The sequence below is a fragment of the Dioscorea cayenensis genome, chromosome 19, assembly GCF_009730915.1.
Source record: "Dioscorea cayenensis subsp. rotundata cultivar TDr96_F1 chromosome 19, TDr96_F1_v2_PseudoChromosome.rev07_lg8_w22 25.fasta, whole genome shotgun sequence".
Classification (NCBI taxonomy): domain Eukaryota; kingdom Viridiplantae; phylum Streptophyta; class Magnoliopsida; order Dioscoreales; family Dioscoreaceae; genus Dioscorea; species Dioscorea cayenensis.
Genome location: NC_052489.1, coordinates 3063920 through 3135636, shown reverse-complemented (window position 1 = coordinate 3135636; position 71717 = coordinate 3063920). Strand labels below are relative to the sequence as shown.

At 35.4% G+C, this 71717-nt stretch overlaps 6 protein-coding genes and 1 long non-coding RNA gene across 20 annotated transcripts; 2 read left to right on the top strand and 5 right to left on the bottom strand.

Annotated features, from left to right (window-relative positions):
- Positions 1-4321: 4321 nt before the first annotated feature.
- Positions 4322-6170, top strand: LOC120250342. The gene is made up of 2 exons (XR_005532995.1): positions 4322-4374; positions 5631-6170. It is a non-coding gene; the product is annotated as an uncharacterized LOC120250342 (long non-coding RNA).
- Positions 6171-13534: 7364 nt separating this feature from the next.
- LOC120249929 (calmodulin-like protein 30) lies at positions 13535-14270 on the bottom strand. Its single transcript, XM_039258639.1, has 2 exons — positions 14120-14270; positions 13535-14007 (listed from the first exon to the last, which is right to left on the bottom strand). The coding sequence occupies exons 1-2, from the start codon at positions 14138-14140 to the stop codon at positions 13666-13668; spliced, it is 363 nt and encodes a 120-aa protein (XP_039114573.1). The 5' UTR covers positions 14141-14270; the 3' UTR covers positions 13535-13665.
- A 303-nt stretch (positions 14271-14573) lies between these two features.
- Positions 14574-22254, bottom strand: LOC120249928 (protein disulfide-isomerase SCO2). Its single transcript, XM_039258638.1, has 3 exons — positions 21704-22254; positions 21501-21627; positions 14574-14711 (listed from the first exon to the last, which is right to left on the bottom strand). Exons 1-3 carry the CDS (start codon positions 22073-22075, stop codon positions 14647-14649), a joined length of 564 nt encoding a protein of 187 aa, XP_039114572.1. The 5' UTR covers positions 22076-22254; the 3' UTR covers positions 14574-14646.
- Positions 22255-22408: 154 nt separating this feature from the next.
- On the top strand, positions 22409-29228 carry LOC120249927 (DEAD-box ATP-dependent RNA helicase 14-like). Its single transcript, XM_039258637.1, has 8 exons — positions 22409-22830; positions 23698-23892; positions 25115-25183; positions 25996-26265; positions 26872-27222; positions 27366-27643; positions 27734-28105; positions 28435-29228. The coding sequence occupies exons 1-8, from the start codon at positions 22504-22506 to the stop codon at positions 29018-29020; spliced, it is 2448 nt and encodes an 815-aa protein (XP_039114571.1). The 5' UTR covers positions 22409-22503; the 3' UTR covers positions 29021-29228.
- Positions 29229-29790: 562 nt separating this feature from the next.
- On the bottom strand, positions 29791-32928 carry LOC120250010 (F-box protein FBW2). Of its 4 annotated transcripts, none has more exons than XM_039258740.1 (3): positions 32831-32928; positions 31592-31913; positions 29791-30841 (listed from the first exon to the last, which is right to left on the bottom strand). In XM_039258740.1, exons 2-3 carry the CDS (start codon positions 31897-31899, stop codon positions 30184-30186), a joined length of 966 nt encoding a protein of 321 aa, XP_039114674.1. In that variant the 5' UTR covers positions 31900-31913; positions 32831-32928; the 3' UTR covers positions 29791-30183. The 4 variants fall into 4 exon arrangements, with proteins under 4 accessions (XP_039114674.1, XP_039114675.1, XP_039114676.1 ...); XM_039258741.1 differs by having other exon boundaries at positions 32793-32910; XM_039258742.1 differs by lacking the exon at positions 32831-32928 and adding an exon at positions 32156-32354.
- Positions 32929-34683: 1755 nt separating this feature from the next.
- Positions 34684-48702, bottom strand: LOC120249977 (serine/threonine-protein phosphatase 2A activator). Of its 8 annotated transcripts, none has more exons than XR_005532925.1 (5): positions 47491-48702; positions 35793-35876; positions 35123-35517; positions 34916-35053; positions 34684-34848 (listed from the first exon to the last, which is right to left on the bottom strand). XR_005532925.1 is itself a non-coding variant. In XM_039258697.1 (2 exons), exons 1-2 carry the CDS (start codon positions 48606-48608, stop codon positions 35870-35872), a joined length of 1125 nt encoding a protein of 374 aa, XP_039114631.1. In that variant the 5' UTR covers positions 48609-48702; the 3' UTR covers positions 35663-35869. The 8 variants fall into 8 exon arrangements, 1 of the variants encoding a protein (XP_039114631.1); XR_005532923.1 differs by having other exon boundaries at positions 34920-35053; XR_005532927.1 differs by having other exon boundaries at positions 34954-35053.
- A 10437-nt stretch (positions 48703-59139) lies between these two features.
- Positions 59140-65532, bottom strand: LOC120249454 (7-deoxyloganetin glucosyltransferase-like). 4 transcript variants are annotated; one of them, XM_039257963.1, is made up of 4 exons: positions 65390-65529; positions 64675-64777; positions 60222-60746; positions 59140-60125 (listed from the first exon to the last, which is right to left on the bottom strand). In XM_039257963.1, exons 2-4 carry the CDS (start codon positions 64685-64687, stop codon positions 59185-59187), a joined length of 1479 nt encoding a protein of 492 aa, XP_039113897.1. In that variant the 5' UTR covers positions 64688-64777; positions 65390-65529; the 3' UTR covers positions 59140-59184. The 4 variants fall into 4 exon arrangements, with proteins under 4 accessions (XP_039113897.1, XP_039113895.1, XP_039113898.1 ...); XM_039257961.1 differs by lacking the exon at positions 64675-64777 and having other exon boundaries at positions 60222-60748; positions 65394-65532; XM_039257964.1 differs by lacking the exon at positions 64675-64777 and having other exon boundaries at positions 65390-65528.
- Positions 65533-71717: the final 6185 nt, after the last annotated feature.

The window sequence follows — 71717 nt, the reverse complement described above, 5'->3', positions numbered from 1 at the left end:
AACTTTGTGATTTACCCATAGGTAAAAAGGAGATTGGATTTAAATGGGTTTACAAGACAAAATTGAGGCCAAGTGGAGAAATAGACAGATACAAAGCTAGACTTATAGGTAAAGGGTATTCTCAAGAATATGGAGTAGATTATGAAGAAGTGTTTGCTCCAGTTGCAAGAATGGATACAATTAGGATGGTCCTAGCTCTTGGTGCTCAGAGGAAGTGGCCAATTTTTCAATTAGATGTGAAGTCTGCTTTTCTAAATGGGAAGATTGAAGAAGAAATCTTTATTGCTCAACCAAAAGGCTTTGTAGTGCCAGGCAAAGAGAATCAAGTATACAGATTTTTTTAAGCTTTATATGGGTTGAAGCAAGCTCCAAGGGCATGGTATGAAAAGCTTGATACATGGTTCATTTCTCAAGGATTTCATAGAATTTTGACAGAGCATACATTGTATAAAAAGGTACATAATCAATCAAAAATTCTCCTGGTATGTGTATATGTGGATGATTTGATTTGTTTGGGATCATCAGTTGGAGTTGTCAAGCAATTCAAAGAAACTATGAAGAGAGAATTTGATATGGCAGACCTTGGCTTGATGAAGTATTTCTTGGGGTTAGAAATAAATCAAAATGAGCATGGTGTACATGTATCACAAAAGAAATATACCAAAGAGCTATTGAAACAATTTGGTATGCAAAATTGTAAAGCTGTGGGTATTCCAATGAGTCAAAGTACAAAATTACAATTGATTGAAGATGCAGAGAGTACAAATGCAACTATGTACAGAAGCTTAGTAGGTAAGCTCTTGTATTTAACACATACCAAGCCTGATTTGGTTTATGTTGTCAATCTACTTTCTAGATACATGGCTCATCCTACTAAAGTTCATTTTGGGGTTGCAAAACATGTACTGAGATATGTTGCTGGCACCTATGATTTTGGAATTCAATACAACAGCAATGTAGAGTGTGTAATTGAAGGTTATTGTGATAGTGATTGGTGTGGTGACACTCAAGATAGAAAGAACACATCAGGTTTTGTTTTTAATTTGGGTTCTGGAGCAGTGTGCTAGTCATCTAAGAAGCAAGATATAGTTGCCTTATCCTCTACAGAAGCAGAATACATCTTTTTGAGTGCAGCATGCTGTCATTGCATATGGATGGAGAAAATCTTGGGTGATTGTGAGGCGAATTATGATAAAGTAACTCAAATTTGGTGTGACAATAAATCCTGTATAGAAATTGCAAAAAACCCTGCACTACATGGCCTGACAAAACATGTGGATGTTAGATTTCATCACATTCGAGAGTTGGTGGCAAAGAAGAAGGTTCAATTGAATTATTGTTCTACAAACATGCAGGTTGCTGATATCTTCACAAAGTGCTTGAATGTTCAAAAAAACACATGCCCAATTCGGAGGTGAGGGCAGAGTCAGTCAACTTCAATCAAGGGGGATTCGTTAGAATTGATTGAAGTTGAGTGAATTTCGAAATGATGAAGCGAGAAGCAAGGTTGTTGTAATTCAGTGTTCTGGTGGAATTAGTTTAAAGCAGAAGGGTAGCTGAGTCATTTCACCCATTTGAATATTAGTTAAATTAGTTGGAAGATCGGAGGGAAGGAAACATATGGTGAGGATTTGTTTGATCAGTGATGTTGCATAAGTTCGAGGCAGCAAGAGTCCAGCATCAGGGTTGGTTCTGAGATCGTGTGGTCCAGATTTAATCAATCAAAGATGGAGGTTTAAGTTCTAGGCAGTGGAAGAAGCCATGGATTGTGTTTGTAGTAAACGGCTGTGATTTAAAGATCAAGAAGTGGTGTAAGTTCAAGCCAGAGGAGTATATCTAGCTTCAGGGTTAGAATTTGATCAAACGATCTAGATTAGATCTATCAAGGAAAGTGCGTTAGTTTGAGGCAAATCAGATCAAGCGGTGGACTTAACTTGGGCTAGACACGTTGCATTGTGACTCAGCTGGTTCAGTTCAGAACAGTCACTGAACTTTAACAGTTATACATAATGTTTTGTTAGAAATGATTTTATATTTTTTTTTTCTCTGGTTTTCATGAATGTTCATCTTAGTGTTTGATTTTTCCTGGCCAATATAGGTGTCTTTGATCTTTGCTTTCAATAAGAAAGTTGTTCCTCTTGAGTTTATCTATCTATATAGTGCTCAATAGAACTCACATGCTCACCGCGCACACCCCTTGATTTTGAGATATTAACTTGAGTACCATAGAGATTCTAAAAGGTACTTATCATTTTTGTCAAAGAAAAAAAATAAAATAAAATAAAAATCTGTGTTCCTATTAATATTTATAATTTATGATATGAGCTGTAGTTTTATTTTTGAGGTCCTAGAATCTTTTGAAGCAATCTTTGGAATTTAAGAACTTAGTTGTACAAGTTGGGAAATCACAAGGTGTTTAAGATTATCAAAATAGTGAAAAAGACTTTTATGACTTAATTTGGAGGAGCTCAGATACAAAGCCAAGTGATCTCCACCGACCAAGAGAGATTTTGTCTTAATTTGGAGGAGCTCAACTACAAAGCCAAGTGATCCCCACGGACCAAGAGAGATTTTGTCTTAATTTGGAGGAGCTCAACTACAAAGCCAAGTGATCTCCACCTCTTGATCAGGAGGTGTTGAGGATGTAATAAGAGTAACAACTTGGCCCAACTCGTGTGAGAAATTTTGTCTTAATTAATTTGGTCCTTCCTCCATCAGTTTTTATGGTTTTGTTCTAAATAAAATGTCTCAAATTTTGTATTATAAAAAATACTTCACATGTTTGTTTTGGGTAATATCACAGAGTGGGAGAATTCCTGTTATTCCAAAGTAGAAATTATTCTTTTTAAATAAAGTGGAAAAAATAGGAAAATTGAAATAACATTTATGAAGACTTTTTTGGACTAATTCGGATGTTTATGTAGTAAATATAAGGAAAACTAACTTTTAACGTTTGAACACCATAAAAACCTAAAAACAAAAAAACAAAAAAAAAAACAAAGTGACCTTTAAACTTCATTATTTAAAAACACATACATGCATGTGGTACTATTTAATTAAACACTACCGCGCGCATATATATAGTCTAGATAATTAAAAGCATGCATGCAGTCGAAGGTGATGATTTTGGTACGTAAAAACACTAAGCAATGGTGAATCCCCAAGCACTAACAGCATAGTTTGCAAGGGCAACGATCTCCGCCTCAGTATCAATGAAACCATTGTGATTCAGATCATTGCAAACAACTCCCATAATCCCTTTCCATGTAGCACCGTTAGAGCCCTTGCGTTTGAGAGCACTCCGAAACTCTAGTATGCTTATCCGACCATCATGGTTCTGGTCCACCTCCTTGCTCAGCCATTGCCGGAACCCATCCACTGCCATAGCGGAATTCGGTGGAAAAAGTACTATAATTGAAAACTAAGCTTGATGAAGATATGGGACCTTAATTCTGATTAATTTATTGATGATGGCTAACGTACTTGTGTGTGCATAATTAAGTCTTGTTTAGGGGGTTTTTGTAATGTTTGCTAAAACTTTTTCCAACTTTGACTATTTGACTGAATCTTTGACTGCCTGACATACTTACCCCACATGCTTAGCTTTATCACCGGATTTCATGGATCTGATTAAAATTAATCATTGTTGGTTTGGCATGATTGTAGTTGAATTATTGTAAGGCTAGAATTAGTGGTGTCAAACGGGCCGGCTCAGACCCACAACGGCCCATGCACTATGCGTGATTAGGCCGGCACGGCCCGTCTAGAAATCGGGTTGGCACGGCCCGTCTAGAAATCGTGCCGGGCCGGCACGGCTCGCCAACCACCATGGTTGGCCCAGCAAGTGGCCCAGCCCAGTTATATTATATTTATATTTTTTATTTTAAACCCAAAAATATATAAAAAAAATACCCTAAAATTGCTAAAAAAATATAAAAAAATATCCTAAAATTCAAAAATATAGAACTAAAAGCCTTATTGACTAAAAAAACAAAAAATATATTAAAAAAATTTAAAAAAAAGAAAAGAAAAAACTTACATTTGGCGCGTCGGGCTATGTTGGCTGCAGGGCGGTGGTGCAAGCCCATAAGCCCCTAGACGACGATTGGGGGTTTAGGGCGTGCACGCCCGAGACACGATCTTGTAGCACCGTGCTTGGGCCAAGCACGGCCCAACTTGTGCGGGACCGTGCCGGGCCCGGACCGGCACGGCCCGTTTGACACCCCTAGGGCCCGGCACGGCCCGTTTGACACCCCTAGCTAGAATATCTCTTTAAAGCCTCATTCTACTCTTCCTTCTCCTTCACCAAGCCAGACTCTTTCTTGGAAGCTCTGACGACTGAAAGCAGCTTCTCCATCTTCGGCAAGTGTAGAGGTAGGTGCCTTGCCTTGTGAACTATGTTTGGTTCTTGAATCTTGGTTGTCTTTCTATAGTTTTTCTAGCCTCTTAATTGTGGAGATAATCTTTTTTGAACTTGTGTTTGTTCAAGTGCTTTTAACCTGGTGTTAAGCTTGTCTTTATAAGCTAAGTTAAGTAAATTCTGGTATGAGGTTTCACATTAGTTGTTGTAACAATTTATTTAATTTTTGTGCCTTGTTTTGGTTGTTGATGATTGTATTTTAATGGTGTTAGTTCACTTTAAAATTCATGCACTTGGGTAAATGCATGTTGGTTTGTCAGCAAGTTTCCTTAGTGAAAAATCGGTATGATGCATTTGTTTTCTTATTAATTGATTTGGTGTGATGAGCATGCAACTAGAGTGTGTTCTTTTGATACATGTAAACATGATGTCTGCAAGCATGTCTCTTAAACCTTGTCATTTTAATTGAGTTCTTAATCCTGTTGATCTTGAGATCTAAAGTTTTAGTTTGGTTTTTAATTGATGTCTTATATATATATATATATATATGTGTGTGTGTGTGTGTGTGTATGCATGTATTTCAGGTTTTAGAAAAAAATTTTCGTTGAGAATTCATCCATTTCCAGGTATTTCATTCTAATATTTAGTTTATTTTAGTTTTACTTTAAAATAGAAGTTTATTTATAAATGCTTGTGAGTGCATATTAGAAATATAGATTTATATTTTGAAACATGTGTTAATGATGATTATTAGTTTTGAAAATATTTTTTTTGTGCTGGTGCTTATTTCATAGCCTTCCTGGAGTATATGTATATGTATAATTGATTTTTTTTGGTTGGTTTAACCCTTTAATTCTCCTGTAAACTTTTAGTTGTTAGTGTGTGTATGATTGTTCTGTTGTCTTGCTAGCTTTGAAATCTTTTATTTGTTGAGTTAGCTCGGGATATAGTTGTAATTAGGCCCGGCCCAAGATTTGTAACCTAAATTAGATTATTCTATTTGGGTTAGATTTCAGTAGTGAATCTTAGTGCGTGGGACTTGGTGAACCTGACTGTGTAGCTCGGAGCCATGTAGGCTCTCTCACCATATAATTCTGTATTTTTGTGTGTGGCTATTTATTTATTTATTTATATTGTTCTTGCAATATTTATTCATATCTTATTTATTATTCTGTATTTTTTATCTGTTTAATTATTTAAGTTAATTATTTTGTCAAGTGATTTATTCGATATTTACTCCGTCTGCATTCCGTTATTCTGCGGTTTTTAGTACATCTCAATTTCTGGCTCGCCCAGCTAGGAGGAGTAAGTCCTAGCCATGTCTGTAGTAGCGCTACCCCCAGATTACGGTCGAAGATCCGGCTACGGCTGTTGATATTTTGTTCTGTTCTGTTCCGACTTCACAGTCGATGATCCAGCCTCGTGCTATTGATTTCTGTTATTAGTCAGGGAGATGTACATGATTGTTTTCTGCGCGTTTTCGCATTTCTGATTATTTCTATATTCTGTCTTAATTATTAATTATTCTGCTATATCTGTATTATCTGTTATTTTCTGCGATCCTACTGGGCCCTTGTGGCTCATGTACTCTGTAAATTCTGTTCTCGCAGGAGAATATCAAGTCTAGGATCGGGGGTGATTTGGAGTCTTATTTCATGTTCTGATAGTATCTTTGTAGTGAATTTCTTTGTGAGAGTAAGACTTGTATCCGTCTGTATATTTTGGTCTGTAGACCGTTGTATGACTCTGTATTTCTGTAGGGCTGCTTAAGCTCTTTTATGTATTATTTCGATTCCTATCATCTTATTTATAGTCCTGTATTACTATTCATATTCTGCTTGTTAGGGTTGACTTTGAACAAGTCAAATCTGAGGCCTTGCATCCAGTGAGGCCTAGTCCTATTAGATGCGGCCAATCTGTCAGTGGACCCGACTTTGGGGCTGGGGCATGACAGTTTTATAGCCCAACAATAGCAGCATTATAAGCTTGTCAAATTGTCTGTGATATTGCTGCATCTGATTCGGATTTCAAAGTTTACATAATTATTATTAAGCTCCAGTTGAAGGCACAAGACTTCAAGTCAAGTTGGATGCCCATGTACTACTTTAATTAGTTTCTCCTTGTTTATTAATATAAGAAGTGTGTGATTATATATATATATATATATATATATATATCAAACTCTCAAATGCTAATGTTTAGAATTATATATAATTAGGAGAATTAAGTTGGCAGTTATATAAAAATCTATGTGTAATTTAATATTCTGAAATCCTCAAACAGTTGCTTAAATAAAAAAATAAAAAAAGGGATGATCATGTTGTAAGTCACATGAGCATCCTTATGGAGAATAATGGGTTCCATGGTTGCACGTAACTTTCTTTTATTATCTTGTTTTATAGTCTCCATGTTCAGTCATATATTTTACCATTTTGCCAAAAATAAAGTTTCTTTATATTCAAGATTTTTTTTTTTCAATTTTACCATGTGTTAATTGCTATTAATGCATGCACTCACTCTCCCCAAACAAAAAATCAGAAGTACACAACAATATTTGATAGTTTTTTTGTTGAAAAGTAAAACACATTTCAGTATTTCAAGATTATTAATATTTAACATGATTTATAAATTAAAATTTACACATTTCAGTATTTCAAGATTATTAATATTTAACATGATTTATAAATTATAATTTTGTAAATCGTATATTTTGAATCATTTTTGGTTTGAAATTATAATTATTAGTTAATATTGACTTGAGAGGGTGATTAAGTAAAATTCTCTGAATGTTTTGGTGTTCAGAGGGATTGTTTTGCATTTGTTCTGCAATGATTGTCATGTTAATTCATAAGATATGATTCCCTAGTGATAAATTTTGGTGATTGGAATCAAGGATAAATTTGATAACTTAAAAGAAGAGATGAAGAAAACTGCACACTTTATTCATAATTATTGAAGCCTTTATAAAGGCAAAATTCTAAAAAGATAATCTCTACTAATTTGAGTTTTAATCAACACACAACTAACTTAAATATTTAAATCAAAGATATCCTAACCAAACTAAAATAAACATCATTATCTTAACAAAATTTACTAAATTATTTTTTGAATATATATATATATACTTTTCTTATAGCTTAATTGCTCAACATTCAAAATGTTTTAATTAATTAAATCTTAGCCTTTACATATATATATATATATATTATGACACATCTGGTTGGAAAAACCAAAACAACAACTTAGTCAGGCATAGAAAACTTTATTAATTTCCTTAAGTTTTTTGGATGCCTTTCCTTCTTTCTTCTTTATATTCTTTTAAGTATTAATTTCTTGATCATCAAATATTTATTCTAGTTAATTTATATCAATTACTACTAAAACTTGGTTCTAATATTTGAGTATTTGATGGTCAAGATACTCTTCCAAATAATTAGTAGCAATTTTTTGAGATATTTGTATCCATGGGCATGGAGGATTGGCTTGTGATTCAAGTGTCTGTAAATCTAAAAATTAAGTATCCATATGCTTTATTCTCACTTTCAAAGTTCTTATATTCTTGCAAGATATATCATGTGATACATGTTCAAGAGTAAATCATACATATTCGATATCTTTCAGTGATGCATCTTGCATAGTTTAAGTTGAGCAAATAAACAAAACTCACTTTTGTATTAGTTGCCGGTCCACTATGTATATATTTAATTTGTAGTTAAAAAAAAACGCCAATCAAAACAAAGCAAATGTCGATGTGAGAAGGATTTTAGTACTATTAAATGAGATTAATAGTGTATATATATAGATCCATTTGTACTTGTTACTGTTTATATATATACATAATGATCATCTTAGAAACAAGATGATCCATGGAAAAAGAAAACAAACATAAACCACATATATATATATACACATATGTATCTGTGTGTGTAGCAAGAATGCTTGAAGAATTAAGGCCCATTTGGATCATGGAACAAACATTATTAGCATAGGAATCACTCTCTCTACATTTCATATGCAACAAAGATAATGAACAATAAATTTAAACGAAAATAAAATTTCCATTAAAGGGGAATCCCATTCCCTTCCAAAATTGCGGGAATACTCATTTCCCTCCATTAACTCACTTGTTATTTTTTTTAGTTATCCCCCACCATAATAACTCCTGCAAATAAAAAAAAAATCAGTATTATTAATGGAATTTTTACAATAAATATAAAATAAAAAAATGATAGAAAAAATACTTAAATATAAGAAAAAAATAAGAACAATAAAAAAAAAGGAAATATTAAAAAAAAGAGAATAGTAATAAAAAGAGGAACATATATTTACTTTAAAAAAAATAAAAATGAGAGAAAAGAAATAGAAAAAAATGGGAAAAAATGGCACTTTTAATATTACAAAAGTTCAAAAAAATTGATTTGATATTTGCCAAAAAAAATCTAGCGTAAGTAAAAGTAAAGACATGCCAATCACAATTACAAAACTAGAGGAACATTTTTAATCAAGATGCACAGGTCTAAAGATCATCAAGTTGACTTTTTTTAATTAAGATGCACAGGTCTAAAGATCACCAAGTTGACTTTTTTTTAATCAAGATGCATAAGTTTAAAGATTACCAAGTTATTTTCCCTTATACTTATTACATATTAACATGATCTTAACATTGATTTATTTGGGAAGATTTGAATGCCTCCGACTGAACACATGATAACTATTTTGAGAGGGAAAAAAAAAAAAACAAAATCTAACATTAACGGGGAAGTGAAATTTGTTGATTCCTTTCAATTATTTTGAAACATTTAATTGAAGCACAGTAGAAGAATTTTTCCCAAAATTTTCTCTAAGAAGTCTCAAGAAACTAGATCTTGAGCTTCAAGAGTTAATTTTTTTTTTTTTTTGAAATTTCAAGAGTTAATTGGCGAAAGCATTCTTGACATATATATATATATATATATTGTGTTTTCTAAAGACACCCCTAAATTTGATGTTCTACAGTGACCATTAGATTTGCATCTACAATTTGTCAATGACTATCTATTTGTACACAGTATCAAAAAGTTTGAATCAAAGTGACTAACAGTAACTTTGCACTCCACACCTATAAATAACAACTATTAAATCATGATTTAACATCTATCATCAATTATCCTCAGTTATGTTTCAAAAGTATGTTGTTAAAAGTGATCAGGTTTTTGTTACATAAAAGCACTAGACAATGATGATGTCCCCAAAAGCGAGCAGCGTAGTCAGCAAGGGCAAGGATCTCAACCTCAGTATCAATGTAACCATTTTGATTGAGGTTATTGAAAACAACTCCCTAGAACCCTTTCCATCCAGCCATGTTAATTATATATCCTGTGGTCTTGAGAGCAGCATCACGGAGCTCTCTCCAACTTATCCTGACATCCCTGTTGCAATCCACCACCGTGTACAACCATTGCCAGAACTCATCCACAGTCATGTAGTGAGGCCCCATTCCCTGTCTGTTGTGTATGGCTCATATACACAAGTAAACGAGCAGATGTAGGAACGGAGTGGAGTGGTGTGACGACATTTGTCATATTGTGGGAGCATCAATTTAATAGGTTGGGGTGCGGGAGAAACGCCCCCGCTGTAGGATACAAGGGTAATTTGTATCTTCTTAGGATTATGATTTGATAATATTGTAATTTGTATCCGGATAGGATTTGTATCAGGATAGGTTTAGAATCTGGATATGTTTATGATATAGATAGGGTTAGGATCCAAATAGGTTTGTATTTGGATAAATTTAGGTCTTTACCTATAAATATTTGTAACCTTAGTCTTTTGTCTCAACTGTGAGGAGAGACAAGTGAATAAGAGGATTACGACTGCTCACTCCCGAGAACGTAGGCACATTGCCGAACCTAGTAAATCTTGTGTGTGTTTTTTTTTATTATCTCATTGTTATCTTGATTTCCCCTACGGATCCTCTATTTTTTTGTAACAAGTGGTATCAGAGCGAGTTTTTTACTAGCAGGATGAACTCTGTTACAAAATTCGATGTGGAAAGGTACAATGGAATTGGGAATTTCGGATTGTGGCAGCGAAGGGTAAAGGATTTGCTAGTGCAGTTTGGGATGTTGAAAGCATTAGAAGAGACAAAGCCTCAAGGTTTGGAAGACCAAGTTTGGTTGGATTTACAAACAAGAGAGGCGCCACTTATTCGGTTGTGTTTGGCGGTTGATGTTATGTATCACGTCATGGATCTCTCATCTCCGGTAGAGGTCTGGAGGAAATTGGAGGGTCGATATATGTCAAAATCTCTGACAAATAAGTTGTATCTGAAGCAGAAACTGTACGGCCTGGAGATGGAGGAAGTTGCAGATTGATCTGGTATAATATATCAATTTCTTCAATCACACAGTCAGTGATTTGCAAAGAATTGAGGTCGGGATTGAAGATGAAGATAAAGCTATGATTTTGCTGTGTTCTTTGCCGCTTTCGTATGAGCATCTGGTGACTACACTCACATGGGAGAAAGATACGCTCAAAGTAGATGAGATCACTACGGCGTTGTTAGCCCACAATCAGCGGAAGCAAAATAATGTTGAAGGTTCTCAAACGGAAGCGTTGTATGTGAAAGGCAACCATGAAACTGGGAGAAGGCAAGGGAAATATGGTTTTAGCAAAAGGAATCTCATAGTCAGAAGATCTGTTCAATATTATAAGTGCCAACAGATGGGACATATTAGAAAAGACTGTCCAAATAGGAAGCAACAGATTGATGAAAGGAACAGTAATTCATCACAGTTTGCTAATGTGATCCAGTGCGGTGATTCAGATTGTAGTGATGGGGATCTGCTTTCAGTTTCATCATGTAAAACTTCAAATTTATGGATTTTGGATGCAGGATGTTCATTTCACATGACATGGAACAAGGACTGGTTTGATTCATACAAATCAGGGGATTTTGGTTTTGTCTACATGGGCAATGATAAAGCTTGCTGGAAAAGGGCAGATCAAGATTTGGATGCATAATGGTGTTGTTCGGACTTTGTGTGATGTTCGACATGTTCCGGAATTAAAGAAGAATCTGATTTCTTTGGGTACTTTGCATGGAAACGGTTTTGGTTGTAAAACCGAAAAGGATTGCATTGCGGTGAGTAAGAATGGTTTGATAGTGATGAAAGGAGAAAGGAGTGCAAGGAATATCTACACGCTGATGGGAAATACAGTTGTAAGTGGAGTTGTTGTTGCAGTTACAAAATCAGATCAAGGCAATCACTACAGAGAAGTTCAAGCATTGCTTGGACTTGATCAATGTCTCTAATGCTAAAGAGACATGACACTCAACCTATTTAGAAGATAAGAAGCTCCATGGTTCATATCTTCATGGGGTATATTCGCCAAGGTGGAGATTGTTGTGTATGGCTCATATACACAAGTAAACGAGCAGATGTGGGAACAGAGTGGAGTAGTGTGACAACATCTGTCATATTGTGGGAGCATCAATTTGATAGGTTGGGGTGCGGGGGCGTCCCTGCGGTAGGATACAAGGGTAATTTATATCTTGTTAGGATTATGATTTGATAATCTTGTAATTTGTATCCGGATAGGATTTATATCCGAATAGGTTTAGAATCTGGATATGTTTATGATCCAGATAGGGTTAGGATCCAAATAGGTTTGTATTTGGATAAATTTAGGTTTTACCTATAAATATTTGTAACCCTAGTATTTTGTCTCAACTGTGAGGAGAGACAAGTTAATAAGAGGATTACGGCTGCTTCACTCCCCGAGGACGTAGGCACATTGTCGAACCTCGTAAATCTTGTGTGTGTGTTTTTTTTATTATCTTATTGCTATCTTGATTTTCCCTGCGGATTCTCTATTTTTTCCAAGGTCGTCAGACCCGGCCCGGGCAATGACCCAGCTAAGCTCAGGGGTCAGGGGTCAATGGGTTGAACCGGGTCGAACCGGGGTTGAACCGGGGTCAATAATTAAATATAAAAAAAATTATAATAATTAATAATAAGCAAATATAATATTAAATCCATAATTATATTATAAAAATCTACTCAAATTTGATATTTAAATTGATAAATGACCTTATATCGATGAGAGTTTTCTAATTTTGTCATTTATTTTTTTACATTTTTTTAAATATTTACAAATTTAATATATTAATATATAATTATCGAACTTCTCTCGGTGTTATTTATTTATTTATTTGTTTATTGGTTGATTTTTGTTAAAAATAAATAAGAAATTTAATTCACTAATTCTTATATCTCAATTTAGTTTTTTTATTTTTGTTTTAAATTTTTCTTATATTTTTTTTATTTAATTAGAATACTTTTAATTTTATATTTTTTTATAATAAAATTACACTCATTTATTGTTTTATTTTTCTTAATAAATTAAATTTTTTTAGAAAGTATTTACATAATACATTAATATATTTTTATTTTTTTAAATGTTAATTTTTTTGTTGGTATATATATATATATATTGTAATTCTATTTATTGATTATAAATTATAAATTAATATTAATAAATATACACGATTTTGTGGTTTTTAATGAGAAAATAATAATAAATTATTAAATATTGTAAAAAAGAATTTAAAATTTGTGACCCGATTGACCCGGCCGGGTCAATCGGTTCTCGGTTGAACCGCCCGGGTCACCGGGTTTTTTAATACCCGGGCCGGCCACATGGCCGGTTCCCGGTTTTTCCGGTTGAATCGGCCGGGCAGGTTCGGGTCTGACAACATTGATTTTTTCATAACACTGTCTCATGCTTGAAATCTAAGCTTGATGAGCAGATGCAGTTTCTTGAAGAATTGCAAGGCTATATAAATATATATATATATATATATATATATATATATATATATATATATATGATCTGCAGGAGGAGGATATATGCCTGTCATTGTGTTTTGTGTAATAGTTTGTTAAGAGTTCAGTTTAATGCTTGAGATCAAAACTTGGAACATGCATGTGGTCTTATTCTTATTACAGATATATGTCCTTATTTCACGTCTTCTGTGTTCTGGTTCATATATATCATACATACAGATAGATATTCAATATCCTTCACTATATAGCTTTTGGTTTAACTGATCAAGCCCAACAAGCATCTTAATATATATATATATATATATATATATATATATATAGGTATATGTACTTTAATGAAGCTTTATTTACTCTCCCTCCCAGATGCCAGCAATGACTATTGACTCCATCTAAAGGACATCATTATACTTTTTAACCCCATTTTATACAAACTACTATTTATTTAGAAAGAGTGTACCGAAGAACTCAAAGCCAATTTCATTTCAAGGTAGAGGTCATCATGGCCATGAAATCATCCATGTCGATAAGCCCGTCAGCGTTCTTGTCCACCTGCCTGACCATTCTCTTGCAGTCCTCCAAGCTGCACCGCTCCCCGAGTTTCACCATCATTGCCATCACCTCCTCGGCGCTGATCCTCCCATCACCATTCTGATCAAACATCCAGAATGCACTCTGGATGTCACTCATCTTTATACCTTTGCGGTGCACTTCCATGAATTCCAAGAAGTCAATGTACCCATCCTTGTTCGTGTCTGCCACCTGCATCATTTCCTTCGCCTCCGCCTTTGGGTTCTCCTTCCCCAATGCCTCAAGCAATGCCTGTAGCTCACCAAGGGAAATCTTCCCGTCTTTATTCAAGTCAATCTTGTCAAACACCTGCCTCATCTCTTTTGTGTTTGGTCGGAAGGAAAGCAACAGATCAGAGATTTGCCTGTCTTTGATGCTCAGCCATTTCGTCCTCATCTTCTGCACGGGGAGTTTTTTGGAGAGATTGTGCTGAAAGTTCAGGATCCGCAGCTTGGACATTCTCAAAAGACAGTTCCCCAGTGGAAGGTGTTTCAAACCTAAATAACTGAATGAAAAGCAATGGGGCAACATCTTCTTATACATACAACAATAATAACCTTTGTTCCTGTCTACAATTAGTGCCTGGAATGAGATTCTGGTGTTCAGCAGAAAGTTTAGCATGTGTATTTGATGTCACAGTGAAACACAATGGAACAAGTCAGGGTTTGGAATGGAGTGTGTGGTAAACAGAGGAGAAGAATGAGAATCCCTTTCCCTGCACTTCTCTTTAATGGATTTCTATAAAAATAACCAATGATTTGGTGTGTGATAAGAGTGTTACACATGTAAACTTATTTTTAAATATAGATTATCAAGGGATACAATCAGGATGCAGGCCGCTAAATGAAAAAAAGCAATGCCTGTCAGAAAGGAACAATGAGATCAAGGTGGTTATCCATTGTCTAGATCCTCCATCACATCAATGTCCTTGCGGGTCGTAATTTTCTGCACATATCCTGGGCAAACAGACAGGAAATTACAATCATGTAATTGTTGAGAAGAATTTACAATGCGGGAATTTACATTAAAAAAGAAGTCCATGATATAACTCTTGCCAAAGAAATAAAAACATGCAAGCAAACACCCAAAATATAATAAGTACTCGGTTGTTCTCTGGCTAAGGATGAATGTGTGTTTATCCAGAAAGAAAAAGGGACAACAGCTAAATTAACCAATTTACTAGCAATGAACACTATTATTTCTGCATCAACTTCTATCACAAACAAAATTTCAGCAGAATGCCTTCTTCCATTTAAACAGCAGTGGAAGAAACATTTGCTCTCGGAAGGAAAAGTGGGAGTTCAAAGATGCTTGTCAAAAGGGAGAATTGAGGTTTGCAATTAGCTACAAGAATCTCAACGGCAACAATAAAAATAGTGGTATAGATCTAAGCTTTCTTAGAAACAAGGGCTTCTTAAGGGATATTAGCAACACCTGTAATGTAATATCAAGCTCTAATAATCTAGCTGCATGACCAATTATTACGGATGCTTTTGTGGGTAAGACTTATGAGAGACGTGGACCATGGGATAATGAGATCATAAGCTTCTAACATAGGAAGGAAGGCAAATAATTTCATTCCTAATTTGAAGAATCTGATTTTAAAGCAATATCGCCAAAGATAGGGATGAAGACAAACAATAATTTTATGCCTTTTAAATAGAGTTTGTTTTAGCAAGTATTTCAATTTCAATTAAGAGTCCTTAATTTCAGTCCTTAATTCTAGTTTCATAATTTCTCATGTAATCTCTATTTAAGAAGATGATTTGGGAGAATAAAGACAAGCTGAATTTGATTATATCTTTGGAGGTTTAAGTCTCTCTCCATCTTAACAGAGTCTAAAGTTAGGAGCTCCTTTCAACGAGTTCCATGGAAACACTTTCCCTGCAAAGTATTTCCTTGTATTCATTTTCCCTGCATTTACTTTCCCTGTAAAGTAACAATGTGTTTGGTATGAACCTTGAAAATTGCAATTGAAATACATGCAAAATGAATTCCTTTGTTTGTTATGAATAACCTTTCCATGCAAAGTTATGTTTATTCTCAATTTTACCCTTCAATGAATATCAATTATTTTAATTTTTACTATGTTTTAATTTTTCACATTAATCAATGGTTTATACATAAATAAATTAAGAAAATTGCTTATATACCCGGCAAAAGTAGATATTTAATTCTTGTTTTTCTATTATGAGAAATATGATTACCCAAACTTTATCCAAGAGGCACGGTTCCTATATGAATTTTGGCAATCTTTTTGTGGATAGATCTCACCTAAAGAAAAGGTATTGTGCATGTTTCTTTCAATGAGTTTTCAATAAGAATCTATTATCAATAAAACAATATCAAAGGTAATAAGAAAAGATTCTTTAAAAAATTACAAAAAATTTTATGACTTCCGAGATTGCCTTGCGCTATGGTTTTGAAAAGGAAGACGGTGGAGAAGTTCTTCGCTAAAGTTAGGGTTTTTAAAAAGAAGACAGGACAAAAAAGAAGAATTTTAATGTTAGAAAAGGGTGAAATTGGAATTTTACATGTCTCCCACTTTCCCACCCATGATGTAATTCGTTTCACACCCCCTCCCTCTGTGAATCCTTTTCATTGGTCAAAAGGAAAGTAATTACAATTTGACCATTACTTTACATGGTCTTTTTTTCAACCAAACATATGAAAGCTTTTCACAATCTCAACTTTCCAGAGAAAGTTGTTACTTTCCCCCATACCAAACGGGCCCATAGATTCGTCACGAGGAAGAAATCACAATAAAAGAAAGACGCTGGCATTTGAAGAGGATTTCCCAATTCATCACCCAATGACTCGATCCATAGCCCGAGAACATGACACCAATTTACTTGGGGTGAACTCAAGGTTGTTTTACCAAACTGCCTGTTCCTGGAACTTGCTATGCACAATAGCGACAGCAAATATGTTTTAAACCTTCTAAATCATGAGCAGCTGCACAACTTATTGGTTAGTTTTTAACTTGAGTTATTTGATCACATACCTGTGCTAGAATCATGCTTTGGACTAAGCAAGTTGGTGCACATTTACTGGAGAACCTTGCAAAATTCACAATTAAGACAAATCTAATAGAGCACCTCTTCAACTTTTGAGTTTTGACAATTGCTTACATAAAGTAAATATTTCTAACAGATTATTCGAACCAAGTGAAAATCTAAATTAGTCCAAGCTGTTCAATCTGGGATTGGTTTTTGATGCTGGACCAGTTAAGCTCAAGATGCCCTTCTTGGCCAAAGCCAAGCTCAATTTAAGCAGGAATCAATTCAAGCCAATATCAAGCTTATAGCTAGAGCGCTATAAGGCCACAAAAAGGCGTTCTCGCCACAGATCAGTTAGCAGAAAAATCTCCTTGATTTCCCTTGCTTCCCCATTCTTTGAGGTACCCATTGTTTAAAAAGGCGAACGAGGCGTATGCCTTGAGGCGCGCCTCAAGGCGAGGCGATGGCCGCTTGCCTCAAGGCGTACGCCCTCAAGGCGGTGGCCGCTTCCCTTGCTTGCCTCATAAAAGCAAAACGCCTCAGGTACCTATTTCTAAAACTTTTAATGGTGATTTGTAAGAGATTACCAACTCCCTCTATACTTTTCTTGATTGAAAATATCAATTATGAACTTTATTGAATATGATCCTCCCCTTTAGACAAGGATCCTAACAAAAGCATAAGAAATTTTTACCCAGAAAAATTACTCCTAAACAATGTGACAAAAGGATAAGAATCCTTATCTAAAAAACTACCTATCAAACAATTAGTTTTAAATAAAAAAAATCATAATGTTGCTTCCTAAATAATATATAAACATTAAAAATAAAACCTCTAAGCTCAGCAAAGTAAATCATTTAGTTGCATCTCTTTCTAATAAAAGCATTTATAACATTGCTCCCCTCCTAGGCTAAGAACTTGTCCTTAAGCTCGAATTCAAGAAAGGACTCCGAAGGTCGCAAGGAAAGAACACTAGGTGGGTTAGTTTGAAGTCTAGAACTACTCAAGTTTAGAACTACTCAAGTTTTAGAGTGCAAACTCAATCTTCATAAATCATATAATTCTACAATATCATCATCCTCATCATCTAAACTACCTTCAACTCCATCACTAGATTTAGGGTGCAACTTTTGCTTCCTCTTCAATTTTAACTAATTAATTAGTAAATCCATTAATTTACGCATTATTTTAAAAAAATAGCAATTGTACATTTAAATCACCTAGTTTTTCTCCCCAAAATTTATTTCCTTCCTTATATCACCTAGTTTTTCTCCTGTAAATTTATTTCCTTATTAGTAAGTGTGCCTTTTTAAATCCCAATTAACACTAATTGAAAGCATTAAATATAAGACTAATAGCTAAAAAAAAGAGCCTGGCAAAAAGCGCTCGGTTGGATTACCTCATTTAGGGCGCCTTGCCTTGGGGTATTAAGGCATTGGGGCCTCACCTCGCCTAAGCGCCTTTCTTTCTTTTAATAACACTAGTTTCTTGCAATGCTTTGCTGAGTAAGGTTCGTCACAAACACTGTCCTTTCACCTCGAAAGTCTCAGCTTTGGACAAGAGCCTTTTAGGGAGTGTAACAGCAAAACTTCCCACATAGGATGGTTGTTTTGAATTGTTGCTCGTCTTGTGTTTCTATTCTTGACTAGTTGCTGAAGATGGAGTAGTTTCTAGTGGTGTTGGAGCTTCTCATGTTATTTGAAGTCGTCTTAAACTGACATTTCTGCAATTAAGTGGTGATTTCCATTCAAAGGCTCGAGCCAAATTCATAATAGTAACCAAATTATGGGGAGTTTGCTTTTTCACATCCATCCTCAAAGTTTCCACTAAACCCATGGTCAACATGTCAACTTGTTGGTTTGTCTTTATTGAACTTGCGCTTGTAAGGAGTGTTTAAAATTGCCATTGATACTCTTCCACAGTTCCAATTTGCTTAAGGTTGATCAATTCTCCTAATGGATTACTTGTCAATTGGGCCCTACACCTAAGAAGGCAGTAGAATTTAAATTTGACCCAATTGTACCCAGGTTCCTCTTGTTCCAATCTATGATACTAGAGTTGAGCCTCTTCTGTCGTATAGAATGCGGCTAATACCACCTTGTCATTTTCCTCTGTCCGTTGGTTCATGAAAAACTATTCACATATGTATATCCATTCCAAAAGATCCCTAATTCCATTATAGAAAGGAAATTATAGCCTGCTGTATTTGGGAATGATCATAGCTCCTTGTGTAACAATATTATGCTCGCCGAATGATACCATCAAGGCTAATTTGTGGCTGTTTGTAGTTGCAACCCCTTCTGATCATTTCTCGATGCTGGAAAAGTGTAACTCCATCAAGCGCCTTAATTCTCGAATATCATCCTTATTGATCTCCTGCACCTCCTTGCTGGTTTACGTGAGCTTGTGCACAAGATTACAAACCCTAGTCATTAATTGCTCAAAGTCAACCATGATGCCAAGCTTTGATACCAATTTGTTATAGACTCACAAAAAGAATCTTGTCACGGGTCAATTTGTGAGAAAACCTCCCTGATTTCCCTTGCTTCTCCCATTCTTTAAAGTAGCTGTTTTTGAAGCTTTTGATTGTGATTTGTCAGAAATCACCAACTCCTTCTATACCTTTCTTGACTAAAAATATTGATGAAATTTTGTATTGAATATGATCCTCCCCTTTAAATAGACAAGGATCCTAGCAAAAGCAAAAGAATTTTAATCTAGAAAAACTACTCATAAACAATCGTCCTAACAAAAAGATAGGAATTCTTATCTAAAAAAACTACATAACAAGCAATCATTTCTAAATAAGAAATCAAATGTTACTTCCTAAATAACATAAAAACATTAAAAATACAATCCCTGAGGTTAGCTAAGACTGCTAAGTAAATCATTTAGCTATATCTCTCCCCAATAAAAGCATCCATAACATGAAGCCTAGTGTAACCCTCAGTCCTAAATGCAATAGATACTTTCACCATCAAACAGATAAAGGGCAAGAAACAATTCCAACCACATTCTCCAACAACTACCCTAGATGAATATGCAATCAAGCAAATTCAAAGAAATTAGGCATAAAGTATTTGAAGTATTAAGAAAATATTTGAGCATGGAATTTTTGCATGTTAATATTGTTGAATCACATATGCTCATTGATGGATCTTATAAACTAGGACCTAGGGACCATTTAAACTCAATAATGGATCTTATAAACTAGGAACCAGGACCATCTAAACGCTAGACATAGCAGATTCCCGGGGTGGGTCATTCTTTAAGGATGGTTCTCAACCCTTCCAACAGCGTCCATGAGCATTTGCTACTGTTTGCGCATGGTTTTCTTTGCCTCAAAAGATTTTGTTGACTAGTTTGTTCATGGCTGACCGGAAATTTGGCACCACATTTAGTCATGTCCATCCAATATTCAACCCCAAGAAAGAGTTCCACTTGAACTTGTCCAAGATTAAAATAATAAATTTGCATTTTCCTCATATGAACACATCAGAGAGCCCAAATTGGAAAAGGAAGAAGCCCCATTATAATCACTTCACAAAAGTTAGGTCTCAAAAAAGAACCATATAACCATGAAGGTCATTGAAATCCATATTTAAATATTCTCCAAATATCAATTTTTTCATTGTCAACAAATCACTTTGTACATCTTTATTCCTATCCACATTAGCCATTATCTACTATGCTTGACAACTACATCCAAGAAAGCATGATTGAATGTTTAAGAAAAATTACAGAAGCAAGATTTTCCTTTCATGAACTTGCCACCAATTGTCAAGGAAACCAGACTAGGTTTGGATAAGGCTCAACCAAACTTCACCAAGAAGGTAAGCAAACCCACTTATAATAGGAGACCTTGAATCCCACTCTCACACACTCATGTGCATGCCAGCTTATAAAACATCCAATTTTAACTGTAAAAATGACAGTACGCAAAGAAACACATGCATTCACATCGCAGAAGTCTACTTGATGAGGCATACAAGCATGCAATATTAATTACTGCTTACAAATTTTCCTCAAGGTAATTACTACTCTCACGAATGATATAATTAAATTTCCAGATTAGAAATTCTCCTAGCTCTCGTATCATTAATTCTTTCTTGAAACAGGTGACACTTTGCTCTTGCACCTTTCCTTAAGCAACTCCCATTGAAACAGACCGGACTACAAATAAATCACCCTTCAAGGATGATATTTAAACCTCAACATCCATTTCTTCATACCTACGTAGAACATATCTTCTTCTTAGCACTAACTTTTGTCTGGTACCTAGTTTTCATAACTAGTTCTTCAAAAGCAATATTACTAAACACAATCAAGAAAATTCGTGAATGTATCAAAATTACCAAGCAATCCAACTCCTCTTGATTGCAAAAGCAATATATTATCTAGCTTAAACTAAGCAAGGACACAATCAAGCACAAATAGTGCAAATCTATGGAACAATTTCACAAGGTACAATATCAAGACTAGGAAAGTGCATTATTAACAAAGCAGGATTTGATGAGTTCCACATGAATCACACATTTAATACAAAAATTAATCATTGAAGCATCTGACTAGAAGCAAAATCAAAATTTACAACGATGGTACTACAGAACAAGAGAATTTTGCCCAAACAGTTGAAAATAAGCACATTTAATCTTGAAATATAAATTAATCTATGAATCAAACAAGCGAGTAAAATAAAAGGGAAAAATTATAAATTAAACAATCAAAGAAAACAAGAAACATTACCAATTCCCATGCAAGGAACGCACTTGCAGATGGTCTCCCGCCCCTTCTTGCTATAATAGCTAACAAAACCAGTCCCTTGGCAACTCCTACATTTCCCCGTCCACTCATAAACCACTTCCTTACAATCCTTCACAACAACAAACAACAAAATCAAGTCAAAACAAGTAAATTTCCGAAAACCAAAAGCCCTAGAGAACAAAAACCTCAATTTCAGGGTCGCATTGGAGGCGCCGATCAATCTCCTCCGGAGAAACAGGGGAGGTACCCGGGAATGTCATGGGAAGAGGAAGGGCATCAGAGTCATTAGCGAGGTAGCTCTCTCTGTTCCTCGACCACCACCACCATTTCTTCTTCTTACCGTTATTGTTCTTGCTCTCATCACCGGCGTTGGCGTTGGCTCTGACTCCAGGAGCGCGGTTTTCTTTAGGGCTAAACCAATCTGGAGTTGAGGCAGCACCGGAGGCCTCAGACGCAGCGCGGCAGCGGAGGCGGGAGGGAGGGAAGAGGATGAGGGAAGGGGGGAGCTTAGGCTTTGGGGGGATGGCGAGGATGAGGTTGGGATGAGTGAGAGACATTGGAGAGGAGTTAGGAGCTCGGAAGGGAGAGGAGAAGAGAGAAGAAGAGGGAGCGATGCATCGTTGTCCTTATGCTGTTCGACGAAATGCGTGAATGAGCGTGGGGGGAGTAGTAACAGTAGTTACCGAGCGCGCGATGGGCGTGGTGGGGCGAGGAGAGCAGTGCGCGCGCGCGCGCGCGCATTGAAATCGTTTGGCACGTGATTGAATTTTTTGGGCGATATAATGAATTTCAACCGTACGATTACATTATTGATCATCGGGAAGAACGAATCTCGAGGCGACGAATCACGCGGTTTTGAAAAGAAGGCCAAAAGCAGAGTGTTTTTGATCTCTTCTTTCTTGAGATCTGTTAGGGTTTCAAAGCACCCTCTGATCTCGGTCCGACCTCTCGCCCACCCCACCGATCTAGGGTTTTCTCGCCAGCGATGACGGCCGCCGCCTCGAATCCTGCTTCGAGTGAGCCGCGCTATGCACCTGATGATCCCTCGCTGCCGAAGCCATGGAAGGGACTCGTCGATGGAAGCACTGGGTATATTTATTACTGGAATCCAGTCACCAACGTCACCCAGTATGAGCGCCCGGTGCCGGAGCAGCTTCCTCCGCCGCCGTCATCGCTCCCTGCTATCCCGCCGAAGTCGGTTAGCTCGTCAGTTCAGGTCTTTGACCCCCCGCCGCCGGCGGGAGGGGGTGGTTCCGCACGCCGTGGAGGACATGAGGATGATGGCCGGCACTCCGGCCCTCGGGGTCATCAGGTACATGGATTTTATTTCCTCTAGATGATATCTTTTGAAGTATGATATTGGGTTTTTTATTGAGGAGTTTTGGGTAGTGGACTGCAGATCATCATCTGCGTACTTTGCTGTGGATTTATATTGAAAATTGCTTCTCTTTTTCTTGTGGCATGCCCATTTGGATATTTGATTTATTTGGTACTCTTATGAATGGAGACACCTTGTTAGCAGCTCATTTGGGAACTATCCCTTGGGTTTATGTTGAAAATCACTTTTTTAATAGCATGCATTATATGATTTTGTTGTTATTGTAGTTATTATATTAATGATGTCCAAATTTTAGATACTGTGATGGTAATATATTTAGTCACTTGACTGCGTGTTGGTAAATTGTTCTTTATTGTGATCTTTAGATGGGGCTTATTATAACTGAATTATTGCTATGGTACATACGATGCTAATTGGCTGTTACTTTATGAGTTTTTCTTAATAATAACTGTGTATAAAGATCTGAAGGTAATGGATTGGTTTCAGCTGTCTAATTTCGTAGTAGTTTTGTGACATGTTTTTAAGCAATCTTAACCTCTAAAACAATCTTTTGTGTTGTTTGATGGGATTGAGATCTAATAATGCTGACCTGATGAAGCTTTAAGATATAATCTGGTTTATGCTTCATCAAGATCATCTTTATTCATAGCCTTCTGAGCATGCAGCATGCATGCTGACTGTTTCCTCTTGGCAATGATGATTATAATTTTGTATGAGTTTGTCTGTTATTATTCATAACTGTTGTGATTGCGATCTTCTTTTCTGAATTCAAACACTTGTTAAGTGTTGCACTTATGATTTTACTTTGTTGCCTGATTACAATCTATGATGCCATTTCAGTACCTGGGTAACAAGGGTGGTGGCTCCCATATAATGAGTGGTCCTACCAATGTTGGGCTTGACTCATCAATTGCCCACGGACGTGGGCATGGCGCGCCAAGCTCAAGGGTAACTGGCCGAGGACGTATCTCAAGTGATTCAAATGGTGGTATCGCGGCAGATATCTACCGTCGTCAGCATGAAATTACCGTCACTGTATGTGCATGCCAACTTTTGAGTACTGGAGTTTTTGTCCTTTATCCTATATTATTGGTTCTACTTTTATCCTTCGTTTCTGCCATTTCTGTTGGATTAACTTGTTCAAGTTTTTTTTTTTTTGGGGTGAAATGTTCATAGCTGTTTCTTGTTATTTCAAAATAAAAAGGGCTAGAAACCATTGGTTGATTGTGGCTGTCCGCTTAAACTAAGTTAGATGGAAGTGGCTATGTCTCAAAACTCATATGGTATACAGCATTAGGCTTATCAACTATAATCAATTGATCTGATAGAATAATTCCTTTTTTCATGTGATTTCATCTTCATACTTCTCCTGGTATACAGTGTAACTAAAAGCGCTAGTTGCCTTTAAAGCGCTAAGACTTTTTATTACCTAAGGTGAGAGGCGCCATAAAAGGCGCACGCCGAGTGAAATAAAGTGCTAGTTAATAAATAACTTATATATATATATATATATTTATAATCTTTGGAATAAGTTAAGTCAAGCAAAGCAAAAAATAAATTCAAATAGAGCATAACATAAAGTCAAGCAATACACTTCCTAGAAATCTAGAACTACTCAAGTTTTTAGAAGTGCAAATTCTATCTTCATAAGTCATCTAATTCTACAATATCATCATCCTCATCATCTAAACTAGCTTCAACTCCATCACTAAATTTAGAGTACAACTTTTGTTGCCTCTTCAATTTTCTCTAATAAATTAGTTGATCCCTTAATTTACTCATTTTTTAAAAAAATTGCAATTGTACACTTAAATCACCTAGTTTTTTCCCCTAAATTTACTTCATTCTTTATTAGTAGGTGTGCCTTTTAAAATCGTCTAGTTTTTCGCTAAATTTATTTATTTATTTCTTTATTAGTAGGTGTGTCTTTTTAAAATCACCTAGTTTTCCTCCCCTAAATTTATTTTCTTCCTTATTAGTAAGTGTGTCTTTTTAAAAATCCCTATTAACACTAATTGAAAGCATTAAATATAGGTTGAATTTGATTGAAAGCATACTATTATAGTTCTACCATGTTCTGAAACAAATTGATAATTTAATTTATGATTGATAGATTATTGGAAGATCAGATATATCCATGACTTTCCTTTGTTTGTTTGTTTCAATTACAGCTTGTGTTTTAGTGTAAAATTGACCATTCTATCTTTGACTTTAAAGTGTAACATTTGGTGTTGTCTTTCCTGAAACATTATTCCAGGGAGAAGACATTCCGGTTCCATACATGACATTTGACACTACAGACTTCCCTTCAGAAATTCTAAGAGAGGTATTTATTGGCCATTCTTCTGTTGACCTTTAACTTATATGCATTTGGCTATATTAAAGCTAATTTTTAGTGATTACTGGTGGTGTCAAAGATCAATAAATTATAGTGTATTTCCATTGGACAAGGTTCAATTTGATTTCAGCCTCATTTGCATTTGTCTTTCTTTCCATCCTGTACTATCGCAGGTGCGATATTTGCTCCCGGGAGGAGCTAATGTCGTACGCTGCACCACTTTGTGCTGCGCTCATCCCCTGCTAATGTCGTACGCTGCACCACATTGTGCTGCACTCATTGGGGATGCCTCCATATAGATGGAGCCCTCCACGATGGACCAATTATGAAAAGGGCTTTCTGAGAGTGAGCAGTCCATGGCTGGGCCTGCTGAGGGTGCTTTGGTTCAGCCTGCTGCTTGGTCCAAACAAATGAAGGCCCTTTTTCTTGCTCAAGTTTGCATGCTGTTTCAGGCCACCCTCTATGTGGAGGAGCTAATGTCATCCGCTGTGATTTGCCGCCCTTGTTAGGGGTGCTTGCATAGTTGGAGCACACGTGGACCCTTGTTGTGAAGGCTTTCCTAGTCACCTTCTAATGGCTGGTCCAGCTGTCGGTGATTTGGTTTCAGTCAGCCACTTGGTCCAAGCGATAAGGCATTTCCGTGCTTCAGCTTGCATCTGCAAGCAACTGGCTGAGGGATTACTTCTTCTGACATTAGCTAAACTCCTTTTTACTAAACCAAAGAAGAAAGGAGGAAGAGTGGTAGCAGAATGGAAATTTAGAGTAGTATGTTGCTCATGAGAATTGCAAATCTTTTCCAGGTACATCATGCAGGCTTTTCTGCTCCCACACCAATCCAAGCTCAGTCATGGCCTGTTGCTCTAAGTGGTCGTGATATTGTTGCTATTGCAAAAACAGGGTCTGGGAAAACTTTGGGTTATCTCCTTCCAGGATTCATGCATATCAAACAGCTCAGGAACAATCCCAGAATGGGCCCAACAGTGTTGGTACTATCACCTACAAGGGAACTAGCTACACAGATACAAGAGGAAGCAATGAAGTTTGGTAGATCATCCAGGATTTCATCTGCGGTATGCTCACTATTTCTCATGGTTATTCTTGTTGGATATATCCATTGATTACAAGCTATATTAACATTAGATACTTGATTCATGTTTAGATTGCATTGCTTTTATTGATAGATTGGCCATCAACTAGCTGGTGGTTTATATCGTCTGAGATAAACACACATTGTAATTAAATGTTAAAATAAGTGAATATACTTCTTTCCATCTATAAACAAATGGCATGTATTGTTTAGGCTCTAGTTCATGTACTAAAATGAATTTTCTTTTTTGCATTGTTACTTTGCATGATTTGGCATTTTTGATAGTTCAGATCTTTTATTATTATTATTTGATTTTGAAAACGACAAAAAGTTGATTGGTCAACATGTATCTGTCCAGAGGATAATTTAATGATTTTAAATTCTCTTGGATCGGATTTAATATTCTTTATCTTAATTTACACCATTGTACACTTCTGCACTTTCAAGTTAAAACCAATTGCACCTGCTGTTAATTTTTATGTTATTGTGGTGTCATGCTTTTTATGGATGACCGGTGAAATTATGTTTTATATGTTCACCTTTTGTATTATTTGCTGTTAACTTGTATATGGTTTTTGTGTGGTTCAAGTGCTTATATGGAGGTGCTCCAAAGGGTCCTCAATTGAGAGATATTGATAGAGGTGTTGATGTTGTGGTCGCAACTCCAGGAAGGTTGAATGATATTTTAGAGATGAAAAGAGTGAGTCTTAGGCAAGTTTCTTATCTTGTACTTGATGAGGCTGACCGTATGCTTGACATGGGATTTGAACCGCAAATACGAAAAATTGTAAAAGAGATACCAGCTCGGCGTCAAACTCTTATGTTCACTGCAACATGGCCTAAGGAGGTCCGGAAAATAGCTGCAGATTTACTTGTTAATCCTGTTCAGGTTAATATTGGCAACATTGATGCACTTGTTGCAAACAAAGCTATTACACAGGTGTGGATGGATACAACCTTTTACTTCTGATTCAAATTTGATTGCTGGCGCTAGCTCTTAAATATTTCCACACATCTGGCCTTGAGAACATCATAGAAGGATTTGTTTATGATGGTTTTTGTTTTTTTGTTTTGCCATTTCAGTACATAGAAGTTATTACACCCATGGAAAAACAGAGGCGGCTTGAGCAGATTCTTCGATCACAAGAACCTGGCTCTAAGGTGATAATATTCTGCTCAACCAAAAGGATGTGTGATCAACTAGCTAGAACGCTCACTCGGCAGTTTGGTGCTGCTGCAATTCATGGTGATAAATCTCAGAGTGAGAGAGATTGGGTTTTGAACTCTTTTCGAACTGGGAAGTCCCCCATTCTTGTTGCTACTGACGTTGCTGCTCGTGGTTTGGACATAAAAGATATTAGGTTATAAAATCTAATGTCTTCTCTTGGTGTTTCCTGTCTCAGATTTGTTGCATTGAGCTTACCTGATAACTCAAATTCCTGCTGCTACAGGGTGGTTATCAACTATGACTTCCCCACTGGTGTTGAAGACTATGTTCACAGGATTGGAAGGACAGGTAGAGCTGGTGCTACTGGAGTGTCTCATACATTTTTTTGTGAGCAGGATGCAAAGCATGCATCAGATCTTGTGAAAGTTCTGGAGGGGGCCAACCAACGTGTTCCTTCTGAGTTAAGAGACATGGTAGCCCGTGGGGGGTTCGGAGGTAAGTTACGGCGCTGGGGTCCCACTTCTAGTGCTCATGATGGGGTGCGTTCACATCTTGGTACCTACGGTGGAAGAGGCGGACGGGATCCTCCGCCCTCATTCACTAGATTAGATGGCAATCATGGTGGTCATGCACGATCATCCCCACCACGTGAAAGGTACCTGAGTTTTTAATTTTCTTTACTTTCTGAAACACATTAATCAAACTGTTTGAATGAATGTATCAATCAAACATCTTTTGAGCAGCCCATCCACTTAGGATTAAGGGTTTAATCTCTTGATTACTGATGATTAGTGTGAAGCAGCTTTACATTACTAATTTAGTTCAAACCCTCGCTGTTTCTTTGTAGAAGACATCTACAAAGAAACAGCGAGGTGCATTTTAGCCTAGATACTTATTCGCCAATTTTACACTTGTGGTCTATTGCACATATTTGTTTCTAAAATAATCCCAATGACCCTAGTGATGTGTGATAAATATTGTCAGATATGATCGAGCTTATCATGATGGGCGTGAGCGTGACCTAGTTACACGTGGCCGGCATGACACAAAGGGCAGTGCTGTTATGGTTGATTACAGGGCTGGAGGTAGAGGCCACAGCCGAAGCAGGAGTCCACACAAGGGTTATAATGGATGGGGCAATGGCCGGAAACGTAGTCGCAGCCACAGCCCATATAAGAATCACCATGGTCATAGCCACAGTAGGAGCAGAAGCCGTAGTCCAATGCACAAGCAATCACCACCAAGAAGGGGACCACCTCCAATGGATCATCTTACTCGAGGCACCATCGATTCACCTCCACCACAACGGACTTCACCAGCGAATAATGTGGCGAAGAGAGAACATCAACCTGATCACATGCAAGGTTCGCGGTGGGATAGATCCCTTCCACTGCACAGGCACAAGAGTGAGTGTTCTCCTCACCACCATAATGATGCTCAAGGCATGGTTTCCAATGGCCTTGCACTCCGACAAGATTCTTCGCATTACAATGGTGAAGAAGAAGAGGAAGGCATGATTCCTGCCGATGAGGAGGGTATGATTCCTCCTGAGGTTGATAACGGGGCTTGAGTTTTCAAATCGGAGCCCAAGAACTATTATATCCATTCAAATACTATTTCTCTAGCATTATTATATGTCTGATCCATTAATCATCTGTTGTTATTGATCAAACTTCAACAGTAAGTTTACATAGAACTCCTTTGCCACCTCATTGCAGAAAAAGGGTGTGCATGGTGGTGATCATAATGAAGATGTAAAATTTCTTGATTTTAAGTTCTGAAATTAGAGCATTAAAAAAACTTGTTTAAGAATGGTTTTTTAACTGAAGGAAATAAGATGCTTTTTTGAGTATTTCTTGCCTTGTTCACAATCACTAATAGTTATGGAGCGTATATGCAATGAATTTAAGCTCTTTTTCACCGTCAAGATTGGCTAATTAAATAATTATATGTCCTGGTATGGCACATGTCACATGACGTAATAAACTCACAAGCAGCGAATATCCGCAGAAAAAAGTATATAACAAAAAGATCAAGATTCTAATTTTTCAAAACAGCATATGTATGATCCTAGTTGCACAGATAGCTCAAAAATAGTGCCTTCACAAGCTGTCTAATAAGAATATTATTTACTTTGAATATGATGCTTTGGTTATATATACGCTTTGGAAGTAACGAGAAAAACAAAGCACACACCAAAACCTTTGTCTTCTTCACAAAATCAACAAAACAACCCTTGAGGATTTTGTACTCCAAACCAAAATCATTTGAGGGATCAAACAAAAAGATAAAGCTGTCAAACCTGTCAACAATGTTTTCAAAAGTAAAGCAACAAAATCATTCAATAACGTTAATAAGCTCTGAACAGCAATTATGTTGAAGCAGAATCCAAGTGAAGATGTCTGACACTAATACACTATAAACCTTCACTTACAAAGAGGTCAAGAAAACAAAGAAACACAGCATGCATGATACTTGCTTCAATGTAAACAGGCAATTTACATAAACATGCAACACTAGTCATAGTTTTCATGAAAGAAAGCAGAGAAGTTACAAGTAGGAAGTCTATGATCGGTTTTAGAGATAGTACTAGTATGGCAAGCATTAGCCGGTTCTTAGTCGCAAGCGGTAGCCTGTTTTTTAGTTGGAATACGGCAAATCTTGGTAGGAGATGATAAGCGAAGAGATTTAGAAACCACCAACAAGCAGTAGCAAAAACAGTACAATCCATCCTTATGGCGATGGCGGCCAATCAAATGCAGAATAGGCTTCATTAAAGCCACCACCATAGAATCTTACTTCCAGCCCTTGCAATCCATGCTCGTCATCCCACACACCATCATCATCACTTTCTCCTTCATAAACTCCGACCCCATCATCCATAAAATCCCATGAGTAATCAGAAGAGTCAGAATAGTCTGAGCAATCAGACCAGAAATTCCTCTCGAAACAGTCAACTATATTCGGTCCCAGCACCTTTAGCCCGGTGAACTTCTCTCTGAGAAGTTTCTCATCGATATTAATCTCCCAACAACCCCGCACGTCCAAGAACTCGAGGTTAGTGCATCTCGTGAGTATCTCGAGAACTCCTCTGGTGGTGAGGAGCAGGTATGCCATCTCAAGGTGCCGAAGCTTCGGCATTGTACAAGCTATTGCATATGCTTCATCGTCTTGGCAAACTTTGTCCGCCACCTCCAATGGGTGCATTGCACGCCGAAGCCCTATGAGAGACTTGCACTGCTTTCCAAATGCCTCAAGAGCACGGGAACCTATCCGCTTACAGTAGCTCAAATCCAGGAAAGTAAGGTTGCATAATCTCCCTGCAACTTGTTCTACTATGGGATCGCTTATTTCACTTCTTGGGAGCTCTAAGGACCGAAGAGAACCAGCACTTGCAAAAGAAAAAGCAAAGCACAAGCATAGAAAGAAAAAACCGACATTAAGCATAAAGTAAGTGTATGTAGTACTAATCTCCATTGTAAAGCAAGATTATAAGAAAAGGCAAACATGACATGATTTATAACATACCAACATGAAGTAATCCTAAAGAAAGGTCGGAGAGGGTAATGAATCAATTTTGATAGATCTCAAGACACCAAAAAAATAGAAATAAGGAAAAATAACAATTAAAAGAACAAAAGGTCCAATAAGTTATTTTCTAATAAATAGCTACTAAGTAGCTCTTCTTTCCAAAAATAAAAAAATAAAAAAAGGTCCAATAAATGTCTCTTGAAACAATATGACATATGGAAAAATCTCCATTCACAACCAAATTCAAAACTATTTCAAAAGAAAACAAATGTTTTTCAGACCAAAACAAACTTAACTCAAAATTATGATGCATAGAATGCAAAAATCAAAGAAAGAAAATTCTACAGAGGATTAGAATGCGACTCTAATAATAAGCTTAGATTTGCAACTAAACTACGTAAAGATAGATACATTGACCCACAGATGAACTGTTTTCGAGCAAGCAACTCAGACTAATAAGCTACTTTCACATTCAACCAGTTTGTCCTAAAAGGCCGTGATGAAACACTAAACATACAACTCACAAGAACAAGCAATGAGCTCAACCATTAAATGAATTCTTAAAACGAATACAGAGAAGTGATCTAATCCAGTCAATGATCCCACTTACTGGTTGGCGATGAGGGAAAAGATCGACTCATTAGAGAGCCCAGAGACACTGAGTTTACGGAAGGAGCCGCAGCTGCGGCTAATGAGCATTTGAAGCATACGATCCAGCTGATCAGACTTGCATCGCTGGCTCCATTCCTCGATATTGATCTCCTGCCAGCAGTACGGGCCGGCAACCGCCCTCCCCCAAGATTTACAGACCCTTGGGATTACAGTCAAGATCTCTTGAAGGGGGAGGTTGCGAAAGATCAGTCCAAGTGCATCAGGGATCAGTTCCTCCCAACCCCTAAACTCACCATTTTCCCCCATACTCCTGTAAACCTCTGCACAAGGAAACCAAGATCAATCACAAAGAATTCAATTAAAGAATTAGAATGCAAGGCAAGGAGCGATTATAGATAACAGGAGGGCAAACAAGAAGAAAAACATGAATGATCTAAATAGCATGTAAAGGAATGTTCTTTGTATAAATTATAAACAAACATGAAAAAGACCAAAAGCCAGTTAAAGATGAAGATCAAATGAAGGTAATGCAGAAGATTCAATGAATAGCACATACACATACATGGATGTACAGCACAAAGGGCTGGGCTTTGGATGGTGGCGTTCCAGAGCATATTTGGAATAAGAGTGAAAAATGGAGGCACATAAGAAGTAATGGCTACCAAAGAAAGGTTTCAAGTAGGACAATGATGCAAGTCTTGTTGAAAAAAGAGGCATCGAGACTGATAGTTGGCAGAAAATAAAGAGGAAAGTTGCTTCTTTGTGAGTAATTGAGCTAATGGAAGGCAATCCAAGAGGGGAAATCATCCAAAATGGAAAAAGAAGTGGAGATTGTGAGAAAGCACATGTGAGCAAGCTTCCATTGAGATGAGAAAAACCCCCAAAAAGAGAAAGAAACCAAAAAAATTCATCAGAAAACAGTAAAGATTCAGATACCACACACATACACAATGGGTAAATAAGAAAAGAAAGAAAGAAAGATGAGATCTTTGAACAAAACCATAAGAAAATTTCCATGTGAGAAAAGGAAAAATTGCTCCTTTCTCCCAAATTCCAGCTGCTTATCAATTGAAACTCAGAAAACAAGAGATCCAAACAGCTCCACAACACTAGATAATCAAAAAGCTATCAACTTTGAGCAAAATTTTAAAATAAAAAAGAGGGATTCATCAAATAAGAGTGGGAGTATGAATTGATACCCAAAACGGAAGGAAAAGAGAGCACTTTGATTCGATACCTGACTTAGATCTGCGGCAAAGAAACCACAAGAAAGAGAGAAAGAGAAAGATTTATATAAATTATATATATATATATTTTTTATTTAATTTATATATAATATTTATATAAATATATAAATATATATTAAATTTATTCTAGAGAGAGAAAGGGATGAAATTGTGTAGAGAGAGAGAGAGAGAGGCCACCAAACCAGCCAAGAAAAAAAAACAAATGGGAAAAAAGCACAGCAAAAGGAACAGAAGACGGCAAAAGAGAACCATTAATAAAAGAATTGAATTAAAAAGTAATAATAATTTGAGAAAAAAAGAAATTGATATTTTGGTGGAAAAAAATTTCAACTTTTATTTTATTTTAATGATTTTTTTTTTCCTCTCTATCATTGATTGCAAAGTGTTACAGAATAAAATAATGGAATTTATTGCTCATAGACCAGTTCAGGTTATATATAAAAAAAATATTATGGACCGAATCGGACCGGGAGGCACGTGTGCAGTACGTGACTTTGAGATGAAGCAGGGGCCCACGTGGCGTGGGGAAGAGCACGAGCTCCCAAATTCCAAAAATATGTCACAAAAATCTTAATAAGGACCAGTTGAGGTACATGTGACATTATTTATATATATATTTATATTAATATATATATATATATTTTTTTCAATAGATTTGATTTGCTTGTGACTGTATAATTTAATAATTTATTGACAAAACATTTCATGTGAATAATTAACTTTTAATTTTATTATTATTATTATTATTTTGAATTGTTTCATATTGCAGATTATTTATTTAATACACTGCGAATTAGTCCTTTGTAATTTGTACAACTTTGAATTTGCACCTTTAAAGTTTTTTTTATAAATTTGAATTTATATTGGAAAATTTTCATCTCAAGAATAATTTGATTTGTTTATTATTAAATTGAAACCCCCACCCTTCAATTCAAACTCTTTTGAATATTATTATGCCTTTTCTCCAAGTTTTTTTTTTTTTTGGAAGTGGAACCTATTCCATTTATTCTGGTTGGATAACTTGAGGTAGCATGATCTATATAGTCACATTTATCCCAACCAACCACCAACAAATTATTTATTTTGTATTTAACTCATGTTTGCCTTCAAATATATATCAAGAGAGATGGTAGGTAATCAAAACAAGGAAGATAAATTACAAATATTAGGCCACAAAATTGGATTGTGACATCATTTGCCAAATGGAATTCCCTTCTAACAAGGCTGACCAGACCATTGATTTCTTTTCTTAAGAAAATAAAAATAATAAAAATTTAGAGCAAAACTTGTGAGACTTGTATTAAGATTTAAGATATCTTGGAATTTGTTGAAATTAGTAAGTGGTGTTGAGATAATAAATAAGTTTGATGACAACAGGGTCTAGAGAATTTAGTGCACCTGAAAAAGTGATCCTATGCCTTCAAATCAAAAGCTCTTTTAATAAATCCGTTCAAACTCACTTAACTTCAAATGTGAAACTTCGTTTTGGTTTTGCCGAAAGTCATCCTCCTTCCCACACATTGACCTCAAATGCAAGATACTTCAATTCTTTCAATTAATAAACAACTAATCAAGGTAGAAATCTGGACATAATTTTTCCTCTAAAAGAGACAATACTATTCACAGTTAACCCAACTACACGCAATTGAACAAGTAGTATTCAGATCCAATTAGGTAACACCATGCAGAACTGGAGCAAGGAGGGCTGAACAACTACAAATGGACAAAGTGAGTGACAATGGAGTTTTATGCGGTAGGAATCTCTGCACAGTACGTTCTGCTACGTGCTGTGCACTATTTTAGATATATAGTCACTATTGACACCCAATTTCTAGTGGTGGTTTTTTTATAACAGTGTTATTTATCACTGATTCACTACACACCACACTTGAGTTGCCAGGTCTGGAAGCTACAGTAGACAAACTACACAGGCTTACCTTAGCAGCCATCCAACTCAGATGTCTTTCAGTCCTCTGTTCAGCATTGGGTCACTTCTGCTTGCCTGATCCTTTTATACACACACACACATAAACACAAACACAGAAAGAGAAAGAGATAGAAATAAATGTGTTCACCTACTGGTGTGCTTGGAGGTGGGAAGACATCATCACACCTGAGGAAATTTAGAAAGGGAAACAGCTTTTCTTCATTGATGTCTTATTTTTCTCTCTCATACATTTCACCAAGCCACTCTTCATGACCAGCAACTCCATCTGCAAGACAATTTTGTTCATATCATATGAATATAGGCAAAACTTTCAGTAAGAGATGCACAGATTTACCAGCTAATGAAAGCTTTAGAGAATGGAAAACTTTTGATTATCTCTAAGAGCTGTTTTACTAAAAAATGTGACTGGCACAGTGTTTCTCCTCAGATGATTCATTTGATTGATAACAAAGTATAAGCCCCACAAAACAGTAGTCGTTTGTGGCGGTACAATGGCACTGAGTTGATGGGTGTTTAATGAAAGCTTTATTGTTACTGTGATAGCAACCACCTCCAGAAACAACAGACATATGTGAGCTAATCCAGTGTTTTGCCTGCAAAAACTGCATGGCTCTTCACTGCTCTTCTTTTGCGTCTCTGAGTGATGACTTCAATTAAAATGCCTCTGAAGTCAAGAAAGACACATTCAATGTCCCCGTATACTTTCCCAAGTTCCATCATCACATGTCACTGCTTTTAGGTCAGTCACAAGTTATGCAGATCAAATATTTTCAAGCAACAAAAAGCAAATTATTATATATCTGAACACTGAACTGAGACTTCAACAAATATAGCTGTTATTGTATAAGAAAACATGTGAGCCAATCCCAAAAAAACAAAGAAAACTGTTGGAAGAAATAAAAGCTTAGAAGCAATAATCCAGAGATTGAACATGAGTAAGATTTAGTTCTAGGTTGCAGAACAAAGAAACGATTTAAAAGGGTAGTATTACTATGCAAATTAACCTCTAGATATCCACGCAGCACCGGGACACCTATGTTTGTACTCCGAAGGATGCCCCTGGTGATAATAACAGTTGAGTTCACTCCCTGTAAGGACCGAAGATAAAAAAAACAGTATGTTATAGATGGACACACACCACCCATTAAACTGAGAAAGAAAGATAAATGCCCCAGACAATGTGTACAGCTTAATAAAAACAGTAAATAAAAAAACCTATTTATTTCCTCTGTATCTGCAAAGCAATTATCTTTGGTATAAAATGAACACAAAAATATGCACAAAGATACATCGACGATCAGGAAAGTGTAAGGAAACAGTGAAACACAGTCAAACTCCAGCCAGCAAAGATGATCATAATAAATGCATGTCTTTCACCATCAGAATTTCACTTGGCATTCAGCCTTTCTTACCATCCCATGCTGTCCTTTCCACAGTATGCTATAGATCCGAGTTTTCCATTGCATGGTGAAGCAATTAAAAATATCCCAGCACAATTAAAAAGTCTTCTAGGATACACAAAATCTCAAATACGGATAGAAGTGGAATTTGTATTTGTCAAATCCAAAACATTTAGCCTGATCAATATGCACGCATACTTTCCTTTCTCACACTTTCAATAAGATATTAAGAACCCTTAACAGTCAATATCATCATCAACTAATCATCATTTGCAAAAAAAAATCAGTGAGCACTAGTGGAGGTAACCAAAACTCTAAAAGGTAAATGTCAAGGGGGCATCAACGTAGAAACTTTATATACAACTTACTGTTTACCTGGCTGGTATTCATATCGATAACAGTTTCCCAACACCAACACCAACACCAACATATTGCGCCAATCCAGCACATGACTGACTCATCTACCATGTTTGGGTAAGCTGGGTCCAAGTGTTGATGTATTGGGCTATTATTAGGTGCCTAATTCCTAGCATGATCTGTCCCATGTAGAGTATGGGCCAGCAACTTATTACCCAACAGAATGGTCAGCTTAGCAACTGTCCCAAACACAAGCAATGCATCCAAATTATTATTATCACTGTGTAAATGATTTTCCCGTTCTCCATATTGCTCTACATAAACGCATAACCTTTTTGTCCATATGCTACCACAGGCTAAATGCCAGTGATGCCACATGCTGCATTGCACCAACTTGCATAATTACATAGTTACAACTATATCATCATAAAGCTATGAAGATGATTTGTAACCTCCCCAATTATTGCATGTTAATGACTATATTTCATTAGAAATAATTGATAATACATGCTGTAATCTATAAGAGAGATTATCATAATAAAAATAAGATTTACCTTATTGGGAAAAAGCAACACTCTAACATGTTCATGCAAGCGAATGAAACTAATAATCATATGCCCTGGCCTACAGCTAATGCATTGTAACAAAATAGAATTGGTGTTTCAGATAAATTAGGATAACCTTGCGCTAAAAGTGGGAAGAACTAAGCATGGGATAAATGCCACAAACAACATGAGTGAGTGAAAAAAATAGCCTCCAATATAACCTATTGGCCAGGTAGGCAACTCAAATTTTATCCTAGCAGATGTTGAGAGAATAAAAATGAATTATGAGAGCTTCATCCCTAGAGCACATTAGTAAAATGATCGATAGAACACCCTTTAACTAAGCTAAAACAGACACCAAATCCATCAAATAAATATGTATTATACAACATTTATGATGGAAACTAAAACAACTTCCCATTATTAAGAAAAACAAAGTTGTGTCAAAGATAACTTGATAAACTTTAAGATTTCATAAGGCCTTCTTAGATATGGAACCTTTGATAATATTATATTAAACTAAACGCATTTGTGAGGTTTCAAGTTGTATTCAATAGATACAGGAATTGGAAAGGCAACCCTGGAAAGCAGTTAATAGCATTCGTATAACATTTCAGACGGCCATATCCAACCAAATAATGACACAACAATTGCTTGAGGAAAGATGGAACTAGGCACTAAAAATTGTCACCCATGACATATAAGAGTTTTGTTACAATATAAGAAAAAATAACTCGTGCAGTGATGCCCAAACAGAATTTACACAAGGTAAACTTCAGGCAGCAACGGGAATCTTCAGCAAAATAAAACCCAAAATATGCATTAGACTAAGTTTAGGCACACTGGATATTGTATGGAGAAAGTAACACCTGCTGCACAACCAACCCATTAGTGATTATATTCAACTTCATTCGAGTAATGATTTCTAATTTCAAAAATGATCTGACTCGAACCATTGCCCAGTATTTGTATGGCCAATTTATTAGTTGAGAGCAAAAATATAAATGCCATGAAAGCATGGCAATTTACACTAACCTCTATTGAATTCCAAAGCATTATTTGTTTGAAGTTTGTGACAAGTTAACACCAAAAGGAGGATGTGCCCGTCATTGGTGCACCACATTAGCTCAAAGTTGAGTTGGGGCCAAATTCAAAATCAGAACAGTCCCTACTCTTCAAGACAGATGTCACCAAAACAATTTTTCACTTAGTCAAATTTTTAACCTAATCTACTATGGCAGTAAGTATTGAAATTTAGTCTCAACCAAAAAACAATATAAGAGTAGACAAGGAGAACTTCTCTTATTTCTCAAAGACAGTATACTCTGAATACTACATGCTTCAAGCCAGACCCTCATATAAAATAAGGCGCTGGAAAAATTACACTTCTTCCAACTTTTGGAACTGTTTGAAGTTAATACCAGTTCACGTCTATCTTCCAAATTGGCACCACATTACCCAACTTGATTCACCTGAGTACGCCCAAATATCTTGATATGCACAGCACACCATTGAGTTTAGTTCATCCTACTATCACCTGACATTTTAAATATTTTGGACAAGTCTAACTCTTAAACTATTACAAGACATTCCATAACTTACACTATTTTTAGGCAACCCAAACTAAGCCAAGCTGTAACATCCGATGATTATTAAGTCAGACCAAGGTTTATTTCCAATGCCTGAATGTATGCATATATTTAAATTAAGGAAATTATAAGCAAAAGGGCCCATAATATAAATTTGGGAAGGTCTGAGCATCTAAATGCGAAAAGATAGCTTTGCAAAAAATTAAAAGCATAAAGAAGTGAGAAAGGGGCATGGGGCAAAGATGCAAGGCTAACAAGCACGCCAGCCACCTCATGGTTAAAAGGCTCATCTTTGAGGTATGAGCCATACTACCATGCTAAGTCTAGAATTCTCAATCAAAGTTAGTTAGGGATATTAGAGATTGTGATTAACTATACTTATTTAACTTTATCTCTTTCCTTTCTTAGTTGAGGATTCTTAGCAATTTGTTCCTTTAGGCCTAATTTTATGGCTGAGAATATTAGCTAACCTGTATTTATATTGTTTGTGTTCTTTATCAAGTTAAGTGAATAAGAGAAATCTTTCTTTATAAAAACTTCATGGTATCAAAGCCCATCTCTTAAAATCCTATAAGTCCGTCCATGACCAAAATCAGCATGGTTGTAGAAAAAGAAGCTTCATCATCTAAAGTAATCTTCAACCAAGAAACTACATCTGAAAATAGCAGTCATAATGGATTGGAGAATCCTTCTATTATTGTCACGGGTCACAAACGTAATAGGCACAACTATCTTCAATGCTCACAATTAGTAATTTTGTTCATCTATGGTAGAGGTAAAGATGAATATCTCACTAAGGAATCCCTATTCCAGAGAAGAATGATCCAAATTTCAAAACCTGGAAGCTTGAGAATCACATGGTGGTATCTTGAATAATTAACTCAATGAACAATGAGAGTGGTGAGAATTCTCTCCTGTATGGAACTGCTGAGGAGATTTGGGATGCAGTTAGAGAGATCTACTCAAAGCAAATTGTAGCAACACTACATGATTTGCGTCAAGGAGACCACTGTTACTCTTAATACTTCAACACCCTCAATGGAAACAACTTAATCTATTTGAAACTCATTCATGGAAGTGTTCTCATGACTTTGCTTTATATCCAAAGATTGTAGAGCAAATAAAAACATTCAAGTTACTTCTTGATTTTAACAAAGATCTGGATGAAGTTTGAGGAAGAGTGATGGGAATTAAACCATTACTAAGCATTCAAGAAGACTTTTCCGAAGTTAGATGTGAACAAAGCAAAAGAAAAGTGATGATGAGATCTTCATATTCAGCTTTTACCCTTAAGGTTATGCTCTCGTTGCTTGTGAGCCCTTCATAAATAACAACAATGACAGTCAACAAACAAAAGGAAGGTAGTGGTGTGACCATTGTAGCAAATCTGGACATGTGAAAGAAAATTACTATAAAATTCATGGAAAACCTACAAATTGGAAGCCTTTACGTCTACGATATGACAAAGAAAGATGTGCTAATGCTGTCACCAAGGATGAAAGCTCAACTTCAACAGATACAAGTTTAAGGAACTTGAAGCCCTTTAGAAACTCTTAGTCAGAACCTTCCCTCCTAACCAAGCAATGTTGTGTCAGGAAATAGCATGATAGCACAAAGAGGTAAACTCTCTTAGGGAGTGTTTGGTTCACATGATTGGAGTGTGAGTGGAAGGGGAGTGAATCCAAGCCTTTGTTTGGATGGTTATGAGTGGGAGTGAGAGAGGAGTGGATGAGGAGTGAGTGGGGTGTGAGCAATCCCCCCACTCCCTCCTTGGGGAGAATGACCAATTTGCCCTTTTTATTTAATAATTTAAATAATAATTTAATTTAAATAATAATTAAGTTGATAATTTAATAATAATTAATAATTAATAATTAAAATGAAAAAATAATAACTAATAATTATAGTTAAATATTTATTTATAATAATTAATTAATTATATTTCTTCATTAATTAATTATTTATTATAGATAATTAATTAGTAATTAATTATTTAAAAAAAAATATAATTAATTATCAATTTGATATAGTTATTTATTATAGTTAATTAATTACTAATAATATTAACAAAAAATTTGAAATATTTATTTATAACAATTAATTTATTTTTTTTTAATTTACATAAGATGACCTTCTTTACTTTCCCCATTCCCAATAAATTACACTCTCCAATCCTTATCAACCAAACACATTTTTCATTCTCACTCCTACTCCACTCCCCCTCATTTCACTCCTATTCCACTCCTCCCCCAATCCACTCCTGACAACCAAACACTCCCTTAAGGCTTTTAAAGTCAACAAAAGACTCTCGGGTTCTGGGGCCATAGATTCTGGAGCTTCAGATCACATGACAAGTGATGCTTCCATTTTTAAGGAGTACAAACTGTGTTAAGGAGAATTACAAAATCAAAATAGCATATGGTTCACTATCAAAAGATGAGGGCATTGGCTCAATCAAGATCACAGAGAACTCAATTTTACATTATGTACTCCATGTTCGGATGTTCCTAAGTTGAATTGCAACTTAATCTCAGTAAGTAAGCTAACTCAGGATCTTAACTATGTAACTATGTTTTTCTCAAATTTGTGTGAATTTCATGAATGACTCAAAGGAAGATTTGCAATGCCGAGATGTGTTACGGACTCTATTTCCTCAATCAAACTCCTTAAAGTAGACAAGCTCAAAGTACCAAGTATGTAATATGTATCTTTCAAATGTAAAATTTCAGATTCTAGTGTCAACAAAAATAGTGAAATAATGTTATGGCATTATCGTCTTGGTCATCCAAATTTCATGTACCTTGAGACGATGCTCCTCTCTTTATTCAGCAATAAAAGTCCAAAGTTCTTTGATTGTGAAATTTGTCAACTTGCCAGACACACTCGCAATAGCCATCCTAGTTTGTCATATACACATTCTAAACCATTTACATTGATTCACAATGATGTGTGGGTCTTTCAAGGGTGAAGAATATTACTGGGACTAGATGGTATGTTTCCTTTGTTGATAATCATACCAGCTTAACTTGGATATTTCTGATGAAAGAAAATTTTGAAGTTGATCAAATCTTTCAAAATTTCAATCTCATAATATAGACTCAATTACATACCAAAATCCAAGTCCCTAAAACTGACAATGCCAAATAATACTTCAAAAATTTTCTAGGTGGTTATCTCGAGTCAAGACATTGGCCACTTGAGTTTCTATGTTGACACACCTTCACCAAATGGGATTGCAGAAAGAAAGAATCGACATCTCTTACACGTTGCTAGATCCCTCATGTTTCTCTCATGTTCCAAAACACTTTTGGGGAGAAGCAATTCTCACAGCATCTAATCTTGTAAACAGAATGCCTTCAAGAGTTCTCAAGTTTCAAGACCTTTGTCAGGTTTTTCTCCAAAGCTCTCCTCACACAAAAATTCCCCACTCCAACACCTAAAATTTTGGGATGCTCTACTTTTGTTCACATTCATCAACAACACCACAACAAATTAAATCCTAAATAAATCTTTTGTGGTTTCTTTCCTAACTAAATAGTTATAAACGCTATTCTCCTCTCACAAACAAGATGTATAACTCCATGACTGTAACATTTTTAGAACATCAACCTTATTACCCCAAACTTGGTATTCAAGGGGAGAACTTAAGGGAAAATCAATTTTGAGATTTTTTCAATGGTCTTGAATCACCCGAGATATCTCCATCCTCTATTCAGTCATCCTTTCACCCACCTAGGAATTCACCTCAGTCCCATCAAACTATACTTCTATCCTGTCAAACTCAAAAAAATCTCCACCAAACTCCACTTTTGTACCATCAAACAACAGATAATCATCAGTCTCATCAAACTCCACCTTAAACTCCATGTTCGTCTCATCCAACTCCAGAAAATTCCTTTCATGATCAGTCCAAATTTCAATGAATTGTGAGTCCTGAACTTCGTGTCTATACAAGGAAAAGAAACCAGAAACACATTCATCACACAACCATGAATCTGAACAGAGATTTATACCTACTCAAATTCACTCAAATAAGGAAACTTATGACATTGAGAAGATGACTCCAGTTATTGATGATTTGAATATTCCAATTGCTCTAAGAGAGGGTGTTAGAGCTTGCACTAATCATCATATTGGTAATTTTGTTTCATATGAAAGATCGTCACCACTGTATCAGGCTTTTGTCTCTGTTCTTAATGGTATAGAAGTGCCTAATTCTTTTCAAGAGGCTTTCCAAAATCCAAGTTGGGAAAAGGCAGTAACTGAAGAAATCAAAGCTCTAGAAAAGAATGGTACTAGGGTGATTTCAGATCTACCTCCAGGAAAGAAACCAATTGGTTGTAAGTAGGTGAAATCAAAGCTCTAAAAAAGAATAATACTTAGGTGATTTCATATCTACCTGTAGGGAAGAAACCAGCTGGTTGTAAGTGGGTATTCACCATTAAATGGAAGTGTTGAAAGACTAAAAGCTCATCTTATGGCAAAGGGATTTACTTAATCTTATGGAATAGATTATTAAAAGACATTTGTTCTAGTAGCTAAACTTAATACCATCAAAGTTATATTTTCTTTGCCAGCAAATTAAGAGTAGCCATTACATAGATTGGATGTGAAAAATGCATTTCTGAATGATAATCCAGAAGAAGTTTACATGGACTTCCCACTAGGAATGGAAACTTCTTTCAATAGTAGAAAGGCATGGAAGTTAAGAACGTCCCTTTATGGCCTTAAACAATCTCCTCGTGCATGCTTTGATAGGTTTGCTAAGGCAGTGATCAAATGTCAGATCAAACATTCTTTGTGAAATTCTCGGCTGAAAGGAAGATAGCTATTTTAATTGTGCATGTAGATGATATCATTCTAATAGGTGATTATAAGAAAAACCTACTGGGATTAAAGAAACTCATAGCCAAAGAGTTTGAAATCAAGGATCTTGGATGCCTCAAAAATTTCCTTGACATGAAGGTAGCTAGATTGAAGGAATGTATATTTGCCTCTCAATGTAAATGTCTTAGATTTACTGAAAGAGATGGGTATGCTTGGATGTAAGCCAACAAATACTCTAATGGATCCAACCAAGAAGATAACGTCTAGAAAAGAAAATGTCTCGGTGGACAGGGGGAGATATTAGAGACTTGTGGGTAAACTTATCTACCTTTCATGCACTTAACCTGATATTGGCTTTGCAATTAGTATTGTAGTTCAATACATGAACAACTCAATAGAGGAACACATGGAAGCTGTAAGTAGAATCTTAAGGTACCTCAAGATGTCTCCAAGGGAAAAGGCCTACTATACAAATGGAATGATGCAAGTAACGTAGAAATCTTCTCAAATGCAAACTAGGCAGGAGATATTTCGGATAGGAGATCAACATCAGAATATTGTTCCTATGTTTAAGGAAATATCGTGACATCGAGAAGCAAGAAACAATCTATAGCAGTAAGAAGCAGTGCTAAAACCAAATTAGAGCTCTAGCTCTTGGTATTTGTGAAAGAATGTGGATTCAAAAGATTACTGATGAACTGGGTATAGCTACAAAAAGGCCTATCAAGGTATACTATGATAATCAGGCAACAACAATGAACAAGCATTGCTAAAAACCAATTACATCATGATAGAGCAAAACATATCGAGATAGATCGATATTTCATTTCAAAGAAGGTTAACAAAAAGATTATACAGCTTGTTTGTGCCCACAAGATCCCAAACTGCAAATATTCTTGCTAAAGCTCTCTCAAGAGCTAACTTTGAAGAACTAAATTACAAGCTAGGTTTGCACAACATCTACAACCCAACTTGAGGGAAGTGTAGAATTCTCAGTCAACGTTAATTAGAGATATTAGAAATTGTGATTAGCTTTACTTATGTACTTGTATCTCTTTCCTTTCTTAGTTAAAGATTCTTAGCAATTAGTTGATTTAGGCCTGATTTTATGGCTAAGGATATTAGCTACCTTGTACTTATATTACCTGTGTTCTTCATCAAGTTAAGTGAATAAAAGAAATCCTTCTCTGAAAACTTCACTAAGCCTAGACAATCCCTCTTAATGCGAGAAGAAAACCCCTTAATTCTCCATTTTTAAGCTGCAGTCCAGCAAGCCCTTCTTTTGTTGTTTCCCTGCTCTCCTTAGGTTGGAAAGATACAGACATGAATTCTTATGCTTGGGTTCAAGAAGGCAGGCATGCTTGCATGATTATAAAATGGGAGTTTTACAACCCCATATATGTTTTCTCACTCTCATTCATGGAATTTAAGGAAATAGTAAGCATGAGCAAGAGGCCGGATTAGCATGAAATGGGGGGCTGTATTATCGGGAGTGAATGAGTAATAGCTGAGTGCCTTTCAAGTGTCTAGTTGTAAGTGAGGAGAAGGGAAATGTCAATGGGTATGAAGAAGCTAGGAATTTAACCAAAACCTTAAACCCCACTTAGGGTTTAATGCCTTCATTATACCCACTGAAGCATTTAGCATGCACTAGTTTAATTTTAGGCCAGAATTAGTGCATAAGCATCATTTAGGAACTAGAAGAATCCTTAATTATTATTTAAATTCCTTTTCCTATATGTGTTTTTAATATTTATGTATTATTTACACTATTTACAGGTAAGAGTAAAGAAAATTAGAAGATAGCTCAACAGGAGAACCCAATCAAGTCTAGAACTAGAGGAAATTTAGGTGAATTGGCAATGGATGATCTACAGGGATTTTGTTTTATCAAATGTATGTTTTAATTGGTACTTTACCAATAACGTTAACAAAGACCATTTTTGGTATAAATTAGTGTTTGCTCCTAGTAAAGCTAACCTTATATGATTTTAAACCAGTTTCCAAATGTTTGTATGGTATCATGATCATGCTTAATATTCTTGCCTTGGATATTCTTTTGGTAATTCGTTTGAGTTTGTTAATGTACAGTGATTGCAAACCTTCGATAAAACACCAAGATGAGTAAACAACAAATCAAATGAGTTCATACTTCATAGGGACCTATCCACACATTATTCAAGACAAGCCCAATTATGTCAATGCTCAGTGTTTAAGCATGTTGAGACTTTGGGGCCGCAGTAAGTACTGCATTTGGGAAGGGAAGACTTTAAAACCAAAAGTTTCATAAAAACTCCTAACCATACTTACTAGGAGCATAGTACTGGATGTTATACCATTTTGGGCTGTTTATTGGACATGTAACATCAAGATATGGTTTTCCAAGAGCGCAGAAAGGAGAAAAAAAAAAATTCTTTTCCAAGGGCCAAAATTATTAGTTATCAGGGTATAACTAGATATATTGAGATTGGAGTGCATCTGTGACTCAATATGATTTTTATGATTGATTATGAGGTGCTCAATTGTTATTTGTAATGTGTGATATGTTACTTGTGAATTCTATCAGTTTTTAAGTGGTTTATTGCTGCTTGGCATGTCATAACCAGATTATATATATATATATATATATATATATATATTCACTCGCTGTTGATCAGCATGTTTCCATTTTCCTATATGACATATTTAAGTTATTTGATATTAAAATCATGTGGCCACTACTGATCATTTAAGTATATGTAGGTGCAAATCAAGGGAACCCTACCAGGCTGCCCGAGAGGTTGTGAAATAGAGTCTGAATCTAGCTTGCTTAGAGATCTAGACTTATATTTTTTTTGTTGTTTAAGCCTTGTAGCATAACTTATTTGTATATATAAGACCCTGTATATGTTAAAATTTACAGTATACTTATACACAGAAATCTTAGTGGTTAGCACAAATTTTTATACCTCAATTATTCTAGTTTCCGTAATCAGATAACAATTAGAACAGACTTTACTGGCACACTTGTTCTAGTAGCAAAGGCTGGTGTCAGACCAGCAGCCTCGCTGCAAGGTCCTTACCCTTGGCTTGTTCATTTTTCAATAAATTCCAATTATTCTAGAAACATGTAAAGGCAAGCCAAGCCTGGTCATTTATACAGCTTTCAGGTCTATGCATTTTGTGCTCAAAATATTTGCATGCAAAGCCAGCTTGAAATAATATCTAATACTCACGCATGCCACTTCTGCTTCAGCACAGTTTCCCATGACCGGACACAACATTAGCAAAAAAATCAATCATTTTAATGAACTATCATTGAATGAATTCAAGCAAATGCTTCAGCTTTTTATTTCAATCTCCTTTAAGTTCATCATCAACCTAATAATCCAATCCATATCCCTTCCTTTCCCTACTTCAAAAATTATATTATAATAAAACAGTACATGATATATATTTTGTATTTGCAAAACTTAAACATAACAGTAAGTACTCTATCTATGACAAACTTAAACAACCAAACACATGACAACAAGAAGATGGAACATTTTTATTGTTTACCATATCACATGAATTTCATTCCTCAGTATAACTTTGACTATTGACTTAAGATCAAAATCAAGAAACATCATGATGTCATAGACTCATAGGGTTCATTGATTCGCAGAAAAGACTAAATAAAGGGGGGTAAAATATGGTTTTGCACATACCTAATTTGACATCTCATGTTCATATAAATGGTTCATTCGTTAGGGCTAAGGAAATCAATATTTTCTATGAAATATACTACATCTTGTACAAAACACACTGGCAAACTCCAGCATCCTCTGAATAACGTTATCATAGCTCCATAAATAATTCATAACCGACCTACCAACATGAAGATTTTTAACATGGATGTTTCCCAAACTAAATGAGAAAACTCAATCAAATGCACTATCTTAAGAGTGTGATATTAAATCAAATGAAAAGCAAATGATTCAAGCATGAGAATGAGACACCTACCACTTGATGATAGATCCAAAGAGGAAATGCTGCATGATGGGCACCTTCTCAAGCACCTCCGCCTTATACATCTTCAACAAACCACTATTCACTTTGCTCCAAGTGGCCACCCCACTGATATCATCCAGCAAGGGCGAGTGCTCTGCAAATGGCCCCCTCTTCACCTTCTTCACAAACGCCACACAAGCCAGGTACATATACTCATTGGAGAAATTATCCAAGATATCCTGATTGTGAATCGACTTGGGCTTCATATACTTGTGATCAACGAGCTGCGCAGAGCCGAACACAAAAGGCAGAAAATGGTAATCGTCGAGGCCCCAGACACCATGAGAGCCGGCTGGCTCGAGCTGGTAAGTCATCTGAACTTCGCGCATCAAACTGAGGTAAGAGACAAAGACGCGGGTGACAAGGGCAGGGTAATCAGGCTCGGAGACAACGCCGAGGCGCGCTAGGCAGTAGAGGAAAGCGGCGAAGTGGGTCTCATGACCGGTGCCATAGTCCATGCGAGTGGGATTGCCGAAGGAGTCAAGAAGGTAAGGGACGAGCTCAATAGAGGCAGGGCGAAGGTCGTCCGATGGGAGGAGAGGGAGGACGAGGGACGAAGCGTCGTCGACGAGCTTCTGGTGCCAGGATCGGAAAGCGGGGTTACCGTAGCGGGAAGGGTGGGGGAGAGGAGGGAAGAGGGGGAGCCAGGAAGAGAGTGCTTGGAGGAGGGAGAGAAGGGAGGAGATAGTGGCGGAGATGGGAACAGGATCGGAGATCTTGAGGCCACGGGCGGATTGGGAGAGAGCGGAGACGAAGCCGAGGAAGTGGCGACCGGCGGGGATGGAGTGGAAGTGGGCAATGTCGTCAGGGGAGGCGATCTTCTTGGAAGGGGATTCGAAGGAGTGGGGGAAGGAGAGAGGGGGGACGGGGAGGGGTTGGGGGACCGGAGAGAGGATGATCGCGGCGGTGTTGGGGGGCGGGGGCGTTGATGGCCGGGGCTCGGATGGGGCGGTAGACGGGGGAGGAGAGGCGTCGGACCAAGGGGCAGCGGTGGGGGGAGGAGCGGCGGTGGTAGGGTTGCCGCAGGAGTGGCATAGATGAGGTGAGGAGGAGGAGTGGTCGTCGGCCATGGCGGTGGTGGTGGTGGTGATCGCCGTCGAGATGGATGGGGAGTGCGATCGGAGAAAGGTTTGAAGGGGTTGCTTGGCGGTTACGTTGGGCTGTGGGCCTAACTGGGCCTAACTCTTGCAAAGAAATATCATGAGATCTTGGGCTGTCTGTGCTTGATTGGGCTGGGCCAGACAAACGAGGGAAATTGGGTCCATGGTTGATTTAGATAATAACACATAAAGAATTTTAATATTATATATAATATATTTTTGACTTGATTTTTATGGTGAGGGGTTCAAAAGTGTTATAAAAAGTGGACCTCTCTCCTAGACAAGGACCGAGCCAGAAATTTGTTAGGGGGTGGGGGGCGATAAAATCTTTTTAAAAGAAAGATAGGAAATTTTTTTTTATGGGGGCCAAAAAAAATTTTCAAAGAGATAGAATTTTTTTTTTAAGAGGAGTCAAAAATTTCTTCAAAAGGAGATAAAAAGTTTTTTTAGAGTACAAGTAAAAAGTGAATGAGTAAAATATTAGATTTTTATAAATATTTTCCTAAACCTATACTTTTATAAATAGCATATGTACTAATTTTTTGAAAATCAAATTGTAGCACAATAAATTTAACAAAAAAAAAATTATTACTATATAACCAATTTATTAAATATCAAAAGACTAAATAATAAAATTTTATAAATATCTTTGTCTAAAACTATAATTTTTTTTAGACTATATATTAATTTATATTAAAAAAAAACTCATCAAACAATAGACTTTTTGCCAAAATCAAAAAAATATATATAAATCAATTTGTAAAAATATAAAGAGTCAAACAATAAAAATTTCATTAAAAAAATATTATTTTTTTAATATTATATGCATTAATTTGATATATATATATATATATATATATATATATATTATTAAAAAAAACCAAGGGCGCCATGGCCCCTTTCGCCCACTCCTAGCTCCGTCTCTGCTCCCACGTGAGTATATAAAAATTCCAATTAAAAACTACTTATTTAATTCATACAAACCTCTGAACCTTTATTAGTGGTATATAATTAGCTTTAATGGAAAAAAAAATCCTATGAATCTGTTATGGAACACAAGTGATTAATGTACATTTTACTACGTATCACATAACCAATAAGTATATATATAAATATTTATTTATTTATTATTTTCTTTTATCCCCCCAGATGAAGAGGTAATGACATGAATAATAACATGGAAGTGAAAAATTACTCTTAATTTATATTAATGAAATTAAAAGCAGAGAAAGGTGGTAATTGGTACACCCCATTCTTTTGTATGGCCATTGGACACCACTTTGTTTTCACTTGCATATTCCACCTTGGCTCAATGATGTACAGAAGACACAAAAGCAAACAAACAAAAGGCTTCAATGTCTCCCTTATTTTTGCATGCATCTATCTCTTTCTATTCTGACTATTTTTCTTAGTGTCTGTTCTCCCATTTCTGAGGAAATATTTGGGCTAAGAAATTCAAGAAATTAAAACCTATATATGCTTCATACTAGCAAAGCATGCATTGATTTTTTTCTACTTGCAATTTGTGCATTGATTATTTTTCTTATGCAGATTTACATACCAAAGCCTTCACCGTCCCCCAAACTGTGTACTCACTCTTCTCCTCTCAAATCTCTTTCTTGTGATGCTTTTGGTTGATTTTCTTTTTACAAAATTTATGAAAATCTAAGCTTGCAAAGTTTATATCTTTGTTGTTCTTATTGTTCCACATTGATGAAGACCTTCACTTGTTTTGATTTACAGAGTGTTTTAAGTCTCCAAAGTTGTGTTTTTTTTTCCTATTAATATTGATCCCCATGTTGTTGTATTTCTAGTCTACAAATTTGTCTTCTTTTTGGCCTGTTTCAATCTCTATTTGGTGGATTGCAAGAAACCCTTCTTTTGTTAAGTTATTCCTATATTATTTAAAGTCTGTTTATATACTTTTGTTAATTAGTATTATTGTAGGTTTTGCTCAGTTGCGGAGGTTGATTACTAAACTAATTAATTGTTTTTAATATTAATTTTTTGTCAAATACTCTCTAAACTTTGTCGAGATATAATTGTTTTCCTATAACCATATAATCATAAAAGCTAAATCTTTTTTAGTTGGGAAATTTCATATGATTTTTGTGGCTCTGCTATACAATTTGCTGGGATCGTAGTATTGCTAAAGTTTTTTTCTTTAAAAAAAAAAAATAAATTACATATATTACATGCTGATATGACAATACAAACCGAAGAAGAGAAAAAACATAAAGAAAACAAACATACATTTAAGCGTGGAGGTATATCAACATTTCCAAAGTTGATATATTTCTATGTACATGTTGTCCAATTTATTTTTAGTTGGTAATTTTATCAAAACAACTTCTTTATCTTATCATGTGAATTTCTTTAAATCCTTATGTTGAAGTTGAATATTATAGAACACATATCAATTTTGATTGGTTTGATTTCCAAACAATGTCAACTTAAAAACATTCAACTGTAGATTTTGGGGACAAAATATATCAACTAAAAGTTTCGTTGTGCTATTCATGGTCATCCATGCACATGAATAAATATGAAATACATGAATTTTGATAGTGATGTGAAAACCATATGCTACATAAATTCATGAATGATGCACCAGAGGTATTCATTGAAGTTGATCAAAATGTTGTACCATAGTCACATGTTCAGTATGTTGACATTATTTTGGTTGTTTTCAATGCACTGATAATTTGAACATGAATGAAAGGTGTACATGATGAATTCAATTGTTGAAAAAGGCTCAATGACACAGAATTCAGAAGAGATCTCAGCCATTAACAACACACAGCATGAAGACAACCTTCTGCAAAAGAATGGACCACTCTTATTTTCACTGCTGTAATTTCCTTTCATCATTTAGTTTCTACTCACAGAAATATTTTTGAGCATATCAATAGAAAGGTGCTAGATATTCTACTTATATTATCATCATATAAACCACTGAAATCTTCAAATACTTTTACATTAATATTTTAATTTAAACCTGTGACATTGAATTGAATGTCTAAATGGAATATCAGATAAATCACATCTAAGTGCTTTTTTGCAACACAGAATCCCACACACACACACTCTGCACTCTGCCATACTTGTTTGCAACTAAAAAGTAGTCCATGTTTGACTAATGTGGCCCTATATTATGGAACACTCTATTTCAAATTTTCATGATTCCCAACCAAACTTTGCAGCCTTTTTCATCAACAGTAAAACACTCCCCTATGTTCACTCCTTTCTTAGCGGTAAAAAAGATTGACAAACTTGTATTTTCTTCTTTTCTTCTTCATTGTCTTCCTCTCCATTCTAAGCAAAAAATGAGCTCACTATTCATCTCCACTCTCTTTACCACCCTTCTTATAACCTCCTTATTCTGCCACCTTCTCCCACCATGCAAGGTACATTCTCAACAATGTTATCACTTTTCATATATATATATATATATATATATACATATATAATACACAATACATGAATATGCATGAGTTTGGATGTTTGACAGGGGATGGTGAAAGAGAGAAAATTCAGAATAGGATCAACACCACCAAGTTGCCACAACCGGTGCAATTCATGCATCCCGTGCATGGCAGTGCAAGTACCAACACTCCCTATCCGGAGCTCATCCGGAGCTCCACTCAGAGCTTCCTATATTATGTACTCCAATTACAAGCCTTTGGGATGGAAATGCCAGTGTGGTAACCAATTGTTCAATCCTTAGTTCATCATCATCATCATCATCATCATCTCAATGAATGTATACAAAGTTGTTCAATATACTTGGTTCATTTTGTTCAATGGAAAGAGTTTGCCTTGATTTTATTTTTTTTAATATTTATTTTTGGTTAATATCTTATCATCTTGGGATTCTCTGTGATGGTGATTGTATAGTGCTCCTCCATGTATGTTAGGGTTTGGAAATTGGAGCTAAAGGTTAGTGATAGTAGGGTTTAGGAGGCTATGTTTGTAGACTATATATGTCACCATTTTTCTTGTGTTGTGTGAGATGTTGTGAGGTGGTCTTCAATTCTCACTGTTCATTGTTCCTCTGTAATTTAACAGGGTTGCTTAAATATTCGTTGTTTTTTTTTCCTTCTAATCTTGTTTGGCTGACGAATTTCAATAAATAAATAAATCTTGGTTCATCATGTTGTTAACGAAAAATAAAATTTCTAATTAATATTAAAAAATAGTGATTTTCAATTAATATTAAAATTTATTTTACTAATTGTGATTTTCTACACCATTTCTCTGATCAGTGCCACAGATGTGATTATTTATTATTTGCAATGATATTTTATTTTATAAATCATTTATATATAAGTATTATACATAAATATTTAATATAATCAATAGATAGTGTCCATAATAAAGAATTGCACACAACAATAAATGAACAATATACTTTACAAATGAGTTTTGTTGGTCTGGGTTGGTTTCCAAATTCAAAATTTAATATACATTATATAATATATAATTGGCAATTAAAAAACATATATTTTAATATTTATTATATTAAATAAAGCTATTTCAAACTAGTTCGAGCCAGACATAACTGGAGTTTGCCTTTAAGGACGGAACCAAGATTAAAAAAATTAGTCTAGATAACAATTGTTTTCGATACAAAATAGTGCAGCATTGTAAAATTTAATTAAAACAATTACAAAAAAAACATAAAACGTTTATCTATGCACACCGAGCTAGAACTGCCATCTATGCGACACATGCTACTCAGAGGAGGTAACTGAATACGACAAGTTTGAATTTTTTGAAAACATTGTAGAATTGTCTCATTGTCGATAGTTGCAAAAACCTCTTTCTCAATATAGACAATCATGCTATCATTCATCCACTCGTCTCCCATTTTATTGCGCAAGTCAGTTTTCACAACATTCATTGCCGAAAATGCCCTCTCAACACTAGCTATTGCAACTGGCAAAACCAACGTAACTTAATATGGTGCTAAACGAGTGGAAAAATAGCACATTTGCCAGTATCCACCATTTTCATAGCAAAACCTCCCAAGTCCCCGACATTTGCTAAATCATCATCATGTCACACATCATAAATGAAAGTAGTAAGTTGATCCTCAAGCATCATATATTCAGTCACCGAGAAGTCTTCAGGATATATCTCTGCAAGACGGAGTAGCTTATGGATGTTGAATTTAGAAAATAAGTCCCTTGGATCAAGACATAATACCAAAAGAAGTAACTCTGTGCTAGCTTCAGGAAAGTGGTTGTGCATTTCTTGAGAAATCAAATCAATAACCTAACATTGAAATAGATAGAAAATATTAATAAAAAGGATAAATTAATGAGATTTATGATGAATACAAAACCTGACAAAAAATTTCTACACGATAATGGTGAAAATGAGTAATGAAATTTTCCTTTCCGTCTAAAACGACCACGAATTGGCATATTATACTCCATATTAGGCACATCGATTGAGTTCTCCTTACAAAAAGAGGTAACCTCTCCCAAAAATTCCTCCCAGCCTGTCTTCCTAAAGTGTTGAAGTAGAGCTTTTACCGCTTCAATCAATAGCATGGCTTGAACAATATTTTGATCATTTTGGTGTTAAGGCAAATGACAACTCATTTGTCATCCCCAATAAATGCCTTATCAAGTACATCACAAACACAAACTTGTAATTCCGCATTTTGTCAATCAAACTTGCTACTATGCCTCTATTATCATTAGAAGCCCCATCATCATGCACATTTTGAAGTACCTCTAAAATTAAGGTCTACATACAAATTAGCTGGAGAATGGTAGTGTAATGCAATCCCCAACGAGTATCCCCTGGTCTTGCTAAACTGGATTCTTGATTTTTTTCCTTTGCCACTAACTATCTCTACTTTCTCCAATTGCTTAACCAATCTATCATGATGATATTGCCGAAGTTGATCTCTTCTTTTACATGATGCTCCCGTGGCAATAGCAATCATATTAACATATTAAAAAAAATCACTCACAATTTGATTGTCTTTAGCAACGGCAACAATTACTATTTGTAGTTGGTGAGCAAAACAATGTACATATCTTACATATGGATTTTCTCTTAGAATAAGTGCTTTCAAACCATTGAATTCACCTCGCATATTTGAAGCCCTGTCATATCCTTGCTCTCTTAACCTCGAAAGAGACAACTTGTGTTTAGCAAACAAACAATCAATGACATTCTTTAAAGAAATAGCAGAAGTATCAGGGACATGAACCAATGCAAAGAATCACTCAATCACATGCCCATTCTTATTAATATATCGCAAAACAACTCCCATTTGTTGTTTTACCCCAATATCATCAATAATAACACATGTAATCTCTGTTTACAAGCATTTTCCAACTCCTTTTGAATTTTCGGGGAAGTCAATTGATTATTTCCAGGGGCATTTTGATTGATTGTCTTCCAAACCTCTTCATTTCGTAGGCTATACCACTCAAGCAACTCAAGAAAATTGCCTTTTGTTTAGTAAGTTTGAAGACTCATCATTTCCACGAAAAGGTAAATCTTGCTTCAATAGAAAATGAGTCACATCCAAAACCGCGGTCAAATGAGTATGATATGCAACCTCCATCTCATGTGAATGCGCAGCCAACAGGTGTGACACACTTTGTCTTTGACTTTGGAACCCTTGAAATTTTACTCTCGCATCAATATGCATACTATTTACGACACGAATATGTTCTACGAATTTTTTCAATGTTTTTTTTCCAATTATTGAATCTCATTTTGGTGAATGCATCTTCTCCCATTTGGCTTCCTCTACTTGGCTTGAAAAGATAACACTAAAAACAAAATGTTGCATCTTTTGTCATACTATACTCCAACCATGGATGTTGTTTAACCCAAGCATCTTGAAAACTTCTCTTTTGTTTGCCATAATCTTTCCGTGGAAAATTGTGGCTAATTGGTTGACATGGGGCTCTAATCAAATGCTCTCTTCTAACTTGATCTCTAATCCCAATATGCAAGTCTTCAATTGGTTTTCGTAATCAGGGGTCACTAACAATGTCGTTGAAACTAAAATTTGTATTAATGTTCTCCTCACTTGATTTAGAGTCCAATAGTACTTTAGGAGTATTTGATGACTCTTCACTCCTTGGTCGTTTGAAAAAAAAACTTTAATTATAGACTATAAAAAATAACAAGCAAAAAACGTTAATCATGACACAACTAACATCATTAGAAGAATCAAAGACAAAATTGTTTGAACATGGTAATGCTAACATTCATGCATCTAAATGATTGAATATATCTTATGAAACCAATTTTGTTAAGTTATTGAATCCATTTTGTTATGTGTCAATGAATATGAAACCTTTGGTAATTGGTATAACTAGTCTTATTGAAGTCTATCTTGTTATATATTTTGCTATATACATTTAACACTAAATATTATTTAATTATATATATACATTATGATATATATTAATATTTGATATTTGATATTCTCAACATTTTAACTCATTGAGGCATTTAATCAAACACATTGTGTGTTGGGATCTTATCACTCTAATAAGGGAATTACCATGCAAAAAAATACATGCCAAAACGTAGTGGATAACAAAATATTTAACGGCAAGTAAACATAATAAAACCCTAGCGCATGCCAGAACTAATATTAAATTCTAAATAAATAGATAATTAAAAGTTATACCCTTCTTAATTTTGATGACGATTCTCAACGCACCCTTGTTTCGCCGAAATCGAAAGGGATTGCAAATCGCGACTCCCCTCTACTATCACGTACACACGAACGGCTCTATGAATCAAGCTGGTATGCTGGTACCTCAAGAAACAACACTTGTTTCTTGGTTCAAATAGCAATCACCCGAGATTCAAGAGAAAAAAGGGTTGTAGGCGCAGCCGCGGCAAGTCCGGTGGCGGGATCTGACGGCGGCGGCCAAGCGAGAAGAGTGGGTGGCGGCTAGGGTTTCTTAAGAGACAATCCCTCAATCCCTCTATCTTTTTTTTTTATCACCTCTTTACATTAGAGTTAGACCATCTATTTATATTGGAAACCCAAAACCCTAATTTACGAAAAAAACCCTTCACTCCTAATCAAATTAGGAATATCTTCTTTATTTAATTAATTAAACCATTTTAATTAACCAAATCGATTAGATTGGATCAACACTTGATAAGACCCGACCCGAATAAGCTATTCACTCCACCTAATTTAGATTTTTCACCAAAACCCTAAATAGGTGGTCCAATAAGTAACAAATACTGAACCTTGATCCCGGCATTCTTAGTGTACGATCCTATAGGTCCATTTAACATTGGCAGTGAGCTTAAACAATTTTAACGCTCATAAATCATAATTATTTTCTAGCAAGATAATACGATTACCCAATATTAAATGAAGGTCAATTTCGAGAATTAATGGAACCTATAGCAAACTCATATAATCCTTTGTCACTGAATATCTTAATTAGCATAAGGCATGGAGCGAGTCACCCTTTTTTTTAATGCTAATTAATTTCTTGATCTCTTAGTGAACTGATTAGGTCAAGTAAATGATAACTCTTATCATTTCCTTTGGGCATGGCCACGTACTACTTAGTCTTTCTAATCAAGTGGCCAGTGATATTCACTCTCTCTACATAGAGGGGCAATCCCTTCACTTCACTCATGTCTTTCAGCATGAACCGCGACATGCCTAAACATACCCGTACTTGCCACTCAGTTACGAACGACGTTAGGCGTAAGTTAAAGCATGTAAGGATTCATCCGAGATCCATAGTGATTTCATGTCGAAGGATTCGAGTACAAGAATTGCTTGAGAAAAACACTTATGACTTCACAACCATGTAGTGTTCTTAAGAGAGGATTGATCCAGGTGCACTGTACCCTAACATGTATCTATGTCCTTTGATTGATATCCCATATCCTATGACCCGTAAAACAAGACCATCTCATGAAAGACATACTAGTCTTAATTTATTTTCACTCCCATGAAAATAATTGACCAGGGACATTTAGAATATTGTTCTAGTTTATGCTTCAACGTTTTGCTATCCAAATTACGCATTTGATAACTTGAGCGGAACCAATATTCAAGGATGTTTTATCTTATTAACCATGCACAGAAATAATAATAGATAAAATGATGATTCATAATAATTATCCAAATAATAAGAGTTCATACAATGTATTGGGGCTAGGGCTTACACTAATATTGTGGGCATATTTATAAAAATAAAGTTTAACATTCCTGTTCTATTTTTTGACCAATGAATTTTATACATTCATTCTCATTTCAAGGAGTAATACATTTATTCTCATTCCAATAATAAATATAATAATAATGTAATATACTCACTATTATCTCCAAGACTCTTAGATAGTTAGACTCCAACCAACCAATATTCAGAATTGAAACTTTGAAATCAGGAAATAGAATTTCAAGGAGCTATTGTTTTGATAATTTGTAGCCCCATGGGCTAGCCGGCCCACAAACCACAAGGCTTTTGCTTTTATTACAAATCACAACCCACTCAATTGCACAAAAGCCCAGTTACACAAGCCCAACTGCCCAGTTACACTAGCTTTTTATTTTTTCCATTAAAGATATTAATGAAAATTTGAACAAAAAGGGGCTAAAGTTGATAAATGGGCCTGGTAATAATTAAGGTTGTGGGCCCACCTGCCAAGCCACTCAATTTCATTGAAGTTCAAGCCTTCATCCGTTCATGAGCTCATCTTCATCCATTCAAGACTTCAAGTCCCATGACTCCCATCAATTGCCGACTGTCGGGGAAGGGCTGCCGCCGGCCGAGAGAGTCGAGCAGAGCTGCAGAGGAGGGCTTGAAGCTTGCCGCTGGACAGCTTGCTCGGCCACCAAGGGAGGATGGTTTTGGGGTCTTCCGATCACATAAGGAAGACCACCGGTGGCTGAGGGGGGTTAAAGCCCTTGCTAGCCCCCCACTTAGTTCCGTCCCTGCTTGCCTTTCAAGTTGAGTTCCAATTTTCAAATCAAAGCCAAACTTAAATTAAGGTAGTTAATAAATTAATTAACTTTTAAATTTATATTTTTTAATAAAAATAAATAAACCACTGGTTTATTTAAAAAAAATTCAAAACATATTTAAACAAATCAGTAGCAAAATAATAAAATAACAAGACATAAAAACAAATAAAATCTAAAAAAAATTAACAATAGAAAAATGAAATTTGAGAGAAAAACAGAAGCTAAGAATAATAAATAAATATAGCTGAGCCAAATTTTAGCCGATAGTACCCTACTAGTTGTAATTAAGAGTGCCCTCGAGCTCTAACCTCTCGATTACTAATTTATATTTAGAGTGCCTCGTGGGAGTTCCTGTGAGGATTATCTCTCGCTCTCCTCCGGCGTACGTGGTGGGGGTTAATCCCAGAAGGTCATTCAAATCACCATAATCGTAGACACTGCACTCTGTCTCTTCGCTTTGTCACTTTGTCGACTTTGTCAAAAAAAGATAATAATAAATATAATCGAAAAAAATAGAAACTAAGAGGCAACCCTTAAATACCGAATTAACTAGATAACCTAATGTTTATTATTACAAAGAAGCAAATCATTAACAACTCTTTTGAAATTCATGAAAGATGAACCACCTTCTTGTGTAGCTCTCCTGGCCTTCTCCTTCCACTCCACCACCTTCTTCTTTATCTCCTTCCCTTTCTCTCCATCCATCAACTCCACTATGAGTTCCTCAACCTGTTCCCTCTTCACTTCACTATCAAGCTCCATGCCAATCCCCCACTCATTGCAAACATATCTACAGTTTGTTTGTTGGTCAGCAAAATACGGCCAACAGATCATTGGCTTCACTGCACTCATACTCTCCATTGTAGAGTTCCATCCACTGTGAGTCAAGAAACCCCTCACTGATGGATGAGATAACACTCTCTCTTGTGGGCACCAGCTTGCTAACAACCCTCTCCCTTTGATCTTGTCCAACCACTCCTCTGGAAGCACTGCAGCTTCACCCTTCACAAGGTCTGGCCTTATGATCCATAAGAAGTCATGCTTGCTGTTAGCCAAACCCCATGCAAACTCTATCATCTGCTCATTAGATACAACTACCAAGCTTCCAAAGTTCACATACAGCACTGACCCTGACTCCTTTTCATCTAACCATTCCAGACAATCCTCATCCTCTTTCAAGAAGCTTGACCCAATAATTGAAGTAGCTTCAGAGACAGGGAATTGGTTATAAAGCAAGGAGAGAGGTCCTATAGTGTACAGAGGAGGGAGCATGGATGCCATAGCACTCAGCACTTCATCTTCTAATTCATCAAACGTGTTTATGATGATTGCAGTGGCTTCAAAAGCTTTCTGCCCTTCTCTCTTCAGCAAGTTCAAGTATGTATCATCTGGATCAGTAGTTCTAATGAAGCTTGGAAGATCCCTCATGCGAATGTTCTTCAAACCCGGTATCCACTCCACTGGTGTGTCCAAATATCCATTACTGAGATCACTCTCACCTACATATATAAATTAAACAACAAGAGATCAATCATGATGAGATTAATTATCTATACATAAATTAGAAGAGAAGCTAACCAAGGAAGCATACATACTTTTCAATGGTGTGATGCCTCTGTCAATGAGCTCCTTGTAGTGTATGAACCCCATGTAACCACAAGCACTAATAGGGCAGTAGAAGAAGTCAGGGATGTTGAACTCCTTGGCAACTTCTAGAGTGTAGCTACAAAAGGAATCAGAGATGATACATGACACCGGTGGCACACCAGACAAAGGATGATCATTTAGTCTGATCAATAAGTTTCTGAAAGGAATCACACGAGTAGTCTGGGCCGAGTTGACAAGGGATTCTATATCTTGGTGGACACTCTTATCTGGAGGAAGGCGATCAGGTACTGTCTCAAAACAAAAGTCATCTAATCCCTTGAGAGAAGAAACTCCATAGGTTTTGATGATTGTGTTGTAGTTGGACTCGGAGTGGATGAATGTGATGTGGAAACTATTGACGTGTAGGAGCTTGGCCAACTTCAGCATTGAGTGTACGTGGCTTTGTGCTGGACTAGGCACGCAGACTGCATGGGGTCTCAAAGCCATGCATGTATCTTCGATCTCTAATGTCTCTGTGCAAAATGTTTGATCTCAAGAAGATGTTATATATATATATATATATATATGTGGATGTATGAGAGATGCATGCAATGCTTTCATTGAGTTCTTTAACCAGATCTCAGCATGCGTTTTGCAAAAAAAAAACAAACAAAGAAGTTTCATTCTCTAAGGACTTGACACGTGGGCTTTGTGTTTTCCTTCATTTGATTTCTAGGTGGACAGAGTTTCTTGCATGCATTCATCATGTACATTTGCTATTATTATAAAATTTAGGGTAAAGAATTTAAATAGTGTTTTATGCATACCTATTCGTAAATTTCTATTTCAGTCCCCACCTTTAAAATATGACAATTTTATTTTCTACATTTAATTTTTATCAAAATAAGATTGTGTAGACTTATGGTGTTAATGGTGACTTACTGTAATATATATAAAACATATGACCCCTAGGAATGATTTTAGTTTAAGCCACATATGAATGTCGTTATTAGTATAAGCCCATATGATTTTATTGTAATAGACACTAAATATATAGGATCAAATTTTAACTTTTTAAAAATTGGTGAGCAAAATAGAAATGTAAAATGAAAAAAAAAAATATCTAACTGGTTGTTTACTCTAAAATTTAGTATGTTTAAATATGAGTGTTATTGGAGCATTTTTATATGTTAAAAAATGTTGAATATAGATGGATTGTGACACTAACATTGAGTTAAAATTTTTAAAATTATAGTGATCTAGGGAAAAAAAAATGTAAACCAATTGTCTAATATATATTTATTACATTTTGTGAATCTAATTAAATCTCATAAGCCCACTTGAGTATAAAGAACAAAAAGAAGATATGAATTAATTCTGTGATGGATATATTATTTGAATATATCAAATAATAATTCGATATAATTTTCTCTACAAACTTTAATAAAACCTGATTATGTTCTGTCTTGTTCTTGAATAAGATAAAAATATAGAAAGTATAACATGAAAGAAAAAGATTCCACTCCATGAATAATAGGTAGGGGTACAAGATATGTACCATTTGATAAGTAAGTGTTTTTCATAAAACAAAAACAAGAGACCCGATATCATGTCTCACATTTCATGAAAATGTATAATCCTTTTTTTCAGTAAGCGACACGATATGAGGTTTGGTTAATTTTCCTGGTATACATTCATACACAAGAAATAAATGGGTTATTTTTTATGAATCATCTTTCTCATATATTATAAAATCAGATGAATTTTCTCAAATGGTGGCATATATCAAGAATACAAGAGGACTATACATCTAGTTTATGGGCTAACAAAATCAATAGACAATTAACATTCTCTCTCTCTCTCTCTCTCTCTCTCTCTATATATATATATATATATATATGACATTTTAAATCATTTATAGGATGGATAATTTTTTTTTTATTAATTATGCTTAGGCCTTTGGATTCATTCTCGAAACTTGACTAAGCTAGCTCATTGGGGTTCAGGCGCACCAGAATGTACTTAATTTGTTGGCTGGATGATATATGAATTTTGATGTCTTTTGTATCTAGTTTTCAAAACATTGTGAATGGGTAATTCTCAATGCTTTATCCCATTGAGGGAATTGAACTTACTCTATAATGTTTTTCTAATTAGTTTTTATAATGGTTTATAACTTGTTTTATAATGATTTATAATTCGCTTTATAATATTGTTTTTATTACTTGTTTTATATTGGTTTTATAGCATGTTTTATAATGTTCTAGTACTTGTTTATTTAAAAATTTCCAAATATTTTAGAGAATGTAGGTGTTCCCTAAAGCAAAATGATTTGATAAATGATTATCTTTAGTAAGTATATATATATATATATATATATGTATGTTGTGGTTCTAGCATTGGAATTACTACTTTATTTATGAAATGATTTTTATTTTATAGGAAATGATTAGGTAAATGACTTGTCATGCATGCAAATGGATTCTTTGAGACTTGATATATACTAATAAACGAATTGCTAAAAGATTGGGCTTGCAATCGAGTTCCCTATGACTTGATAATCACTGAGAATGATAGCGTGTATTTTACATTCATGCAAATACCATTGTGAATGTGAGATTATACCTATTTTTATAAATGCCAATATGCTATATATTGTATTTTGATACTTTTATATGATGATTACATTGGTGAAGATGAGCTGAGAGCTATACTACTACAGTAGTGATCTCCACAAGCACCTCCTATGAGAGGTGGCATGGTTGACCTTAATTATTTTATCTTTTATTGAGAAGTGCAGAGAGAATCTACTCAAGAGTTGCAGTGGTAGCCCAACAGATGCTAAGACACATGCAGTGATTAACATAGCCTTGAAGGATCTAGTATTTAGATATAATCATGGATAGATTTAGGATGGATTTTTGGCAAACCCTAATTTGATTTTCAATATGCATACCTTCAGTTTTGTTTACTATATTTTATATTAGTTTTTTTTCACTATGTTTTGTACTTAATTTACTTAATAGCTACATGTTATGTGTTTAATTAATACATAATATATGATTTGAAAAAGTGTATTTGTAGATCTTCCTCTATATAAACCCCCTTTTTGATCTTCATTGTTCTCTGTTGTCTCACTAGGTAATTAATATTTTATTCATTAAATTCATTGTCTGCACTTTTCCAATTGGTAGCTCCTAGAGTCAGTTGCATATTAAACAAGTTTTGTACTAGCTTGGCATCTTCAACCTCCCATACAAGGACTTCTTTTGTTATTTAAGGTAAATATTATTGTTTTATGCTTGGACATGTATTACAGTATTAGGACAGATCAACTAGCTAGTGCTCAAGATATGGATTTTTGTATAGTTTTTATTGTATGCATTTTTTATGAGTTATGTATTTCTCATATTTTCTATCTATTTATTTATAATATAAGAATTTGAATGTTTGTCCCAAAAATGTTTGTAAGTAGGTTACCATTGGAAAAATTGAAATCTTGTGAAATTTAAGGGTTAGGTGGATGTGTCCATCACCACTTCAAGATATTAAATCGGTTGTTGCTTGCTCTGCGCGTGGGTCGAGAAGTAACATATGCTAAGGACCTTATTTAATTAATTGATCAATGCTATAGTTGCTCATTAATGGTATTAATTATTGTTGAAAAATTAACTAATAAGAACACAATACAAGATGTAGCTCAACTTATATCCTTAATATTCTAGCACAATATTTTTATTGGAGAGAGATTTTGAGTTTATATATAATTTATACATTGGCATATCATCTATGTAAAATTATATGATAATTATAAATAATTATTTAAGAGATTATTTTATTTTATTTAAAATATTATGTAAATAAATTTTCATGACTTATTTTTTATAGGAAGATTGATAGGTTTGTGAATGAATTAAGTGAAAACCATAATTTAATATTAAATTTTACTATAAGAAACTGTTGAATTAGAAACAGTAATTTAGCAACGGAATTGGTTGCTAATTAGCAACTGATTAGCAACGGATTACCCCATCCATTTCTATTTTAGAAACGGACCATAACTCTAATGAAAAATATATACTTACAAGCATGTTGCATCTATTCATCGATATTATTTTGTTCAAGAAACTCTCCTATCTATAAATTAAAGTTATGTATGAACTAATTAAACCAAATCTTCTATAATTAGTAAGCTAATACACAAAAAAAAATTGATTAATGTCATATGAAATGAGCAGTATAAAATGAGTCAAAACTATATTGTTACTCATGAGCAGAGTTGGATGATTACAAAATAAAATTATTATTTTTAAAATAAATAAAACACTCAAAACTACTACAACCTTAATTTTCAGAAAGATAAGGTAAACATCATTTAAGTTTTTTGTAATATAAATTAATTATTTTTTTTATTTGTATATTCGTAGATTATTAGAAATTCGCCTAGCTATAGACACATACCAAACTCAGCCATCACTGTGGTGGGTCCTATGGCATCAATTCCCAACTAAAGTTGCATTTCTCCTCTTGGAGTTGGAGGTCTTTAACACCACCAAAATACATCCTTTTTGAGAGTAGAAAAAAAGTCAAAAGAGAATATGGGCAAAGAGAGTGGAACAGCTACTTTAGGTGCCATAAAGCGTATCTAAGAAGTAAATGAAGCTCTTATCCTCGAGAAGAAGACCTTAGTAACATATACAATAACAAATTTTTGTGGTTTTTCTAATTAACACTATTATTTATCTAGAGCATTGACAAAATGTAAAAGATATAAGGGATTAAAATTATTTTATTCCTTAACTGATCTAAGTTTTATTATACTTTAATTTTGATTCCGACAATAACTGAAATTTTATATAAAAAAATAAATTAAATAATCTTATATCAAACAAGGAAGAATGAAGAAAATTTATATATATGATTTAAATCTAAACATATGCAATATCTTTTATAAAACAAAATAGTATAACTAAAAATGCGACTGACCAAAATAATAATTCTTCACATTAATTAACCTAAATTATCAGACATCAACTGGGGATAGAAGATAAATGAGAGAAGGCCATTAACTCAACTTCTTTTATACTAATATCTAACTATTATTTTAAATATGATGATTAAAAATATAAACATTATTAAATATATATATATATATATATATATTCATAAATATTACTTATCTGTGCGTTGGCATGCTCTCGCCCCTCAAGCTAGACGGTTCTCTCTATCCATGGTCACTTCAATTCTCTCCTCCCCCGGAAAGAGTTTCCTCCCTTTCTTGTTTTCCGGTGTTTTGATCATGTGCTGCCATGTGAATGGTTCTTGCTCTTATATGGAGAGGCACAATTGCCAACTTTATTGGTCCCACAAGATTAATGTTGGCCACTAAATACTGCTTGCTTTTAAGCCACAATTATCCATATACAGTGTGTGGTTGCCACAGTGAAAGTCTCTTGAATCCATAGTTATCAGACCCGGCCCGGACATCGACCCGGTCTAAGCTCCGGGTCTCGGGTCAATCGGCTCAACCACGGCATTTTTAGATCAATCTTTGAGTTAATAAAAATTATTTTTTTATATTATTTTTTTAAATTATAAATTAGTTTTTAATTCTATAATAATATATAATATTCATTTATTATTTGTTATCAAATAAATAATATGAAGGGAAAAAAATAAATCAGAAAAATATACGACTAAAACATAAAATCAATACATAACAAAAATTTCAAAAATTCAAGCTTCACATGATCGACTATTCCACAACACAAATTTAAATTTAACCCCAAATCAATCTACAATACATGTTTAAACTTAACATCAAACCATTTTAATCCAATACATAACAAAAACTAAAGGATGAAAGGGTCATTTTTACCCTCCAACATATAAAAAATATACAAAAACTAAAAAATAAAAAGGTCATTTTATAAACAAGCATTAACCCGCTCGAGTCATTGAAAACCCTACGGGTCACTGGGTTTCAGTCGGGTCACATCGGGTTACATCGGGTTGATTGCATGTCCGGGTCTAATTAGAGACCCGAACCGGTTTAGTCACCGGGTCACCGGGTCGACCGGTCGAACCGCCGGGCCGGTCCGGGTTTGATAACAATGCTTGAATCTCTTCGCTTGGGGTGTTCATTTTAGGGAAAGTGGGGGATGTGAGAAGGTGGTTCGATTTTTTTCCCACTTCGCTGTTCATTCTGATCTGGGTGGAAGTAGACTTTCCCCACTTCACCACTGACCGAGTGGATTTTTGAACTAGTCCCCACTTCAATATTTTTTTATCGAAGTGGGAAGTGAGTCAATCTATATAAACTAACTTATTTTCACCTCTAAAGTCTTTTTTGAACTCATAAAACTTCATCCAACACCTAAATCCTTCGATTCTATTCTCACTTTCTGACAAATGAACACAGAAGTCCTGGAAGTGATATCACTTCCCCCCACTTCAGAGAAGTGACACTTCTCTCACTTCTTGACTTCCCCTCACTTACAGTGAAATGAACGCCAAGCCGCTGCCTTGTTCTTCATCTGCTTCCCTTTAAAATTCATTAACTCACTACCATAATGTGTGGTTCCCATAGTTGCAGGTGTCTTGAATCTCTTCCATGAAAATGTCATGTCTTTTTCTTCATCTGCTTCTGTTGAAGCAATCATTAACTGCAGGACCCCAGCTAACGGGTGGTTGGCACAGCAAGTCTCATGAATCTTTTCCATTCAAGTGCCTGTTTTATTCTTCATTTCCTTCCATTTAAAATTCATTTACTGCACTAGGACGTTTTATTTTTCACAATAGTGGATAAAATACAAACATTAAACGTAAAACTTTTAGTACAAAAAAAAAACAGGGGAGGCAAACAAAGTTACATTACTTTTGTTAGAATAGTTTTGCAGTGCATGTTTGGGAAAAGTTTATGTTGGAACTTTAGAATAGCAAGAGTACTTGATGAAGGAAATTGCAACAAAGAAAATTAGAGTAAGTGATGGGGAAATTTTTTAAGTTACTAATTTGCTGCATTTAGAAAGTCTGGATCAAGTGCACATGGATGTGGGCTTAATAACAAAGTGAAAAGGCTAAAAACTCTCAGCTAGCGTCGGGCATTTTGCCACAAGCTTGAGGCTATTTCTCTTACTTGAAAGCTAAAATTTAAAGAGCACATTCTGCAATAAAGTAACCATTAAAGACAAAGTTTAATTTGGACAATTTTGAATACGCTTTCCTTTGATTTAGAATTACACACTCCAACCAGTAATATGAAGTTGGCCTATTTAAGGCTCTTATCGTCTTTGTTAAAATCCCTCTTAGGAGCATATGCATCACCGAAATTTTTTAAAAATATATAATTGAGACCTATAATCCAAAAAAAAAAAAGAATATATAAGAATTTATCATTTGACTCATTAATATTTTATAAATTAATTTATATAGTATACAAAATTTATTTTTTTCAAAAATTTGTTTCACACCTTGTCTTTTACAAATTAGTTTTTATAGTATAAAAAATATATATTTTGAGAATTTTTTTAAAATTTATTATTTGTCCTTCATAATTATATGCCGTGATATAATATATAAAAAATTATTTTTAAAAATTATTTATAATAATATATTGTTGATCGCTTTGACTATTTAGTTAGTCGCTCTTAAAAAAATAATGACAGTTCCTATAGCCCTCATTTTTTTTAATTGGATGGGTCAAACGGTGTCCCTCCACCAATTTGAATATATATATATATTGAATTTTTTTTTTAAAAAAAAGAACTTCCAAAATTTGTTTATAGTTTTTTTAAAACAACATCTGTTTCGTATTTTATTTTATTTTTTTTTCTATTTTTACCACTATCTGAAAGTCTCTATATGACATGTACTCCTAACCCAAACACCAAAGACCCTTTTGTCTTTAAATTTTATCAAGTGTACGTTTATGCGTTATTTAATTTCATTTTGTACATTTATTCGGTGTGTATTAGAATATTCTTATGGAAGATGGTGCTAAACATGGTGGAAATTGTATTTTCAGGTACTGGGCAGTACTTAAAGATGAGAGAGAACCAAAAGTAGTAATAGAGAGCTAAAACGAGGAAAATGGAGCTCTCTCGGCATCAACAACTGAAGAACAAGCTAGGCAAAACCACTTACAGGGGCCTTACAGACGTGCTTATGGCTATAAGCCTTAAGCACAGAACTTTGTGGGCATGCTTATACTCGTAAGGGGGATTATAAGAATCAATAGAGGGACTTACGGGCAGGACTTACAGGGAGCAGCATACGCTCGTAAGGGTGGTCGCAAACGCAATCTAAAGAAGATTTTGGCCCAGTACTTACGGTCGTAAGTTGGGTCATAACACTAAGACAGGAGATCTTACTTATTGGACCTACCGCCGTAAGTTGTCCCATAAGGCATATAATCCATCATCTCCAGCTCTTTACGGCCTCATTCTTACCCCCGTAAGTAGCCCGTAAGTAGCTAGGTATATATAAAAGATTCTGATGAGGGTTTTGAAACAATCTTTAGATAACCGACCTTGGGAAAGAAAGGGGAGCTTTCTCCAAATCTTTTAGGGAGAATCATCAGGGAGAAGAGGCTTAACTACCTTGAAGGAAAGCGATTGGAGCCGTCAAGGAGAATCTTTGCAGCATTTGTGGAAGGAAAGGGGGAAGTTCTTCGACAATCTCAAGAGGCGCAATAGAAAAGGGCCTTTTAATGATTTCAATTATTCTTGTTCCCTCTTGTGAATTGTATGATTATTCTCCCTTGATGGAGAACTAATTTTTTACGTGTTTGGGCATAGATGAACTCTAGGGTTAGATTTTATTGATATTGGTTGTGGATCTTTCATACTTACATTGATTTCTAATTGCAATCCTTTACTTTTAAATTCAATCACATGTTTTTATTGTCTTGAATACTATCTAGGCAAAAACCCTAGTTTTATGTTTGATGTGCTTGTGTGATGAGTCAAGAGACCCACCTAGCATAGGCAAACAACGATTGGAGAGAATTTGTGAGTAATCCTAGAGATATGGTACTTTGGAGTCGAGAATTCTCCTCCCACAATCTTTCTAAGTGAATTGACAAGTAATTCCATACTCTTTGCAATCATAGGGCATAGATCTAGAGAAAGATGTTGATGAGTGTACAATGTTCATGTATTTCATATCATTTTGTATAATCATTCGGTATGTATTAGAACCATATTGTGAAATTTGATGTTAACCCGAGTGTGTTTTACATTCTCAGGCGAAGGGCGGCACTTCAAGATGAGAGACAGCCAAAAGAAGCATCCCAAACCTTAAACGAAGGAGTTGGAGCTCTCTTGGCATTAATTGAATAAGGACAAAGCAAACTGAGTGGCTTACGATTGGCTTACGGCTAACCTTATGGCTGTAAGGAGATTCTAGAGAACTTTGAGGGCATGCTTATGCCAGTAAGAGGGGATTCAGAGTCATATCAGATAACCTAACGAGCAATGCTTATGCCTGTAAGGACCATCCAAAGGAGTTTATAACCACAACATACGCCCGTAAGGACAATTACAAGAAGCAACGTAGTGAAGTTTATGGTCCAGCTCTTACGGCCATAAGCTGGACCGTAACACAAATAAAAGACTTTATGGACGTAACTTACGGCCGTAATTGGTCCCGTAAGGCTTGTGACCATCTTCTTCAACTCCTTTACAACCACGTCCTTACGCCCGTAAGCAACCCATAAGCAGTTGGGTAGAATTGATAAAGATTCTTAGGGGATTCTATTCTTTTCTTTTGAGCCATTCTTGGAGGCTAAGTTAGGGAAAAGAGGAGACGAACCACCAACACTCAAGGGGTTATTTGAAAGGAGATTTGGATCCACATTCAAGGGGATTGGAGGTCGTAGCCGTCAAGCTCACTTTAGCGGCGTGCATGGAAGCTTTCCTAGGGCTTCTCCAATATATGATCCTCTATCGGCGTGATTGAAAAGTTTTCATGTTTTTCATGTATTTTCCTATTATTTGTATCTTGAATGCTTGCTCTCCTTTAATTAAGGGTTAATTTGTAGATGTTTGGGCATAGTTAAAGTCTAGGGTTTATTTCTTTGACATTGGTTGTTTTCTTAATTGGAATCATCTCTATTTGAGTCTAATTGCGTACTTAAATGCTTTGTTGCTAATGAGGCAAAATCCCTAGCTATCATACTTGATGTGCTTAGTGACGAGAACAAATTTTCACCTAGTATAGACATACTGCAATTCGAGAGGAGAATGAGTATGCATCTAGTTAGGGTACTTTGGAGACTTTGTTTCCCGTAATCCTTCCGAGTGAGTTAGTGGTAATCTCCATGCTCTTTGTAATCATGTGGAGTAGATTTTAAGAGAAATCGCATCTCTACTATGTATTCAGATTAGGGATAATCTCTTTCTATGGGGGAGATTATCTACTTAAGAGATTATCATTAGCTCATGGCAAGGTTTCATAAGGTGTTAATGCGATTGTGTGGATGTTTATGTCAGCTCTGCATCTATTCAGTTACTCTTCGCTGAGAAATCAGAGTTTAGTATAATTTTGGAAACCTTTTGATTCAAATAAGATTGCATGTTTAAACAACCTTTGTCCTGCCTTTACAACCCTAGAGGGATACTATGCCCGGACATTGTTTCTTCCCTTGATTTCTCTCCTGCTTTATTTTCGTGTTTCTCATTTTAGTCTCTTTTGTTCACACACACATCATTCGATCACCTAGGATATTTTTCGGAATTAGGCATATTACTATTATTCTTTTTTTCCCTGTGGACCGACACTCTGCATTCACACACACTATTATTACGCGATTGGAACATACACTCGCATCCCTATCAGATCTTATTTCTACTTTGTATGGAATTAGGGGCAATCATTTCTAGAGAAGGATTGTGCACAGTTCAAAATCTGGTTGATTCTTGATAAGATTTTATAGAGTGCATTGCGATCATGGGGTTATCTGCACTAGCATCATAGTAGATTAGTTACTATTCACCTTGAGAAAGGTGATAGTATATTTTATGATTTCTCTCCATTCAATTAGGATTGCTAAACTTACAACCTTTATCTTGGACTTACAAAACCCTAGAGGAAGTTTATGCCAAGCACCTCATTTCCTTTGCTTGTTTGACTATAATTGCTTTAGATTTATGATTTCTATTTTCTTTTCTTATTTGTTTTCACATCTCACAGCTTCAAGTATGCTAGTTTTTGGATTAAGGATCAATACTAGTAGACTTTATTTTTCCTAAGTATCAATACCTTGCTCTTCAGCACATATTATGATAAGATTGACACGTACAGTTGCGTCCCTATCAATTTTAAAATGCCATCCTAAAGATATCAACCTTCTATAGTTCATTTATTACAAAACTTCAATACAACCACTCTTTTTGGTATAAAGTCATGAATAAAGCTGAAACAAATGTGATGAGTGCATAATGTTCTATTATTTTATATAATCTTGTACACTCATTAGGCATGTATTAGACGTATATTGTGAA

Bases quoted from the DNA above. Each gene is read 5' to 3' on its own strand.
- LOC120249929 (XM_039258639.1), bottom strand. From the start codon at position 14,140: ATGGCTGAGCATCAAAGACAG. The intron at 14,008-14,119 runs GCAAATCTCTGA...GGTGAGCTACAG, and splicing joins TGGCTGAGCATCAAAGACAG to GCATTGCTTGAGGCATTGGG.
- LOC120249928 (XM_039258638.1), bottom strand. From the start codon at position 22,075: ATGTCTCTCACTCATCCCAACCTCATCCTCGCCATCCCCCCAAAGCCT. The intron at 21,628-21,703 runs GTTTTTGTTCTC...GTTGTTGTGAAG, and splicing joins AATGCGACCCTGAAATTGAG to GATTGTAAGGAAGTGGTTTA. The intron at 14,712-21,500 runs GTAATGTTTCTT...CTGTTTGCCCAG, and splicing joins CGTTCCTTGCATGGGAATTG to GATATGTGCAGAAAATTACG.
- LOC120249927 (XM_039258637.1), top strand. From the start codon at position 22,504: ATGACGGCCGCCGCCTCGAATCCTGCTTCGAGTGAGCCGCGCTATGCA. The intron at 26,266-26,871 runs GTATGCTCACTA...GTGTGGTTCAAG, and splicing joins CATCCAGGATTTCATCTGCG to TGCTTATATGGAGGTGCTCC. The intron at 28,106-28,434 runs GTACCTGAGTTT...AAATATTGTCAG, and splicing joins TCATCCCCACCACGTGAAAG to ATATGATCGAGCTTATCATG.
- LOC120250010 (XM_039258740.1), bottom strand. From the start codon at position 31,899: ATGGGGGAAAATGGTGAGTTTAGGGGTTGGGAGGAACTGATCCCTGAT. The intron at 30,842-31,591 runs GTAAGTGGGATC...TTCTTTTGCAAG, and splicing joins TTTTCCCTCATCGCCAACCA to TGCTGGTTCTCTTCGGTCCT.
- LOC120249977 (XM_039258697.1), bottom strand. From the start codon at position 48,608: ATGGCCGACGACCACTCCTCCTCCTCACCTCATCTATGCCACTCCTGC.
- LOC120249454 (XM_039257961.1), bottom strand. The intron at 60,126-60,221 runs GTATGTATGCTT...TTATATATGTAG, and splicing joins AGGCATCACACCATTGAAAA to GTGAGAGTGATCTCAGTAAT.